We start from the raw sequence: 72,089 nt of genomic DNA, 5'->3' as shown, positions 1-72,089 counted from the left end.
TCTCTGTAGAATTAACTCTTCTCCAAATATCCACCAAATTTAAATCCTTCATCAAGGCCCCAATTTGTATCGCCATCTTTGATTTCTTCATACTTTTTGGGGATCTATCCAACAAAGGATCCAAGACACAATTAAAATCTCCCCCAACTAAAATATTTTCATTAGCTTGATTTAATAACAAAAAAAGCATCTGAAATAAAACACTCATCATCCATGTTAGGTGCATAAACATTAAGCAAAGTCCAAAATTCAATAAAAATTTTATAATTCACCTTTAAAACCCTTCCAGCATTCCCTTCCATAGTTTGCAACTCAAAAGACAAATTCTTATGAATTAAAATTGCTACACCCCTTGCCTTAGAATTAAATGAAGAAAAAAACACATGCCCAACCCAATCTCTCTTCAATTTCAAATGTTCTTTTCAGTCAAATGCGTTTCTTGTAAAAAGGCAATATCAATTTTCATTTTTTTTGATATAAGCCAAAACTCGCTTTTGCTTAATTGGATTATTTAACCCCTGAACATTAAAAGTTGCAAATTTCAAATTAGACATCCCTATAAACTAACAATATAATCACTTACTACAAAATATCGCTCCCCTTCTAGTAAATTAAAACCACTCTCCCTCCCTAAATATTTTTTTAAAAAAGAAAATATATATATAAAAAATTTTAATTATCCTCCCAAAAAAAAACACTACCCAAAGGTAGTAATGTCCTAAAAAACTGGGTGTGGTAAACCCCACTAGTGGCAGATGACTATTAAAGATTTCAGTGCTATCCACCCCCCCAAGCCAGAAATACATCATTCACATTAATGCAATTCAATACTGTAAATATATTCAACCCAATTACTCCATTCCCAATGATTGTTCCGGATCTTCAATGTCAATAAGACTTTGTGTTAAAACTACTTTCTTTCCATTTTTCCCATTCTTCCCATTCTGCCCATTTCCATTTCCATTTGCCCTCTTTTTGCACGACGATGGCGAAACTCTTCGATGCCCTTGGAAATCCGATACTGAATTAGCAAAAATTAATGCATCATGATCATTCTCAAAAAATTGAGATTGAAAGTTTCCATAAAAGACTTTTAACATAGCAGGATATTGAAAATCAAATTTATTACCCTTCCGCCACAGTACTTTATCCAAAATTCCCGTCGTTGCCTAATAATTTCTTGACTCAAATCTGCGTAAAAATATACTCTATTATTTTGAATCCTCATTGGAGATTGACTTTGTCTTGCCTTCTGTACCACCAATCGTAATATAATTTCTCTGTCTTGATAGTTCAGGCACCGAACTAAGACTGAACTATTGTCCCGGTAACGGTTTCTTTCGTAATGCTCTATGTGCCCTCTCTAATACTAAACCTCCAAAAAAAAACTCTTTGCCCAACACCTCGGGAATCCAACTCTTAAAAAATTTTATTGGATCAGACCCTTCAATGTCTTCTGGAAGACCCACAATTTTCACATTGTTTCTCCGACTTTGATTTTCCAATGAATCAATTTTTTTTCAGTAAGTCTTTCTTCTGGATTCCCCAATCCACAAACGAATCTTTCACTTGCTCTATTTTTTCCTTATTACATACATCTTGAATTTTACATTCAGAAAAAGCTGTTTCAATTTTTAAAAACTTTTCTTGCACTGTATCCACTGATTTAATACATTTACTGACATCCCTCTTAAGTGTAGATATATCTTCAGACATATTAGATATTTTAGTTGTCACATCCAAAAATCCTTGAGTCATTTGTTTAGACATATTGTCCATAAGATAGGCAATCCTTTCCAAAACTGTACAAATGGACTCCATTCCAGGTTCCAGTTCCACATCTTGAGGCCTACCTTCTCTAGACTCCACCTCCAATTGTTCCTGTGAACTGCTCGTTAAAGGTAAGTCTTCCTCTTCTTCCAACGTTGCCGGGCCCTTCCCAGTATGGCTGCGGGTCTGCATACCTCCCCCACAGCCCACACACGGTCCAGTAATTCACGGACCCTTGAGGCACTGCGCATGCCCGGCAAGGCCAGGGACCGCACAGAGGCAGCTTCCAATGCCATTCTGCGCATTCCCAGCTCACCCAACGGCTCTTCTCTCAGCCAGGTCACCCGCGCGTCCAACATCGCGAATGCGCGAATCAACTCCGGGCAAGCTCGTCAACATGTCGGCACCATCTTGTGGAGACAATGTCAGTGCCGATGTAATACTCAGCCTGGCAGGAGTTATCTGTGCCTTGGAGGTTCCAAACGACAATTCCATGGCTTCAGCTGGACAGGTAGGCCTCAATTCTGCAGCATTTTTAAAAAGTAATTTCTTCTGTAATTGATCTTTTTTTTTAACATTAGTTGCCATTGTGACCCACTAATGTTCCCAAAAATAAAGATACAACTTTTATTCATTTAGATAAACTTTAAAGACGGGTGATTAAAAAACTGGCTGAGGAGGGGTGGGATCGCATGTATGCCCTCTACACCATCTTGCCATGCCCCCACCCCCACCCCCGCCGACTGTTTAAGGCATTGGTGAGGCCAGGTTTGGAGTATTGTGTTCAGTTCTGGTCTCCAAATTATAGGAAGGATATAGATAAGGTGGAGAGGGTGCAGAGAAGATTTACAATGATGTTGCCTGGCTTACAGCATCTAGAGTACAGAGAAAGATTAAGGAGACTGGGACTTTATTCATTGGAGTGTAGATGGTTGAGAGGGGATTTGATAGAGGCATTTAAAATTATGAAGGGAATAGATAGACTAGATGCGAGTAGACTCTTTCCCCTGAGGGCAGGGGAAGTTGGAACAAGAGGGCATAAGTTAAGGGTAAGGGGGCAAAACTTTAGAAAAAATGTTAGAGGATGCTTCTTCACTCAGAGAGTGGTGGCAGAATGGAATGATTTTCCAGAGGAGATAGTTGCAGCTGGGTCTTTCTGTCATTTAAGAGAAGGTTGGATGTGTACATGGATATGAGGGGGTTGGAGGGTTATGGGGAGAGAGTGGGAGGGGAGAGCTAGTGGAGTTTTTCAAGTGAACCGGTGTGGATTCGTAGGGCCAATATGGCCTGTTTCCTTGCTGTAAACTGGAAGGGCTTAGATTGACCAAATGCAGGCAAATGGGGCAAATCCTGAATTCCAGCTTGGCTGGAATGGACAAGTTGGGCCGAAGGACCTGTGCCTTTCCTCCTACTCCAGTTCTGTGGGATCCAAGGAGTCTACCATGGACAGAATGCAGATGACATGTTGCCTGGAATGGAGGCTTTCGTTACAAGGAAAGATTGGCTAGCGATGGTCCTCAGGAGGCAATCTGATGGTTTGATAGAGGTTTGTAAAATTTTGAGTGACAATAAAAAAATAGTCACAGTATTTTTCCAATGGTAGGAGAATCTTAGATTAGAGGACGAGGGGAACATATTAAAAAGAAATCCAAGAGGTAAGATTTTCACACTGAGCAAGTTAGATCTATGGAACAAACTGAAGGAGGAAGTGGTAGAGGCAGTCACAATTATAGCATTTAAGAAGTGTTTGGACAGGTATGAACAATGGAAAAGAATAGAGGGGTATGGGCAAAATTGAGGAACTAGGCAGCTCAGTTAGAAAGGACATTTGGCTGAAGGTGTGTAAGCCTCTAGCACCTCAGCTTAATTGAATAGACCCACAATGGATACAAATTCTGACCTCTGTGATTTCCTATCAAGGTAATAAGCAACAAAGTTGCTTTGACATTAAAACCAGTTTTGTTCCCCCCCCCCCCCCCCCCCACAGTGGAGACAGCATATTTTCCAACACACCCATAAGCACTGCATGAAAGAGTAAGTTACACTATAGATGCATCTAATTCTCAACTGAGAAGTCTGAAGGGACGATTTCAAAATGGAATCAGTTCATATTTATACTACAAATGTGATTATCAGGTTGGTATCATATTTATGGGATCCTCCTGTATAAGAATTGCCTGTTGTATTTTCTACATTGCAACAGTATCAAGGTTACAACCTCCTCTTCATTGCCTGCAAGGTGGGTTGGAGCATCCCAAGGTAGGTCCCAAGGTAGTACTCACTACCCTCTGTAAAAAGAATCAGAAGCACAGATGTGCATTACATCTGGTATTGTCTTGCATTGGTCCCTTGGCAGCCACAGACATAATTATGTTTTTTACATAGAACTTGTGTCATTTTTCCATCCTGAAGTGTCTCCCTGCCCTGGGAGTGTCTGTTCACAGAGGAGCGACCAAAACTCCAAATGTCCATATTACACTGCGAGTTTTGACAGAATTCCTGAAGTGCGGTATTAAAGGAGGCTGGACTTCCTATTCACTAGCTCGTTGTTCACAGATCGCCTGCAGTTCAGTTTAGACTGGAATCTGTGAAAATAACTAGGGGTCGAGGAGGTAAAATGTCAAAATGGGAATGAGTCTTTATTCCCATTCTGACCTTTTCACCCAGACTGCATTTTGGGAAATTGGGAATAAGTTCCTGGAACGCAGCAGCTGTGTAAAAAACATAAATGATATAATTTCTAACATGTTCCTACACTTACCTTGTAATTAACACAAGCAGCAGTGAGCTTGATAGGATGAAGCCATTTTAAAACTAACACAGTGAAGTCATGAGTAATCTAACAATATCAGCTTGTTTCTTAAGTTTGTTACCATTTTTATCATCCATTTTGCAGATTTTTCATGAAAAGAGCTCTGTTCTAATGAACTTTATACACTTCAAAGACATATTTCTCCAAAGAGAATAAAGAAGAGGTGAAAGTAAATAGAATGGTGTTCATTGGTATGGTGTTTTACACACCAAAAACACTTCAAAGCATTTTATACCCAAAGTGCTGTTTGAAGTGGTAAGTGTGGTAATGTAGGGAACAAAGCAGCTAATTTCTGCATGGCGAGATTTTACAATCAGGAATAAATGGTCTCTCTGTAGGTGGTGATTGAGAAAGGGATGTTTACCAGAACATTTTGAAGAGTGCCAATGGTCTATCTTACTTCCATCTGAGCAAGCAAACAAAGACTCCATTTAAAATTGCCTTCAAAGGTGAGAGAGGCCAAAGGACTAGTGTAGTGGACTTGGTTGCAGTCTGAACCTAAGTGCTCCATGGTTGAGTTTGTCTCTGCACTGTCATTCTGCAATACCAGCAACTTTTAAAATTAGAGACACCCGCACGAGACTGAAGATACTGGAATCTGAGGCAAAAACACACACTGCAGGAAGGCAAATACTGGGGCCACTGCAATTCGCCTATCGTCACAATCGCTGCACAGGAGATGCAATATTGCTGGCTCTCCACTCAGCTCTGGATCATCTCAAAAACAGAAATTCATACATAAGGCTGCTCTTCATTGACGACAGCTCAGCCTTCAATACCATTATTCCCTCAGGGCTGGTCAAGAAACTACATATTCTAGGCCTCTTTACCCACCAATGTAACTGAATCCTTAGCCGCTTTCAGGTGCTCGGACGCAGATAATGCGCTGGTAGACGCGGCTGGGGAGTGCAGCTGGGGCGTTCAGGTAGCCACGGAGAAGACGCCTTTCTGTCACCTGAACGTGCCAGCTGAAGTGGAGCTGCATCTGAGTGAATGCCAGCTCCTGTGGACTGTGGCTATAATCCCATTGCTGCTTTCAGGTGCAACAGGGGATTCTCGGAGCCGGAGATTATACCTATAGGAGGAAGGTTAGGTAAGTGCCCCTCCTGGCTTTCAGGTGGCCATCCAACAGCCGCATTAGAATACAATAGGCGGCTTTACAGTCGGGTATTGTGGCCACCTGAAAGCGGCTCTTGAATTCCACATCAGAAGACCACAGTAAGTACAAATTGGAAACAACATCGCCTCCTCACTAATCATCAACACAAGCACACCCCAAGAATGTGTGCTTAGCCCACTGCTCTACTCGCTATACATCCATGACTGTGTGGCCAGGCACAATTCCAATGCCATCTACAAGTTTGCTGACGATACCATAGGTTTTGGCGGAATCACAAATGGCAATGAGGAAGTGTACAGGAGGGAGATAGATCAGCTCGTTGAATGGTGTAACGATGATAACCTTGCACTCAACATCAGTAAAACCAAGGAGATGATTGTGGACTTCAGGAGGAAGTCAGGGGAATTACGACCCAGTCCTCATCAAGGGATCAGTAGTGGAGAGGGTCAATAAATTCAAATTCCTGGGTGTCAACATTTCTGAGGATCTGTCCTGGAGCCTCCATGTTGATGCAATCACAAAGAAGGCTTGCCAACAGCTATACTTTGTGAAGGTGTCTGAAGAGATTCATTATGTCACCAAGGACTCTCATAAACTTCTAGAGGTGTACCGTGGAGAGCATTCTGGCAGGTTGCAACACTCAGCTCCAACTCCCAGGTCAAGAATAAACTCCAGAGGGATATTAACTCAGCCTGCAACATCACAGGCACCAGACTTCACTCCATTGAGGATATCTACATGAGGCAATATCTTAAAAAAATGGCCTCTATCCTCAAAGGCCCCCACCCAGGCCATGCCCTCTTCACTCTGCTACCATCGGGGAAAAGGTACAGGAGCCTAAAGATGAGCACAAGGACAGGTTCTACCCCACTGCCATCAGATTCCTGAATAATCAATGAATCAGAGACACTGCCTTACTTTTCCTACACTATTATTTTTTTATATAGTAATGTTGTAAGATGGCTATAATATGAACATTTACACTGTGATGTTGCTGCAAAACATTGAATTTCATGACTTGTTCATGACAATAAACTAAAGTTCTGACACTAACAAAAGGAGGTGACCGATCCTTCCCTCCTGTGTTCCTCCCTTTCTTTCTCTCTCTCTCTCTCCCACCTTCCAATCCACCATTGATCTTCAGTCTGTACCTTTTCTTTCTTCTCCCATCACATCTTTATATTCCTCCCACTCCTGGTTCCATCCATTGACCATGCAGATTTCACCCTACTGGTACCCCTTGCCATCTGCTTTTATTTGTTATTTATCTCTCTTATAATGGCTCCCATTATCACCTTATCCCCATCTGCTTCCTCTCCATCCATTTTCCTTTAGCTCTGTCTCTCTCTCTCTCACTCTTCCATTTTCCCTCTGTCTCCTTTCACAGAGACAAAATCAATTCTCCCCTGTCCTTTTATCATATCCAACTTGTAACACCTTTTGTCTGTTAGTCTGTACTCCTCCCCCTCCCATTCTTCCCCCTGCCTTTATTCAGATGCCTGTCTTTTTTCACTCATATCTTGAGAAAGGGGAAAAATGCCCATTCCTCCTCTTATGGACACCGTGAGACTGGCTGAGTTCTTCCAGCATTTCTGTGTTTTGATCTTCCTTCACTTTCGCAGCTTCCCTCCCGTCACATTCCAACACCTCCTCTCCAACCTGGATTCATCTGCCCTTTGTTTCCTTTTTGTCTGCTTCTATCAATTACTCCAGTCCAGTGGTTTTCAACCTTTTTCTTTCCACTCAGATACAATTTTAAGTATTCCCTATGCTGTAGGTATTCTGTGATTAGTAAGGGATTGCTTAAAGTGGTATGTGAGTGGAAAGAAAAAGGTTGAAAACCACTGTTTCAATTGTACCTAATTGACTCGTTTTGTGGATGGTTTCATAACTCCAAACGAAATAGGCCTATGACAATTTTTCTCAAGCAAAGTATTTCAGTAACAATTGGATCTAGAGCAGTGATTCTCATCCTTCCCTTCGCACTCACATACCACCCACCATTAGCAATCCCTTAATAATCACAAAGCACTGATGGCATAGGGAATACTTAAAATGGTATATGAGTGGAAAGAAAAAGGTTTAGAACCATTTCCTAATCTCTCAGCTTCAATTTTCTTCCCCCCTACCACTCCATCTTCAACATTCATCCTCCTCAGCCCACCCATCACTGCCTAGCCCTGCTTCATCTCTCCCACTTTGTTCTTTAAAGCCACTATTTTCCCTCCTGATGCAGGGCCTCGCCCTCTCCTTCCCTTCGTGCCCACAGATGCTGCTTGACCAGCTGAGTTCCTCTTGCAGTTTGTTTTACCCTCTGATAAATATTGGATGTTGAGTCTGCAGAGAGATACAGATAAGGATTCAGTGAGTGTGTGAGGGTCTGGCAGATGAAGTCCAATGTTGGTAAATGTGAAGTCGTTCATCCACCAGGAAGGATAAATAGTCGATCAGATTATTGTTTAAATGGTGGAAGACTACAGGCTGTTGTAGTGTAGAGAAACATGGAAGTGCTTATACTTGAATCACAAAAGGTCAGTTTGTAGGTGTGATAATGCATCAAGAAGAAAATTAAATATTGGCCTTCATTACTGGAGAGATTGAATTTAAGAGCAGGGAGGTTCTGCTCCAACTGTACAGGCACTGGTGAGGCCACACCTGGAGTACTGTGCACAATTCTGGAATTACTTGCAAAATGATACACTGACTTTAGAGATGGTGCACAAGAGGTTCATCAGGTTGATTCTGGAGATGAGGGGGTTAACTTATGAAGAGAGATTGAGTCATCTGGGACCAGGAGAGTTCTTGCAGAAAGATATAAAATTACAAAAGCAACATATAAGATGGAAGCAGAAGGGTTATTTCCACTGGGAGATGAGACTAGAACCATGGGACATTCACTCAAAATGGGGAATCTGTGGAATTCTCTGCACAAGCCTGCTTCATTACATGTGTTGAAGACACAGATGGATAGATTTTTGGATAGTAGGGGAGTTAAGGGTTATAGGGAAAAGGTAGATAAGTGGAGCTGAATCCACAGCCAGATATTATTGCATGGGGGGGAGAAGGCTCAATAGCTAGATAATCTTCTAATGCTCCCATTTCTTATGTTCCCACTTCATTTTATGAAGGGAAGCAGCAGACTCCATTGGGAAGTGAACTTCTGACTGTTAGTTATTTCCCCCATTGGCTAATTAAGGCTCTCTTCTGTCTGCTTGCAATCCATTGATTTTCATTGAGACTTCTGAAGGCTGCTTTACAAAGACCCCGTGGTCAATTCTGACAGTTGTGTTCTGTTCTGGAAAAATTCAAACAATTCAGACTGACAGTAACCTGGAAGATTATCCAAAAGGTCAGGCAAGAAGCAGGTCAAAACAAAAGAGTTTCCAGGTGCCCGCACCTGGAGGTCATCTGACACCATCCCCCCCTTCCCCCCCAAGAATGGAGATAGTTGAAAGTCAACCCCCATGTCAAATAAGGTCAGACCTACCCAAAGGTAACGACATCTTTCAATTGGTCTCCCTCCTCACCTAAGGTCCCAAGGACCTACCTGAGCCACCCCCCCTAGTTGGCTGCAGGATAAAAACCCAGCACATGGGCTAGTTCACTCATTTTTCCCATTGAAACTATCCCTGAGCTCCACCCCAGGTTACCAGTTGTGGGTGATGCTGGAGGATAATTGCAAGGTGGGTGCTGGTAAAGGGTGAGGGCTATTTGTGTCATCCCTCCAGGAGAGACTGTTGTAATTTGTAGCTAGATGCTAATTGGTGAGCCATGCCTGTTTGTTGAGGAGGGGTGGTGGGTACTATCTGTATTAACCCTCATTTTACTATCAGGAGTTGTGAAAATTAGTAGTTAACTTGTATCCGATTTGCATGATTTTTATATTACTGGTTTGCAAGCGTGTCTCCTGTTGCATATTTCTCCCACATGTAAATAAAGTTTACAGTCCAATACTAACACATATCCAGGGTTGTAACTCTTGAACCCTTCAAACTTGTTCCCTCATCACGTGGATGAAGTTTAACAATTGGGAGAATCTGTGGCACCATGCATTAGTAAACACAAAAAAAGAGAAAGTAAGTGGGAATTAGGAGCCCTAGGGTCACTTGATTCACTGGAACTTGTGTCTGCGATTTTTGTCTCCACCTTCTTCCCCGGAGGAGTTCAAGGAGTCACAAGAAGACTGAAATTCTGAATGAAGACTGAAATATGTACCAAAATTCTTACTGGCTACAGTCAAACAGATATGTACCATATATTTCAGTGTATAAGTTGAGTCTTAAAACCCTCAAAAAGGGCGATCCAAGATGGCAGGTGGGGGCGGTAGTTGGCTTCCAGAGATCCCCAAACAGTTTAGTATAGAAGTCAGAAAAAAATAAGTAATTCCCCCAGAAAATTAATAGGAAAGGATAGAAATAGCATAAGAAGAAGGAAAAAGGTTAAGAAAAATGGGAAAGAAGACAAAAGCATCAGTTTCAGAAAGAATGGGAAGAATAAAGAGCAGGAAGGACTCAACCAATCACAAGGTCGATGAGAGGCCGACGACAGCACTGAAGTCGGGATCGCAACATTGCCACCCCTGTCAGTCCAAGAACTCCCCCAGAGCTGCAGGAGAGGACAGCCTTAGCAAGACTAACACAAGAGGAGGATGGAAGGGAGCTGCGAGCAAGGCGGCAGGAGCACAAGCTGGAGCACAGTCAGGCATAAACACCGAGGAGGCCCTATGTGAGGGAGTCCGCCTGAGGTGGTGACTGCAGTGGCGGTGATGGACAAGGGATCACAACAGGCTGCAAGAAAAATCAAAGTCTTACTGGGTAAGGTTGTGTTGCCTGGGTATTGAGAGGAGGCTGCTCAAAGAACTCCGTCGGAAGTCGAGTCGTCGGCCCAGGTGGGAGCAGGAGTGGCGAGGTCGATGAGGCATTGGGAATGCAGGGCAGGAAAAATGGCTGGATAATTCAATGTCAGAGAACAAGGTCAATGAGGAAGATGGAGAAGAAGAGGAAGACCACGGGGTAAGGAGAAAGATATTAATTAGAGAAGAACAGAAAAAAAAGAAGGTAGAGGGCTTGATTATTTCAGCTATCAGGGACGTAATGGTGCCCTTTGGCCGGATGAAAAAAAACATTGCTATCACTGGTGGCAGGCCAGAGGGTAATAAAGAAGAGATTAGGGAAAGGTCGCATCCCTTGGCCCCATCCCCCATCCCACCGGGCAGAGGGAGGTCATGTCCCTCGTCCTGCTGGGCAGGGAGAGGTCACGTTCCCCCGTCCCCATCTTCCATCCCATTGAAAAGCGACAGGTCCTCATCCCATTGAGGTATAAGTGTAATTTCATTGTAGGTGTAATTCAAACTATGTACCCCTCACCGTGCATGTGCCAGCTGGCACTATTTAGGAATGTGCATACTTCAGCTGGAACAATTTAGGGCCCTTTTAAAATATTTGCTACAGGCCCCACTATATCTTAATCCGGCACTGCTCCTCCCACCAGCTTCTAATCAGGTGTCTGTCTGATTTTGGTAACTCCTGAAGAAGGGCTCAGGCCCGAAACATCTACTGTTTGATCCATAGAAATCTTTCATAAGCTGAGAGGTTTAGATGTAAAAAAGAGGAGCAGGAACAGGGATCTGGGGGCTTGTGCAGAAGACATTGGATAATACAGAATGGGGAGAGAAATTTGTTAGAAAAACCTATATAAATATAGATCTCAAGAGCAAAAATGTTCTGGTGAACTTTTATAAAACACTGCTTTGGTTACAACCATGTCTATTTAGGCTTTGCTATCAATCATGATAACTTGGCCACAAAGTAAAGCCATGTTTTCATCACACTGAACCTGAGTTCGCTGAGATGTCCTACATTTTGTAACTTAATTGGAAGTGCACAAATTCTGCTTAGATGAGGAAATCAGTAAAGCCAAGGATATCCAGACCCATTACCAGGGGATGAGAAATCAGTCATTTTCAGACTCCTGAACAAACCTTACAGCAGTAAAATAGCATTGTCTTTGCTTAGTTCTCCCTTCCTCCCTCCCTCTCCACCTCCCCCCCTCTCTCTCTCTCTCTCTCTCTCTCTCTCTTACTGCACTCTACTGTGTTTTCACTACTGTACTCTGTAAGGGTGGATTAACTGGACTGCTCGCAAATCAAACTGTTTCACTGCATCTTGGCATACATGACAAACTTGAATTTGAAACCAGCAGCAAATGTGCTTGGATGTGAAATGTTACATCATAGAAGAGAAATATAGAAACCAATGTCATTTGAATTACCTTTGACTTGCATTCATTTTAATCAGTTTACAACCCTGCTTCACACGGAGCATCTTGCCCTTCAGGCATGAAGAATGATACACTGATTAGTTTTTGTTCAATCTCAGTGGGGTTGGGAAATAATAAAGCACAATACACACATTAATGATTTATCTGCAATTACACCAATTGTGTCAAATCTACACACGTCCAGAACATTGTCCCAACATCTGAAAGCAATGTGAAATATTTGGCAACAATGTAGGTGTAGGAAAATGGATGAGTGGCTGGAAAATAATCAAGAGACACAACGATTTTGGCATTGTATTTTATTCATGACCGTCAGCAAGTAATTCCTTACAACCAATTTCAACATTCTCAATCAAGTTAGATCTGTCCCTTAAAGGTTTCATCCTTAGCCTTGAATCCTCATCATTTCACTGGAATAATTAGAAAAACATTTGCTGGAATACATGTGAATAATTTTTTTTGGGTGTAAAATAACCACCAATAGATCACAAATACAAAGCAAGTATACAGATGCACCTCTTCCCAACAGTAATGTAACCATTTCTTAAAATGAAGTTGTGCCTTTTTTTTTGTTACAACACTCCAGGTCTATTTTACCACAAGATGGATGCCTTCCATCTTGCCAGCACAATAGCTCATTGTATTCTGCAAATTCATTTTTCTTAACACAATTTCCCAACAAATGAATAACAATTTTACCAGAGTGAAGCAATAAAGGGCATTGTAAAGGGCAGGGGATGAAGTAACATTGGCAAATATCGCAGAGCGAGCATTGAGGGGTGGGGTTGGGGATTGGGTTGTGATTTGGTCCTCTTACCAGTGGGCTACCATTGGTTCTGTCCAAAATCAGGCCCTATTACCTAACTCTCTACATAACCTGCTGGGCTGGGTTGGGGGGCGGGGTGTGATTTACTAAAACACAGGGTCCTCCTCTCCATCCAGACTGTAGGGAGCAGTTGTTCATGTAGAAAACAATCCTCTGCCATCAGCAGGTGAGGAGCAGAAGCCACTTGGCAGCGGATCAGCTCACTTGTATGATAGACGATCTGGCAGTGGTAATGGAAATCAATTTCCAGATTCCAAACTCCAACATGGCAATGGCTTGATTCACTTTTCAGGCAACAAAGCAAGGGCCCTAAAATATCGGCCAAAGGCACTGCTTCCGATGTGCCAAATATTCAGAGAAGCATTCCTGCAACTTGCCTCCCAGTCCAGGTGAAGGAGGCAGCTCACTATGTGATAACCTTAAATCCCCAGACAGACATGGGGAATGCTAAACTCCCTGGGTGCTCCCAGGCCTGAAACAGTCTGTCTTTGAGCGTTTTCAGCGTTTTCTGTTTTCACTCGCTGAGGGGACCTGACTCTGATACTATGGACAGATTCAGGAGAGCAAGAATTCCCTGTCATTCATCAGACACAATGATAAGAAACCTGCCTCTTTGATCTACTCCAGACTCAGAGACTGCATCCATTTTAATAGAGAAGAGCAGCTGCCAGGAAAACGGGTAAGTTTCACCTTCAGAATTCATTGAGCTTATTAAAAGAGATTTAAATTGTTTAAATAGTGTTTATTCTTTTTTAAAATTTTCAATACTTTTTAATATATTTCACAGTAATTCATTTTAATGTTTTGAAATGTTTCTGGATAATAGACATTCAAGAAACATCCAAAATTTTTGACAGTTTTAACAGCAAGCTAAGCCTCAAAACTCTATTCAGCATTTCAGCGCATTAGATTTATTCAAGCCCAATCCTGGGCCTACAGGGTCATCGTATGCAGGAAAGCAGAACTATATTCCTGAAGTTTAGAGCAATGAGTGGTGATCATTGAAATATGTAAAATCAGGAGAGGGCATAACAGAGTACATGAGGCTTGATGAGACGTTGGTTATGTATTTTCACCTTTGCTATATAAAGGACACTGTTTGACCTGCTGAGTTTCTGCAGCTTTGTGTTTTTACTCATTTGAACTTCTCACGGTATCACTGCTCCAGAGTGTTGAGGGTACATTAAGAGTGAGTCCATATATTTTTGAAAGGTCAAGGAATTGAGTAAAAATAAATTTAAAAATATACTTTTTATAACCAAAAATATCAAGAGTTCTGGAAAAAAGTCACACAAACAGTTATAGCTCACAGGTCAGCTGAAATCTCATAGAATGGCAGAACGTGGTCAGGTAACTTATTTGTGTCTCAAGCCCTTGTCACACTGGCTAACCAGTATATTGGCCATTCAGTGAACTTGTTAAGGAAACCGTTTTTGCCATACACATTGGACCATTGTTAACAGGTTCAATGTGTCCTTTCACACTCATCACAAGGCATCCCTGGGGATAGGGGATTCTATCCTCCTCCAGAAATGTCCCAAGTGGCATAACACGCACTAACTGGAAGTGACATCATCTCCTTCTTTACAATGGTGGGCATCAGCTTGATCACCTTGGCCATTCTGAAAATGTGGATTCCATCATCAAACAGAGAGGTCATATCAACATCCTTATATTCAAGTTGGTGCTGTGATGGAATATTTAGGAATGTTTTTGGGAGATAAATTGTGAAAAGTAGAGTAGGTTACATATACACACTTTAAAACAGATCTTATTTGAAATACTGAAGAATTCATATTCAGTGACTTTACAGAAACTATGAAGTCTTCACAAGTGGCTGTTAATTGAAGTGAATGAATAGACTATTGTCTTTAAAGCCACAGCAAGAGACAGGCTGTCTCCTAATACCTCTTCACAGAAAGGTCACTGAGAGGTTATTGCTTACCTAAAACAACAGATTAACCAAAAGACGAACTTCTGTTGTTTTCTGGAAAAGGTCAGGCATTTTGCAAGTAAGAAAGAGAAGGACATGCTGCTTAGTAGTTTGAGTCTCAGAGAGAGAGAGAGAGAGAGAGAGAGAGAAGGGAGTATTGGACAGTGTATGACACAGAAAGCTGTAACAAGCAGGAGAAACTTGTTGGAACTGAAACAGAAGCTCCAGAGTGGCAAATGGCTGGATGTGCTATATATCTGATGTTTTTCTTGGAATAAGTAAAACAGAAAGGAACTGTGTGGTAGCCTGAAAAAAAGAGGTTATCATCTGGAGAACCCTGATGGGACAAGTTTCATTAGTAAGACATTAAGGTGATTAATGGTGCTACCTCAGTTGTGGAACCACACATCTCTCTCTACAAACCTTTAAGAATCTTTCTGAGCAGTAACCATTTACCTTTCAAGCAACAAAGCCAGGTAAACTTTATAAATGTTAAATTCTGTACACAGAATAAGAATTACCTGCAACTAGTGAAATTAGAAGAATGAAAAGTGAGATTGAACTGTAAACAAAATAACTTTCTTAAATTTACACACATATTACATATACGTTCACTTAGAATGAGAAGGGGGTTAAGTTAGGTTAGTTAAATTAATAGTGATAAGTTAAAATTTGATTCTATTTTCATGTTTAAAGATAATTAAAAATAACTTTTGTTTAAGTAACCGTTTGTCGTGGTGATCAGCTAGACAAGGATGACCTTTGTCTCTGGCATTATTTGTTTTGGCCATTGAACCATTAGCACAATTAATAAGACAAGATGTTAGTATTAAAGGACTTAAAGTTAATGAAGAGGAGTATAAGATTAGTATGTTTGCTGATGATGTAATAACTTATATAACAGATCCTGAAAATTCATTATCTTCTTTATACAATAAATTACAAGATTATGGGAAAATATCTGGTTATAAAATTAATTGGGGCATACTGATTCTGGACCCTTAACTGGTAGATTGGCCATCAATATGAAAGGGGCTTGGCGGAGGAGTCACGTGATGGAGTAGTGGCCGGACGGTGAACTCCAGCCCTCTCCAGAAAAGTCGGGAAAAACAAGAGAAAACACAAAGGCACAGAAATAAAAGTTACAGAAAAGTGAGTATAAAGGTGGAAAGAAGATGGCGACAAAAAAAGAAAAGTCGAAAGCAACGGTAAGAAGAGAGGAAGAGAAGACAAAGGAGGAAAAAGGTGAAGGCCTTACCTGTCCGAAGAGGCCCGCTGCGGAGAGAGAAACCCGCTCCCTCAGGTCGGTAAATAATGGACTACAAAAATGGCTCGCAGAGCCGAACAAAAGTGCGCAACCGCGCATGCGCGAAGTTTCGCGCATGCGCGATGCGAATGAAAAAAAACACACCGACGGGAGGGGGGACCAGCTGGGGAGTCGATCTCCACAGCCGGCAACGACAGCTGCAGAACACCTGCAGCAAGAAGAGACCACAGAAGACAATAGAAACAAGATAGAAGAGGAGGAAAGGGCAGCAAAGAAACAACAGATGGCCAACCCAGAGGAAGAAGAAGAGGAAGAGTATGGTGAAATAGAAGAAGAAAAGAGAGGCAAGGTAAAGGATATACTTGCTCTTATTAGAGGATACATGGAATCATTTAGAGAATGGCAAACACAGGAATTTAAGGATTTAAGAAAAAGAATAAACAACACAGAAGAGAAAATAAATAAAATGGAGATGACCTTAACAGAAATGGGAAAGAAAATGGACAAGATGGAAGAGCGGGCAGTAGCAGCAGAAATGGAGGTAGAAGACTTAAAAAAGAAATTGGAGGAATCTAATAAAAAAACTAAAGAGACACAAGAACTACTAGCTCAAAAAATAGATACAATGGAAAACCATAACAGAAGAAATAACATAAAGATAGTGGGCCTTAAGGAAGATGAAGAAGGCAAGAATATGAGGGAGTTTATAAAAGAGTGGATACCTAAGACCCTAGGATGTCCAGAACTACAGCATGAAATGGAAATAGAAAGGGCACATAGAGTATTGGCCTCTAAACCACAACCACAACAAAAACCAAGATCTATTGTAGTAAAATTCCTAAGATATACTACAAGAGAAAAGGTACTGGAGAAGACAATGGAAAAAGTAAGAGAGGGCAACAAACCACTGGAGTATAAAGGACAAAAAATCTTCATTTATCCAGATATAAGTTTTGAACTCCTAAAGAAGAGAAAAGAGTTCAATACAGCAAAGGCGATTTTATGGAAGAAAGGGTATAAATTTATACTAAAGCATCCAGCGGTATTGAAAATATTTATTCCAGGACAACAAAACAGACTATTCGCGGATCCAGAAGAAGCACGAAAATTTGCAGAACAATTACAAAAATAGACTGAGGGAGGAAGACGGGTAATGAGAGTTAAAATGATCACGACTGATATGTATGTGGGTAAAGACAAAAATAGACTGAGGGATGAAGACGGGTAATGAGAGTAAAAATGATCACGATTGATATGTATGCAGGTAAAGAGGTATAAGAGTGAATAGAGACAATGAGCATACATGAATGTATCTGTACTTAGAGGAAAATATGGATAGTATAGACAAGAATTAATAAGGGAAGGTAATGGAATAGAGAGAATAAGGAGGGAATTAAAAGAGGGACCTTTGTGACATATGAAAAGTGAAATCTTTTCTGGGGGAGGCGGGGTGGGGGGAAATAGCGGTCACTGCAAAATCAGTTGACGCTTGCGAGTGGATTCGCAAATCCAAATGGAGAGGGGAGATGTGGTTGTCCGACAAGGGATAAAGGACAACTCAGGAGGTGAAGGGGAGATTGGGGATAAATAAGATAGAAATAGGAGAATAAGGAAAATGTTAGATGTTGTAGGAATGTTGTCTTATAAAGAGTTGAAAATAAGAAAACAGAAATGGAAAAGGAGGAAAGGTAATGATGGAAAAACGGAAAGAGAAGATAAACAAAATATAAAAGGGCTACGCTGAACTATATGTCTTTAAATATTAATGGAATACATAACCAAATTAAAAGGAAGAAACTACCAAATTTAAATGAATAAATGTATTCCATTAGAAAAAATAACATATTGGTTAAGAAATAACATTGAAATATTCGAACAAGTATAGGAGCCTTACATTAAATACAATAGCGAAAACCTACCGGGGACAAACATTACCTAAGTTGATGGAAGGAGAAGGAAAGAAAAGAATGGACTCAGTAGAATTTCTGGTGTAATTTGGTTGAATGACAACATTGTCTGACTGGCTTAATGCAACCTAGATTGTATACCTAAAATGGATGAGAGGGGGGGGTGGGGGGGTGGTTTGGGAGGAAAGGGGGGGGGGGGAGAAAAAGTCACTGTATATGTGTGAAAAGAAATAGTGTATATCATGGCTAATGTGATTTATGGTGTGAAAAATAAAAAAATTAAAAAAAAAAAAAAAAAAAAAATATGAAAGGGGCTTCTGTGCTCTCCTCTCATATGGCCTAAGGAGTTGGGGGAATGGGAGCCAGACAATTTCCCAGTGATAGATTTCAGTCCATTAATTGCTCCAAACAGTGCCAAAGTACACACAAATCATTTGGTTACTGCATGGTTAAGAATTGGTCTAGCCAATGACATTAAAGTCCTTTTTAATTTCAAGTAACATCAATGTAGTCATTTAAATATTGAAGAATGTTGCATGACACTGGACACAGAGAGGAAATGTGGCAAAGATGTGAAAAATGGCGTTTGCTGGCTCATTGGCAATCTCGGAACTCCCACATCCTGAACATCATGAAATGATGAGGTAGAATAAAGTGGATAAATAATTACACTCCTGGAAGCTGTCTTTAAAACAGAAATGTTTTTCTCCTAGAGCAGTGGTTCCCAACCTTTTACTTTCCACTCACATACCACTTTAAGTATTCCCTATGCCATAAGTGTTCTGTGATTAGTAAGTGATTGCTTAAGGTGGTATGTGAGTAGGAAGGGAAGGTTGAGAATCACTGCTCTAGACCCAATTATTACTGAAATATTTTGCTTGAGAAAAATTGTCATTGGTCCATTTCCTTTGGAGTTATGAAACTGTGCACATAATGAATCAATTTGGAATGATTAAAACAGTGGTTTTCAAACTTTTTATTTCCACCCACATACCACCTTATTAATCACAGAACACTTATGGCATAGAGAATACTTAAAGTGGTATGTGAGTGGAAAGAGAAATGTTGGGAACCACTGTCCTAGAGGTTGGTGAAACTTCACAATTTATTACCCCATAGACCAGAATTTTGGTGGCACATGCAATGGTCACCGTTATGCTTTTACAGTAAAAGCGATTCTGGTTTGAGCCTGCTGGTGTCTGGAAGGGATGTGTACATTCTCCTTGTGTCTGTGTGAGTTTCCTCTTGGTGCTCTGGTTTCCTCCCTCATCCCAAAGATGTTCAGAGATAGAAGATTAATTTGTCAAATGGGTTTATTTGAGTAGTGCTGTCTCATGGGCCAGAAGGACCTGTTACAGTCCTGTATCTCTAAAAACAAACATATTGGTGAATTTAAAGAGGAGGTAGATACCTTTTTGAATTATTAGAGAATTGAGGGCTATAGGTACAAGAACAGATAAGGCCTGAGACAGATCAGCTGGATGGCCAGGCTTGAGGGGCCAAGTGGGCTACTCCTACCCCGACCTTTCTTATGTATGTTCAACCCAGAAGGTTCATGCATCACATAAATCTGCCTCCCCTCCATCAACTCCTACATCTTCCAGTGCCTAGTGGAAGCAGGCAGTGTAACAAAAGACCTCAGTCACACTCTCCTCTCCATCCTCCTGAGGTTGAAAACAAGCACCTCTAGATTCAAAGACAGCTTAATGCCTGCATTCACCAGACTCTTGAATATACCTCTTGTTAGTAAAAGATTATCTCTTGACTTTACAGACCTTCCTCATTCTGGCCCCTTGGACTGTTTTAACTGAACTTTTCAACTATGAGCTGACCTGACTGGATAGCACATAAAACAATATTTTTCACTGTATCTTGGTGCACGTGACAATAATAACAAACAACTTATTCTCATTCATTGGCATATCCAATCCCTTTACCCAATTCCTCTTAACCCCATCATAGGGGTCACTGAGGTAGTGGTTCAAAATAAGTGGGTAAGGTAGCTTCTCCTATTTGCCCATTGGATTAATGACAACTCTCTTATATTTATGCCTCACTGTTTTATTATTGAATATTTCTGATTAGGTTGGCCAGACATCCTCTGTGCTGAACATATTGTTCTCAGCAGGCTGCAGGTTGTTAAAATAAAATTTGAGTGGCTATTTCACATAATACCTTGTCAACAATGGAATTGCTCTAATGAATAAAAGAAGATTAAGAGGCAAGAAAATGGTATTTGTAGTCATGGGAAAATTCACTCATTCATTTGCCCTACCAGATTTCCAGTGTTAAATATGAGACTCCAGAGAACAAGGTTAAGTGATTAAAAACGATAGGCAAGAGTGACTGGATTAGCCAGAATAATCACCATGCCTGATGCAATGTAGAGAGGACGTTGCCATTTTATGGATGAGTCAATGAATCAAAGCTCTGTCTGTTTTCTGAGGGGCAGATCAAGGGGCAGCAGAGGTTTGCAGATGTCCAAGGGACTCCGCAGGGTGAAGTCTTGGCCATCAGTCACCTCAAAATTCACATGTCAAAAAGACATCTGTGAAATCTGGTGAGAGTCTAGTGGGATACTGGGTCTGGATTTTAGTCACCTGAATGTGCTGGAGATCTCCTGGTATCGGAAGCAGGACAGGAAGGTCTGAGGCCACTTTCTAAAGCTAAACATCTGACTTCTATGAGGAGTAGAAATAAAAGTGTGTGCTGAGATAAAATGGCAACATTCAATAAGGGTGATGCACTGCTAATATCTTGCATAGCTAGTGCTGAAGGGTGATGAGGTCAATGGAACCAACTTCCTCAAACACCAATCCTATGCCCCGACTGCACTGACTAATCACAACCCAATTACACTAATGTACATTCATCCATGTTTAACATCCCCACATTCTCATCAATTGCCCCCAATTTCACCTCTCACCCGCATTCTCGGGATAAGGTACAATGGCCAATTAACCCACTGATCCACACATCTTTAGGATGTGGGAGGAAACTGGAGCATCCAGAGGAAACCCACTTGGTCACAGGGAGATTGTTCAAACTCCACACGGACAGAGTCTGAGATCAGGATTGAACCTGGGTCATTGGCACTGCTGCAATGCCTTTTCATTGTCCTATTTTTATCCCCAAAAATAATCATTACATTAAAAAGTTTTGCACAAAAGAACCATACAAAGTCTCCTTGCATCGTTAGTGTCATCTTTATACATTCCAGTACTGTACATTGTTACATTTATTCTCTAAATTGCTATGTGGCAACCCTCCAGTCTCAGCCTCTTCATTCTAGAATGTGGTTGGAGGACCCTGAGGCAGTTGGCTTACATATAAACAGGACAAGGTGTTCAAGGGCGTGAAACCCATGCACTCTTTCGGCCAATAATAGAAATAAGATTCCCCCAATCATCAGATGGGTGTGCAGCTATAAAACTACTTGCTATTTTTATGAATAACCTGGAGTATTAGGCCATTGTTTCAAAGTTATCACACAAAGTTATGCACACAACCGACCCCTACCTGCACACAAGCAACTTAATTGGTTGCTTCTGGCAATTTAAGGGCTCCACCGATAATAACTTGTAGTTCCTGCTGCTCATTTAAAACCAGATTCTTCCGACGACAAGAGAAGGGTGAGCAGAGAGCAGACTCTCACAGAAGGGCATTGTGAGCAACAATGGAGCTTGTAGAATAAAACAATCAATAAATTGAAAATCTGTGGTCAGCCCCATCGGTTAGCTGCAGTGAAAGCTGTCAATTGGGTACTTACAACGTCAACTCCTTACTAATGGAAATGTCAATCCTGAATTAATTTGCATGAGGAGAGAGGCAATTTTGCCTGCCATCATTTATATTCACATGGCGAATCCAATTTGAATTATGTGTGGTTGTATAATCAATTCACACTGCCATTACTGTGCACAAATGATTGCCAACGCATAATATATATGTTTTTTGAAATTATCATTAAAATTAAGTACTGATTAAATCATACAATTTCAGCCTCTGTTTCCAGCTCGAGGCCATTTACAGAGTTATATTTCTTAGGCCATGGCCTGCAAAATTGATGGAGCTACATTACCAAGATTTTATATTTGGGAACTTGGAATGCAAATTAAATTCAAATGTTTGATTGCTCAAAAGCGCTTTCTGAGCTACTCCTCTGAACGATTGGCAAGGTAGTGAATTGCTATCTTACCCCAGAATCTTCTGTCTCAGAGATAAGTATACAGTTTAATTTTTAACAATGAATGGGGACTACTTACCTTCTGCTTCCATCCCAATAACAGTGAATGTACTGCTATCCTTCATTTTTACATCCAAGGAATAATTCATCTCCTTAAACCAGAAAGTCTGCAGATGTCGAGTCCAATGCACAAATGTTCTGGAGAAACTTGACAACATCCGTATGAAGAGCCTAGGCCCTTTGTCAAGGTATGACCAAAACAGACCTGAATAAAAAGGTGAGGGGTGGATGAGAAGAGGAGGGAAGGAAGGGTGAGGAGAGGAGCACAGATAACAGGTAAGAACTTATATATGAATACAGGTGGGAGGGTAGAAGAGAAATAAGCTGAGAATTGATAGGGGTGGGGAGCTAGGGAAAGAGAGAGACTTGAGGGAGTGGGTTAATGGAAATTGGGTAAGTCGATGTTAATGCTGTCTTGTTGGAGAGTGCCCAGAAGGAATATAAGATGTTGTTCCTCCAATTTGTGAGTCGACTCGATTTGGCAGGGAATGAGCCTATGGTTAGACATGTTGTTGAAGGAATTATGTGTGGAATTAAAATTGTTGGCCACTGGGAGGTCCTTGCTGTTGCAGCAGAGCATAGGAACTCAATGAAATGATCTCCCAGGCTGCGTCCAAGCTCTCCAATGTAGAGGAAGCCACAATGGGAGCATTGGATGCAGTAAATGTCCCCCACAGATTCACAAGTGAAGTGTTACTCTTTACTTGCTTGGGGCCCCAAATGGTGGTGAGGGAGGAGATGTGGGTGTAAATGTAGCATTTCTTGTACTAACAGGGGTATGTAACAACAGCTACCTTGACTACATCTCTTCGAACATTGTCTCCTGTAAGGATTCTAGCCCTTACCTGATCTCCTTTATTTCCTGCACATCTGTACTCTGACCCGAGATGCAATAAGGACTAGATTTTCCTTGTCCTCACCTACTACTGCATTAGCCTCTGCATCCAACATATTATACTCCACAATTTCTGCCACCTACAATGTGATCCACCCACCAGACACATCTTCCCTTCACCTATCCACTTTCCACAGGGACAACTCTCTTCATGACTCCCTCATCCACTTATCCTTTCCCAATAATCGCCCACTCTGTCCTTCCTCCCTCACTACTATTCAAGGCCCCAACCAGTCCATCCAAGTGAAGCAACACTTCACTTGTGACTCTACAAGGTCATTTATTGCATCCAGTTCTCCCGATGTGGCTTCCTCTATATTGGTGAGACAGGATGCAGATTCAGAGATCATTTCATTGGGCACCTTTGCTCTGTCCCCGGCAATAGCAAGGACCTCCTAGTAGCCAACTATTTTAATTCCACATCCATTCCCTCAACCACATGCCCATCCATGGCCCCATGCACTGCCAAACCGAGGCTACATGCAATTTGGAGGAACAACACCTTCTATTCCTTTTGAGCACTCCCTAACCAGACAGCATTAATTTTGACATCCAATTTCCATTAAACCCTTCTCAGGTCTCTCCCTTTCTCTATCCCTGCATCTCCTTTCCTTTAGCTCCCTATCTTCTTCCCTTTCCTCTCCCAGAGAGCTACACCTATAACTTCTCAGTTTTTTCTATTCTACCCTCCTATCTGTATCCACCTGTGACCTCTTATCAGTTAGCCTGTTCCCCTATCCCTACTTCTTCCTCCCTCCTCTCCTCTTCTACACCCCGCCCCCCAACCACCTTTTTATTCAGCCACCTGCCTGTTTTTTGCTCATGGCTTGACCAAGGGCGCAGGTCTGAAACATGGGTTACTCTTTACTTCCTACGACGCTGAGTTTCTCCAGCACGTATATGTGTAGTTCACCTCCTGATTATCGCAGTTTGTCAGTGTTGGCACTTCACAACCTGGCTGTCGTGATTTCGATATTGTAACGCTTGTTAGAATTCAAAAACAGTTTAAAATTTAATTGACTGTAGATATTGTGGTCATGAAAGGTGCGACTGAAATGCAAGTCGTGGAGTACCAGACATTTGCCTGGATCTCAGAAAGGCTTTTGCCATTTATGACACTTTTAAAAATGGATCTGATAAATTGGCTGCAAATCTGCAATAAGATTGCAAATTGCGAGGGAGAATATTCCCAATTCAATATTTATTGTTTCTGATTGGCTGATTTGTACTGCCTTTATTCGAAAAATAAACTTTATTCAGAATAAATTATTTACAAAAGAGGAAACCTTTAGGCCTGAAAAGTTGGTTATCCTTTACATGACTTGTTGATGCTACTGTTTTAATTTGAACTTCTATCTGTAATATTACACTGTGTGATATTGTTTTAATTTTTGCATTACCTACTGTACTTAAATATAGGTTGACTTCCACTGTCCCTCAGTGCATGTGAAAGAAATATGTCAGCATTCAGAATCTGCTGGGTGGCATGGGCCATCCCTCCAGCAGGATGCAGGGCTCAGACCCCACTCACTCATGGAGTCAGTAGTTGCAATGCAACTAGCAATGCCTTACTGTTTGATTGGACTTGGCTGCCAGCAGGCGGCTGACACACACAGTAAGCTTTATCTGTAATAGAGACTTGCAGCCTCATGGTATGCCTCATGTGCTGTTTACAACAACTTTAAAGTAAAGAACCTTTTCCTTCATCCATGTGTTGTCTAAGAACCCACACATATGAAACAGTGGAAGCTTTGAGCCTGTGAGAATGGGCACTCATCAGCCTGTCCAGGTTCCCTGCCAGTGGAACACAACCACCTCCTGCTTTTCTCCATCCACAGCTCTCTCTTCAGGGCACATTGGGATCTCATTCATCCTTCCCACCTGTTTCATCTTGTATTCGTGTGTACGAGTTCTTAAAACAACATATGGATTAAGAAAAGGGTTCTTTACTTTGAAGTTGATATGAACAGTGCAATGAGGCTGCAAGTCTCCATTACAGTTCTGCATACTGTATGTCTCCTGCTCTGTGTCAGCCCCTAGTGGCAGCCAACTCTAATCAAACAGTAAGGCATTGCTAGTTGCCTTGCAACCATGATCACTATCATTACATCTCTCTTTCTTAAAACAAAAGTAGCTTACTTTTAACTAACATGTTTTCTTTGAATAACTGCAATTTTAACTTTAACACCAAGAATTTTCATTATTATCAACATTGTTAACATTTTTTAAACTTGTTTTGTGTGTTCACATTTACATACACTGAAACTTGAAGAACGAAGAGGATAGCACTGCTTCATTCTATAACAGGAGTCTTTAAGTTTGCTCAATGAGTCTCTTAGGAGGATTCGCATGTCTTGACAATCTCCTAATTGATTGTCCTTGAATCTGGGATGTTCTTTGAACTTCCTCACTTTCTCCCCCTCTTTTGTTTTTAAGAGGTTCTCTTGAATGGGTAGGTTTGATCTTAGCCTTCGTCCCATAAGTAGTTGTGCTGGTGAAATACCACACTCGAGCGGCGTTGTGTGGTATACTAGCATGCTCTGGTAGAAGCCTGTTCCATTGTCTTTTGCCTTGTTTATCAGTCTTTTCACTGTCTGTACTGATTTTTCCACTAGACCATTGGACTGTGGAAAATGAGGACTTGACATTATGTGTACAAAGTTCCACTCTTTGGCAAAATGTTGGAACTTTAAATTGCAAAACTGGGGTCCATTGTCTGTGAAGACCTCACTTGCTATCTCATGTCTGGAGAATATGGCCTTCATACCTGTTATTACAGTATCTGCAGTGGTGGTGTTCAGTCTACACACCTCTGGGTACAGGGAGTAATAGTCTGTGACTACAAGATAGTCCTTCACTTGAAATTCGAATAGGTCAGTACCTACCTTCTGGTAAAGTCTGTGTGGTGCTGGTGTGGCTTTAGCGGTTCTGCAGGATTGCTTGCTTGATATTTCTGGCATATTGTACAGATTGACACATTCATTTGTTATATCATTGTTGATTCTTGGCCAGTACATCACCTCTCAATCTCTTTTCTTACACTTTTCAATTCCGAGATGTCCTCCATGAATCCTTTTCAGCATCTCTTTTCTCAGACTCTTTGGGATAAGGATTTTGGTTCCTTTGTAAATGATGTCTTCAACCACTGATAGTTACACACTGCAGTTCCAGTACTCTGAAATATCAGGTGAGCAGTCCTGCTTCATGTTGGGCCATCCATCCAAGATGTTTTTTTTCTCAGTTGTCTTAGTGTTTCATTTTTGTTTTTCTCTGACTTTATGAGCTCCATTTTTGCATCTGATATGGGCAGAGCACTTGTGATCATGTCCACAAAGCCATTCACATCTTCATCCATTTTGGTGTTTGCAGACTCTCTCATGTCAACAGCACTAGGCAATCTGTTTGCTCTGTACATTAGCTTACCCGGAGTGTACACCAACATTCAGTGTATAGCATTGCAGCCTAATCATCAATCTTTGTATTCTAAGTGGACATTCATTTAATGGCTTTTGGAACAATGCAATCAGGGGCTTATGGTCAGTCTCGACATTGATTGCTAGTCCTGACACAAACTGATGAAATCTTTCGCAGGCATATGTGATGCTGAGCAGCTCCTTTTCAATTTGAGCGTATCGCGTCTGTCATTGAGCGTGATGCATACGCAATGGGTTGCCAATCATCATATTTTTGCAGAAGAACTGCACCAAGCCCACTATGTGATGTGTCTGATGACATCTTCATGGATCTCGCTGGGTCGTAAAACCTCAGAACTGGTTCCTCTGTGAGCAGTTTCTTTAGTTTCCTCCATGACTTTTCGTGGTCATGATCCCACTCCCATTCAATGTTCTTTTCTGTTCGTCTTCTCAATGGAGCCATCATTTCTGAGAAGTTGGATATGAATTTACCCATATAGTTGACCATTTTATTAAATAAACCTCTGTATGTCATTTTTGCATTTTGGACTTGGCATATTCCCAATGGTGGACACTTTTCTTGGATCTGGTCTGATGCCCTCACTGCCAATAATATCTCCTACAAATGTTAGTTCTGTCACCCTGAACTGGAATTTCTCTCTATTCAGCTTTGGGTTTGCTTTCCTTGTGGCTTCCAGCACTTTCCTTAGTCTCTTATCATGCTTCATTCTTGTGGTTTCCCATACTATGATGCCATCCATTGAGGTATCAACTCTGTCCAGGTGCTCATAGGCCATATGGATAGTTTGGTGATACACTTCAGGAGCCCAGGCAATTCCGAATGGTAACCTTAGAAATCTGTATCTGCCAAATGGACTATTGAACATGCAGTCTTGAACTTGCTTCATCCAATTTTAACAGCCAAAATCCTGATGATGCATCTGACTTTACATTTGCAAAATGTGACATGATTTTTTCATGTGTCGGAAGTTAAAATGTTCTCTCTTTATTGCTCTGTTTAGATCTCTTGGATCCAGGCAAATTCTAAGCTTTCCATTCTTTTTGTCCACAACAACGAGTGAACTCACCCACTCCATTGGCTCATCTATCTTCTGAATCATGTTCTGGCTTTCCATTCTGTCCAACTCTGCCTTTAGTTGCTTTTGAAGTGTAAATGGAACTTTTCTGCATGGATGTATTATCGGTGGCACACATTTATCCACTCTAATCATGTGTTCTGCTGGAAGGCAGCCTAGACCCTGAAATAGGTCATTGTACTCTTTCATGAATTCATCATAGACTGTCTCTCCTTCATTTTCCATAATGAGGACTCTTACCAGGTTCAGTTTCTCACAGGCTGTTAAACCTAGTATAGCCTGTACATCCTTTGATACCATGATGAATATTAGCATGTGTTCTTTGTCCTTGTGTTTCACTTTGACTATGTATTCTCCTTGCACTGGTATATCAGTACCAGAATATCCTGTCTCCTTCACTTTTGTTCCATACACCTTAGGTTTGGGTCTAATCTTCTTAAAATCAGTCTCTGATATTACATTAATTTGTGCTCCAGTTTCCAATTTAAGTGAAATGTATATGTCATTCACTTTTAATCTCAACATCCAGTCTCTGTTTTCTTTCTTGTTTTCAGTCACAACATCTACATAGAATTCCTCTGTCTCCCTTTTATCTACTACATGAACCTTGCTGTTGCACTTGGTTCCTACAGCAATGGGCATAATGGTTGCTTTTGTTGCACATATAGCATGTTTTACCATATGCTGGACACTTTTTTAATAGGTATTGTGTACCGCATCGATGACATGGCTTTCGATTGTCCCTTTCATTTTTTTTCCGCTGGCCATGCCTCTCTTTCCTCTTTGGCATGCATTTTGTTAAATGTTTTATGTCTGTTCTTGCTCTCTACATCCACGTTGTAGCTAATTTCACTGAACAGCTATTTTGCCTGCAATTTTACAGTTTCTGCAGCTCTACAGAGTGCTATGGCTTTTTACAGGTCTAGATTTTGCTCTCTTAACAGTCTTTTCCTTAGACTATTATCTGGAATACCACACACAAATCTTTATTTTATCAGCGAATCGATCAGTCCACCAAATTCACAAATTTTACTTCTATTTCTCAATTCAGTCACATACTGATCAATACTTTCTTCCATTTTCTGTATACATGTGAAAAATCTGTGCCACTCAAACATCATATTATGTTTAAAGATGCAGTATGCCTCAAACTGTTCCATTATGTTTGCAATTTCATTTTGTCTCCTTCAGCAGCAAATGTGAAGTTATTATACACCTCCAGGGCTTCATCACCACGACATGTAAGAAAACTGATGCTTTCACCTTATCACTTTTCTCATCAGTTCTGACTGCCACTAAATGCTGTTTAAATCTGTTCCAATTTTTAGCCACATTACCTGTCAGCTGAAGATTTGCTGGTGGATGTAATCCTTCCATTTTTCACTGTGATAGCTTCTTTTCACTGATCAGTTGTTGACTTTAGATTTTACTTTTTAAAGTATTACCTTCTAATTTCATTCATCCCACTTCTGACACCATGTTTCATCTTGTATTCATATATGTGAGTTCTTAGATAACACATGGATGAAGGAAAAGATTCTTTACTTTAAAGTTGATATGAACAGCATCATGAAGCTGCAAGTCTCCATTACAACTCTGCATTTTGTGTGTCTCCTGCTCTGTATCACCCCCTGATGGCAGCCAAGTCTAATCAAACAGTAAGGCATTGCTAGTTGCCTTGCAACCACGATTACTATCATTACACCACCCATCCCCAACAGAGCAATGAGACTTTTCTATCCTGTAGCTCAAGTGTTCAGCTTGGGGTTCTTCTCTCACTGTTCTCTCTGCCTCACACCCATCTCTGTACTCAGGGTGTCCTTTCCCCACTCACTTGCCTCCGCCTCACTGATCAGATTGCCCATTCCCTCCATGAGCCACCTCTTCTCTCCCCATCCTTCCCCTCTGATCCAATTCTACTCGTCCACACCCTCTCCTGGCTTCCCTTTGAACTGCATACCTTCCTCCAACCATCTTTCAATTTCCTCCACCCCCAACTATTTTAGCTTCCCACTTTGTTCTCATCCTGGCAAGTGTGACACTGAGGGAGAGCTGCACTGCCAGAGTGGCACCCTTTGAATGAACCATCACACCAACGGCCTCCCTTCTCTCACAGGTGCTTACAGAAAGCTTCTGTGCAACTTTTTCAAATAAGAAGAGAAACATTCCCCAGACACAATGAATAAAATTCAATCGTTTCATTGTTGTCCATGAAATGGTTGCAGTGTTTCCAATGTTATACCAGTAACGTCACTGTCTTGTGCTTTAATACATGCCAAGATTTTATAGATTGCCATCCTTAATTGTGCTTTAATTGAATAACTTGCTGTACATTGCAGAGAGCATTTAATAGGCAACCTCAAGGACTGGGTCGGGAGTCATATGTAGGTCAGGCTGGGCAAAGACAGCAGATGTCCTCCTCTAAATTACATTAACCAAGTGAATTCTTAAACCAGGAATTTTGTGACCATCGTTACTGAGGACAAGTTAGCTTTAATTCCTGACTATTGAGTGAATGTAAGTTCTATTAAGTGAGTCTAAATTCTGCTACTGAATCCAAGTTTTGCTGCAACATGGTGGGATTTGAACTCAGAACTCTGGATAGTTAGCCCAGGCTCTGAATCACAGGACAAATTCTTTTCTTCTTTCCACCCTCGCCCCTGTCAGTCCCTCCACCTTCAAACATTGCCTTGAGAGATTGACAAGCATTCTGCAAAAGGTCAAAGCTTTCCTTGGACTTTGACATTTGTGGTTCAATTATTCAAATTAAATTATGTTGAAAAAGCAAGTGATCAGCTGCATGTGATCACACATGGACAGGAAGGGGGAGGGTAGATAACAGGGGCAAATTGAGGAAGTGGCAACTTGCTGACAAGCTGCAAAATCAGGGTGCTAAATAATAGTCATTATCTCATCAACCACTGCAGAATGAACTTTTCTGTTGACTTTTAAGTTTGGATATTAACTCTTTGCATGCTTTTACCTTTGCATGCTTATATCAATGATAACATTCAACAGAAAGTTCATTTTTTAACACCGGTATTTTCCATTGAAATTCTACTGCTGGACGATAAATGGGGAATCTGATCCCAGACACGGAAAACATGACTACCTTCACAAGAGATTTTACTTCTGTCTTTCCCCTCCCCCCTCCCATTTTTGTCCCCTTTCCCCCACCATCTGTCCCCCTGTCCCTCTGGTTCAGGAGCAATTGCTATCCTTTCATTATCAGATGCCTAAACAACAAACTCAATCAGAGACTCGTTTAAGGATCCTTATTTAACACATTATTTATTATTGAATATTTATTTTCTGTATTGCAGTTTGTTTGCACTTCCTTCATATTTACATTTCTCTCTTTGGTATGCATTACTCTGAGTTTCTCCTCTCAGTCATGCGGTTGGGTTCCAACCCGAACCACTGACCGTTCCTTTTTCCCACTGCTGCTGCTCAAACAGCTGTGCTCCTCTGGCAGATTGCTCTTTGCTCCAAATTCCAGCATCTGTAGTCTTTTATGTGTTCCCAAGACAACTTATAGAGACACATCACTTTTTCCTAAGTCAGTATGTTAACATGCATGTACAGTAAATAAATTGGAACACAGAGGGGATGTTCGCCTTTATTGTCATGGAGTATGGAGGATTGAAATTGGGAAGCATCAATTTAACTTGTGAGAATACACCCAAGGTTCAGTGCACAGTTCTGGTCTCCATAATTTCAAGGAAGGTCTACTTTTTGTATTGGAGACAATGCAAAGAAAGTTCATCAGGTTGATTTCTGGAATGAAGGGATTGACGTATGTGGAAATGTTGAATGGGTTTGGCCTGCATTCCCGGGGGGTACAGAAAATTATGGGGTAATCTTATTGGAATGTTGAAGATTCTGAGGGAGATCTATTGGGTGGATATTGAGAGAATTTACTCTGAACAAGGGGCATAGATTTACAATAAGGGATGAGCCACTTAGGATAAATTCAAGAGTAATTGCTTCTCTCAGAGGTTTGGGAATGGGATTGGGATTTTTATATTGCAGAAAACTGTAGATATGGAGGGGAAGGGGTCATTCAAAGCAATGACTGAATCAGAATGAAAATTTATTCTCATAAACAAGTCACAAAATTTGTTGTTTTATGGCATAATGACAGTGAAAACATTTATATAAACCGCTTACAAAAATAAATAAAAATAGTGCACGAAAAGTCAATGTAAGGCAGTGTCTTTGGTTCATTGATCATTCAGGAATCTGATGGCAGTGGGAAAGAAGCTGAGTGCTTGTCTTTGGGCTCCTGTATCTTTTCTCAATGGTAAGAGTGAAGAGGGCATGGCCTGTGTGGTGGGCGTCCTTGAGGATAGAGGCTGCTTTCTTAAGACACCACCTGTTGCAGAGGTCCTCGATAGAGTGAAATCTTGTGCCCGTGATGTCAGAGACCAAGTTAACAACCCTCTGGAGTTTTTTTTTCTAAGTATTGACAATTCATACCAGACAGTGATGCAAGCAGCCAGAATGCTCTCCTCAATACACCTGTAGAAATTTTCAAGAGTCTTCAGTGACGTACCAAATCTCCTCAAACACCTCACAAAGTATAGCTGCTGATGAGCCTTCTTTGTGATTGCATTGAGATGGAGGTTCCAGGACAGATCCCCAGAGAAGTTGACACCCAAGAATTTGAATTTCTTAACCCTTTCCACTACTGAGCCCTCATGTTCTCCTGACTTCTTCCTGAAGTCCTCAATCATCTCCTTGGGTTTGCTAACATTGAGCTCAGGGTTGTTGATATGTCATTAATCAATGAACTGATCTATCTCCATCCTGTATGCTTCCTTATTACCATTTGTGATTCTGCCGACAACCATGGCAACATCAACAGGCACAGGGTTGCCAGATTTGGTGCCAGTTATAATTTTTTTTAAAAGTTGTAAAAAGTGCCAACAGAACAAAAAAGAGCTTAAAAATCTTCTAAAACCACCATAAAAACACCAATCAGCACTTTCTGCTGCGAACCAATTCAAAAAAGCGTCAAATTTCTGCCATATGGTGCAAAAGGAGCCAAATCTGGCAACCCTGGACAGGCATCTTTAGAGGGAGCCAAAGGGTGTGAGGAGTTAGGGAAAGTGGTGTGGAACCAAGATCAGATTAACTACAATCTTAATGTGGGTCCATGAGATACCCTGCCTCAAGAAGGCAGCCAACATCTTAAAGGACTTCCATCTTCCTGGTCACAACATCTTATCACTGCTACCTTCAGACAGATTGTACAGAAGGCTGATAACCAGCATCTCTTGGCTCAAGAACAATACCTTTCCAACAGCAATCAGACTCTTGAACCTTCCCTTGGACCACTAATCATAGACTGCTCTGTCACCTAACAGGACTGTCTGCCCAATTGTAAATCACTTTTTTTACATGAGGATTATTGTGATTATTTAATATATATCTACTTATTGTCTCTTTTAATTTAATTCAATTAATTATTATAGTTTTGCTTTACATATACCTGTTCAGCTGCAGCAAGTAAGAATTTTGATGCATGTTTACATTGCACAATGTGCATGACAAGAAACTCATCAAAGGGGCATAAGGAAGACTACAGACACTGGAATCTGCTCCTGCTTCTGGTGTTCACATTCTTCTGTGCTCCGCCAGCTCCAACAACCCATCTGTGTGAACTCTGCTGCTCCAGGCCACATCACAGCAGGCGTCAGCTTGATCCATCATTGCTTGGCAGGATTAGCAGCTTACAAAAGGGAACTGCCCCTTCGAGTACCAAACCCAGGCATCCCAGCTGTGCATTTCTGCGTTGCAGAGCCACTATTCCAGGAATATCCAACTCACCTCTGCCCCGGGAATAACCAGAAAGAATAGCAAAGGGTAGGGGAAGTTAATATGAAAATTTGCCGACACTGGCTGAAATAAAAACACAATGCTGGGGAAACTAAGCAGGTCAAGGTAAAAATACATAACCGACATTTCGGGCTTGAGCCCTTCATCAAGGCATGGAAAAATGTTGGCAGGCATCCGAAAAATAGAGTTGGGAGGTGGGTGGAATCTAGTTGTAAAGCTGAGAGGGAAGAATAGAAGAGGCAGGTGTTGCAAATCAGAAGAAGAAACAGAAATGCAAACATTGAACTATTTCGTTTATTGTCATGAATACAAAACGGTGAAAAACTTTGTTTTAAGTGTTATCCAGGCAAATTAACCTTATGCAAGAATAAAAATATAGTGTTACCATAAAACTAAAGTATAGGGTATAGTTTTAAAGATGAGCCATACTGTTAAAGTGACTGGGGTGGGATGTGTTGGCATGCAATAGAGACAGAGTGAATGGAGGTGGGGTAGATTTGTGTGACAGCTTGAGCTCTGTTCACTTCACTCTGCATTTTTCTGCAGTCTTTGGTGAAGCAGTTCCTTACCAAACTATGATGCATCTTGACAGGACATTTTCCAATTGGTAAGGGGCTCTGGGGACAGGCTGAACTTACTTCAAAGTACAAGCATTCTCAGCTTAGCATCTTTGTTAGTTCGAACAAATTATGGACAGGATAATGTCCAGTGAGGTCACTAGTACATTGGGAATGCTCAGGTGTTAATACCACATTGCATTAAAAGCTCATTGCTATCTTATTCCCTCCTATAAGTACAGCTATATTTAGCACGCTCCAGGGCTATTGACAGGCACCCAATCCATGCTTCACTCTGGTTACAGCATGTACTGAATCCATGTTATCCTGAGGCAACCCTGCAGCCTGAAAAATGGGTACAATACAAGACCACCCTGTGGTAAACTACTGTATGTATGTTTAACTGTCTGGACCAGCCCCTTGGCTGACTGTAGCTGTGGCTCCTCCCACAGACTCATGTATAAAGATGAATATCCCCCAACCCTCCCCATTAAGGAAAGTCGACAGGCATAGACATGCCTCCTTTGTAATGCAATTAAAGCCTATCAGTTTTATATAACTTCCAGTCTTTTGGAGTTATTGGTGGTGCATCAATTTTATTAGCAATATATTCTGATAATGGAGCAGATCCTAAAACCAGAGAAGTTGGAAATCGACTCACAATCACCCGAAGCCACCAACAACCTTGAACTCTGGTTGCGTTGCTTCGAGGTGTTCCTGCAGGCATCATCTACTATCGTTCGATCAAAGAATGATAAGCTGCAGGTTCTACATTCCCGTGTCGGGCCCCTAGTATATTCAATGATCAGAGACGCCAAGTGGTACCCAGAGGCAATGGACATCCCGAAAGGCCAGTACCTGAGGAAGGTAAACAAGGTCTATGAGAGACACCTCCTGGCTACCTGAAAACAGCAATCTGGAGAATCAAGCACTGAGTACCTCCGGACCTTGCAAGCTCTTGGACAGGCCTGCAACTGCCAGGCCATGATGGCTGTGGTGAACACAGAGGACCTGATCAGAGACGCTCATGTTGCAGGTATCAGGTCCAACTACATCCAGCAGAGACTGTTGGAGCAAGGTGAGCTCAACTTGCAGAGGGCAGTCAAACTGGCAGGCACGCTAGAAGTGGCCCTCCAGAATATGGAAGCCTACTCAGCTGAAAATGCAATTGCCTCACAATTGCCCCAGGCACGGCCATCTTGGGATGTGGGAGGGCCACAACCGTGCAGAATGCCGCCACTGCCACATCCAATGTCACCTTAAAAGTGTGATGATGGAGTACAATGGGCCCCATCCTCTCCTCACCATCTGTAACCAGCAGTTTTTAAACTGCCCATTGCTCTCCACTAAGAAAAACCAGCCTCTTCCCCCACTGTTTACAACCAGCAACCCGAGTATGCCCACTGCACACAACCTGCGGACTCTCAACCTTCAAGATCACCCCTCCACCATTGTTTGCTAACCTCATCCCTGACTGTAAACCTGTTACCACAAAAAGTAGGCAGTACAGTGCCGGGAACGGGGCCTTTATTAGGTCAGAGGTGCAGCAGCTACTCAATGAGGGGATCATTGAAGCCAGCACCAGCCCCAGAGAGCCCAAGTGGTGGTGGTGAAGAAAGGGGAGAAAAACAGAATGGTCATTGACTACAGTCAGACCATTAACAGATGCGTATCCACTTCACTGCATATTCGATATGGTATTCTCCACCACTGATCTAAGACAGCATACTACCAGCTCCCCATCCCGGAGGACCACCAATATACTGGTTTTGAGGCAGATGGCTGCCTCTACCATTTCCTGAGGGTTCCCTTCAGTGTCACTGATGGGGTCTCAGTCTTCCAGTGGAAGATGGACCAAATGGTAGACCACTATTAGCTGCAGGCCACATTCTTGTATCTGGACAATGTCACCATTTGCAGCCATGACCTTCAGGATCATGACGCCAACCTCCAGACTGCTGGACTCCTTAACCTCACATACAATAAGGCTAAACGTGTATTTTGCACAACCAGCCTTGCTATCCTTGGCTGCGTTGTGAAGAACAGAATCATTGGTTCCAACCCTGATTGCATGCGCCCACATTTGGAACAACCCCTCCCCCACAGCCTCAAAGCCCTGAAAAGATGCCTGGGCTAATTCTCTTACTATGTCCAGTGGGTCCCCAATTATGCGGACAAGGCCCACACCCTCATTATATCTACCTCCTTTCCCCTTACATCAAAGACCCGTGTGGCTTTCAGTCACATCAAGGTAGACTTTGCCAAGGCCACGATGTATCCTGTGGCTGAATCCACCCAGTTCCAGATGGAGAAAAATGCATCTGATTTCGCTCTGGCTGCCACCCTTAACTAGGTCGGCAGACCCATAGCTTTCTTTTCCCAAATTCAACACTCCTGTCAAGAAGAAAGCCCAAGCCATTGTCGAGGCAGCAAACGATTTACCTTGCTTACTGACCAACGTGCACTTCCTTTCATGTTCAACAATCAGCATCAAGGTAAAATCGAAAATGACAAGATATTGAGGTGGAGAATTGAACTTGCCACCTACAATTATGATAACGTACCAGTCTTGGAATCTCAATGGGCCCCCCAAATGCTCTATCCTGCGGAACATGTGCCATCGCACAAATAGACTGATTGCAAGCCCTCTACAACAAACTCTGCCACCCCAGGGTCACCAGGTTCTTCCACTTTATCAAAGCCCGCAATCTGCCTTATACCATTGAGGAGATCAGGACAATGACCAGAAACTGCCAGATTCTTGAGGAGAGCAAATTGCACTTCTATCAACCAGTCAGAGTGCACCTGATAAAGGCTACCTGCCCCTTCGAACACCTGAATATTGATTTCAAAGGACCTCTCCCCTACTCTGACCGCAAGGTATACTTCCTCAACATCAATGATGAGTACTCACATTTCCCATTTGCCTTCCCCTGCTCAGACAACTGCCACAGTCATCAAGGAACTATGCAATCTCTTCACCCTGTTTGGGTACCCCTGCTATATCCATAGTGACAAGAGGTCATATAAAAGTGACACTTTTATGAGTGACAGGCTGCATCAGTTCCTGCTGGCCAGAGGCATCACTATGAGCAGGACCAGGTGGGATGGGAGAATGGTCTAGAGGCCTTCTAGTATTCTGCTGGCAAGATGTCCTCCCAGAGGTGCTCTTCTCAGATCGCTTCTATGTACAACCACCAATGTCACTCCACATGAAAGAATGTTTTCCTTCCCTAGGAAGTCCTTTTCAGGGACCATGCTGCCTGCCTGGCTGATGTCCCCAGGGCTGGTCCTACTCCGGAAGCACGTGATGAGGCATAAAGGGTTGAAAGGGTCCATTTCTTTCATGCCAACCCCCAATATGCTAATGTGGTGTACCCTGATGGGCACAAGGACAGCGTCTCTTTTAGAGACCTGGTGCCCTCAGGAGTTCCTGAGACTATTATTGATCACCCCACAGCCCCTTCACCTATCATTTCCCATGATGCACCAGGGCTACGGCATGTTAACCCAACCCCAGCGGATGACATGCCAGACTCGTTACAACACATCCACCAAGCCGACGCCGATGACTACATACAGGTGTTTCAGTTTGTCCAGGACTTAATAGCTGCACCGCAGCCAATACTATGACGGTCACAGTGGCAGACCAGACCATCTGAAAGACTTCATTTGTAATAACATCTAATTCACTTCACCTTCCCTCTGCCAGATTTTTTCTAAAACAAGGGGTGAAGGTGGTAAACCACTCTATGTATGTTTAGCTGTCTGGACATGCCCTTGGCTGACTGTACCTGTGGCTCCTCCCACAGACTCCCACAGCCCCCTCCCCAGTTCAGGACAGTCGACCAGTATAGACGTGTCTCCATTATATTGCTAATAAAAGCCTATCAGCTTTACATAACTTCTAGTCTTTTGGAGTTATTGATGGTGCATAACAACCTAAGCCCATTAGCAGTAGTGCAAAACCTCAGGTCTGTTACTGTGATTTGTGCTTGAAATGAGTGATGAGGGTGCTGGTGACCGGAGGCAATGTTGGGAAGTGAGGCAGAATAAATCATTGCTTAAAGCAGGTAGGTGTCACTCAAAGGGGTAAAAGAGACAATAAATACTAAAGGACATAAATAAATATTCACTGTTGCAGTAAGTGCAAAATAATTTGTTTCAACAGTGCAAACAAATCTTTTGATGGTCCTAGTGTAGTTTATGGTTAGGGTTAGGATAGTACAGGGAGGTTAAAGAGCCTGATACCTGTTGGAAAAAAGTACTGGTCGTCAGGTTCTGTAGCTTCTGACTTAAGGGAGCAGTGAGCAGAGATTGTGACTAGGATGCTAGAGATATTTTATGATGTTGGCTCCCTTCTTGAGGCAGTGTCTCACATAGATGAATGGGAGATCCATGCTCACGATTGACTTAGCTAGGTTTAGTAGCTTTAGTAGAGTTTAGTAGCTCAGGACTACTTTTTCTACCCATGTGTTAACAAAAATAGCATTATAAGAAGCAATTGAGAATTGAGTGCAGTAAAGCATTGAGTTTATTGTATTTACTGTAAATTCATTTACAGCAGTGGGTTGTATAAAGGAAGGGGAGGAGTCAGCATACAGGATGGAGATTGAAAACTTGGCTGAATTGTGCACCAACAACAGCTTTGCACTCAATGACTCCAAAACTAAGGAGCTAATTGTTGACTTCAGAAAGAGAAAACCAGAGGTATACAATCTAATGATCAATGGGGGAACAGAGGTGGAGAGGGTGTGCAAATAATTTAAGTTCTTGGGAGTCACTATCTTGGAGGATCTTTCATAGTCACAACACACTAATGGCATCGTGAAGAAAGCACGTCAGCACCTCTACTTCCTCAGGAGTTTGCGAAGATCTGGTATGACACTAGAAACCCTGGCAAATTTCTACAGATGTGTGGTGGAAAATGTGCTGACCAGCTGCATCATGGTCTAGTATGGGGACACCAATAGCCCTGAGTGTAAAGCCCTCAAAAAGGTAATGGACACAGCCCAGGACATCACTGGCTAAACCCTCCCCACTTTTGAGAACATCTACAGGGAATGCTGCTGTTGCAGAGGAGCAGTAATCATCAAGGATCCACACCACCCAGCACATGCTCTGTTCTTGCTGCTACCATCAGGAAAGAGGTACAGGTGCCACAAGACTCGCACCACCAGGTTCAGGAACAGCTGCTACCCCTCGACCATCAGACTCGTCAACAACAAACTCAATCAGGGACTCATTTAAGGACTCTTACTTGCGCACATTACTTATCTCTCTGTATTACACAATCAGTTTGTTTACATTTGTTATCTGTTTACAATTATTTATTTGCTTCCATGTATAAGCTGTATACAGTTTTTTTGCACTACCAATAAGTGATAATTCTGCCTTGCCCACAGGAAAAGACTCTCAGGATTGTATGTAATGTCATGTATGTACTGTACTCTGACAATAAATCTGAAATCTGATTTACTGGAAAATAACCCTATTTTTATTTTAAATTGTTAAATTAAATTTAGACATACAGCACAGTAACAGGCTCTTCTGGCCCATGAGTCTGGGCCGCCCAATTACACCCAATTAGCCTACAATGCTTGTATGTTTTGAAAGGTGGGAGGAAACAAGAACCTGGAGGAAACACAGGCAGACACGGGGAGAATGTACAAACTCCTTACAGACAGGGCCAGATTCAAACCCAGGTCACTGGCGCTGTAACACCGTAGCAGTAATCATGATGCTAGCTGTACTAAGAAAAAATGGTCTTCTGTTCATTACTTGGTGACCAAGCTGTAATGTGCACATGAATTTCCCCACACATCAACACCAGTCAAGTTTAAGATGAGTTATACGAAGCGTTCTCAGTTATTAAGTCTAATGTTACCTCGGCCCTAGTTCCTGGTGCTTTGCTTCATGACTTACTCACCATCCACACCTCCAATTATTACTGGACCAATTCACACCCTTGCTTCCAGCCTCCATAAAATGGGTTTCCTGACTCTGTTTTCCTGCAGTTAAAACAATCATCCCATCACTTCTATTTCTCTTTCTTCCATTTTTCACTTCTCATCTTCCAAGGCTTCACTCCCTGTTTGAATGGTGGAACCAAATATCTTTCTTCTGATTCAATTCTTCTTGTGGTGGCTGTGATGGAGGCAGAGACTTCGAGGGAGAGGAAGAAGCCCCTCACATTCTGGTTGTTGAAATACAAAGAGGAGGGTGTTCTGGACAACTGGCTGGGAACTAGGACAGGGCAGGGCAGTAGGGAAGTTTGGTTTGAAGGCCTGAGGAGAAGGGATCATGGGCCAGGTCAGCCTGGATGGAGCCAAAAAAAACAGGGGTGCTGGGGCAGTTTCCCTCGTGTCTCTGGGGGTGGGACAGAGTGCAGGTGGCAGAATTCAATGAGGCAAAGGCCACAGACAAGGCAGGCTCCATCCTGGGCTCAGTGGCCAGATGCTTCCCATCAGGCCTCAGGTGCTGATGGATTCAGGGGGCTGGAGGTGGGGTGCCATGGAGGGAAGGGTTTAGAGTTAGGCATTGGGAGCTCTTGACACTGACTCTGAACCCTCCCCTTGGCAGTCAGCCTACAGGTGCACACCTGAGCTCCCAATGCCAACTCTGAACCCTCCTTTCAGCCTACTACCTCATACGCACACTGAGTGGATGCAGTAAACACAGAGTGGGGCGGCACATGGCACCCCCCCCCCAACATCTACTTTCATTGGCCATATGTCTTGCCCTCCACATGGATGCCAGCACTTTATTGGCTTGTTGGGTGATCAATCAAATCATGGACAAGTCCCCTTATCTTCCAGGCCACTAGGCTTCAGCCTACTCAGCCTAATGGGTAATCCACCATTACATAGCAAGCAGGCAGCTGGATGTGGGAAGGTTCATATCCCCCCCCCCCCCACCACCCCTACAACTGGTCAATGGGGGAGAACAACAGAAAGAAGTGGCAATTGATTATGAGGATAGTGGTGTAGGAGGAGGATGCATTCCATCTCACTCCTGGCACCATTAGGCAACCCAAAACATCTTTGTCATTTGCAGTGGACTATCTCTCTCCCAACTCTGACCCCCCCCCCCCCCCTCCACAGCTCATCTGCCAGGCAAACTCTCATCTGTATCTTCATTACATCCTGCCCTGACCACTCAGTGGTCTCCTGGACAGCACGTGTACATTCAAGTTATGTCTGTATTTTTACGTTGTTGATCTTTGCAGGTTACCTGCCTGACAACACTCCATGTCTTGTTTTCAAATCTATCCATGACACCCCTGGAATACCTTTGCCAATCTCTCACTCCACCATTGACAGCTGGACTGTCAGCTGTCAGCTGCCTTGACTCTAAGGTCAAAATTAGCCTCTTGAGCATCTCCACTTCTTTCTCCTTTAAGACTTTGGGCTAAGGTCTGAGAGCAGGTTAATGAGACAAGGCAGAATCATAGTGTTGCACAGACTAAATGGGCCTGTTTCTGTGCCATAGTGTTCGATAGTTCTATGGTTCTGGTTAAAATCAACACCTTCCTTTGAGTACAGATACTGGACTGGTAACCAAGAGGCCTGGAGAAATCACAGATCATGAGTTCAAGTCCCACTCTGGCAGGTATTGAATTTAAATTAGGGACCTAGCTAATCAAGCCCCAGGGTTGTTATAAAATCACACTCTTAGAAACAAATATTTACAGCGACTTGACCTGGGACAAGAATGTGGATGAAATGGTCAAATAAAGTGCACCAACGTCTCTACTTTCTCAGAAGACTAAGGAAGTCAACAACTTCTACAGTGTGGTTTGAGGGCTGCTCAGCTCAAGATCGGAAGAAGCTACAGAAGATAGTGAAAACAGCCCAGAAAATCAAGCAAACATCCCTCCCTTCCATGGACATCTCCTGGTGCTTGTGAAAAACATTACACACCCTGGACACTCTTTCTTCTCCCTTCTCCCATCAGTGAGAATGCTTACAAGTGTGTTAGTGCGCACCACAGGATTAAAAAAAATATCTTCCCCACAGTCATCAGGCTCTTGAATGAACCCTACAACAGTGCTCATATGTTGCCTTTGCTTGGTGTAATTGATCTTCCTTTTCATCATACTCTATGATTATGCTCCTTACATGGCTTTATAGATAGAGATAACCTGTGAGTTTGCTCTCAAAAAAACTCTTCTCATGGTACCAAATATTTTACGACAAATAAACTTAAACTAACTAAAGGACCCATTCCACACTGGGTATACTCCCTCCACTGAAGTGGCTTCACAGTGTGAAATCATGCACCCACAGGCTTAAAGACAGTTTCTTTCCTGCTGCCATCAGGCTCCTGAATGATCCCACAAGTGCTGATTGATTTTTTTCATTGGAACTCTATACTCTTCAACGGGCCGAAGGGCCTACTCCAGCTCCTATTGTCTATTGTCTTCCATCACCTAATTGAGCTCTTGTTCTACTTTAAACAGGTATAAGAACATGAGACTTGAACTATTAAACTGTTCATGTAAGAACCCTTCACACTGCTTCAGGTATAATATGGCAATAAATTAAAACTTTTTAAAAAACTTAAATAACAAAATCATTATCGTTGTGACTTTGGGAAGGGGAAAATATTGACCAGGTTACAGGACAGAAATCCTGCCCTCAATTCCTGTCCTGACTTCTGGTCCACCAATGCCCCTTCCCCAGTGGAATTGTGAAGGACAGTATGCTAGAGATAACCCTTGATAATTCCCTGCTACTCTGTTCCTTGGACCCACTGGAGTCCTGTCACTTCATCAGTAGGAGAGGAACTTTTCAGGAAAAAATCAATCATCCTCACAAGGATTTACATCCAGCTTTAACATTTGAGTCAGACACGACCCCCTCACAGACAAAGAATTCCTGAAGGATCTCAACAGGTCAGACAGCATCCATGGGTAAAAATAGTCAGTCAACATTTCAGGACCAGAACAGTACCCCCATCCACATCTGATTCTGTGGTTTTCATCTCTTCTATACCTACTCCTCTACTTAATTTTATTTTTCTTTCCCCCTCTCTAACTTCTCGCCCTGTTCCGAATGGTTTCTCCCTTTACCTTCTCTCCCCTTCCCACACCTTCTGTCCAATATCCTATCACTTCTTGGAACCTCCCCCAGTTTCTTTCCACATTTTTATATTTTTTACTCCTCCCTTCTAATCTTGAGAAAGGGTTCAGACCCTAAATGTTTCTACCCATGGAGACCTGTTGAGTTCCTCCAGCAATTCTTTGCCTGTGCAAGATTCCAGCGCCTGCAGTTTGTGTGACTTCCTATTGTTCCTGACATCCCATAAGGCCTTTGACATTACATTATTTTTTTCCAAAAATAAACTTTATTCACAATAAAATAATACACAAAAGAAAACTGCAAGATATTTTTCGCATTCTGAGTATAATATCCATACATTCCATTGCAGTCCGTTGTTACATTTTATTCTCTAATTTGTTACACAACACTGTTAACACTACTGTGACCCCTTGTAGTTACTCCCCCTCTGTTGTTTGAGGGGCTTACCCTCCGGTCTCAACCCATCAATGCCTGGTAATGAAAGGACTCTAGACCACACATGTCAAACTCTGGCCCGCGGGCCAAATATAATTATATTTGGCCCGCAAGATCATTTCAAAAATGTATTAGAGGTGGCCCGCCCTGCAACGAGAGCCGATGCTGTTTTTTGGTAATGTCACCCCCACCATCCTCCCCCTTCATTGCACATCCTTCCCCACCCCCTAACTATCCCCTCCCCCCTAAAACCACCCCCCTTAAAAGATGGCCAGAATATTCTCAAAAAGGAATCCAGAATGGTAAAGTTCCACAAACCTTCTGCTGGGAATCCTAACAACACACGGGCATCAGATCCACGGGACGCGGAGGGAGCAAGAGTGTTGCAGGTTGACCATGCAAACTTTGAGAACGGGGAAAACAAAATTGTAACACAAGAAGTCTGTCGATGTCATCAGCCGGCAAGCCAGTTGGAAGGCTCCCCTCACAACCAGTCACTTCTCCCACCTGTCGAGCGGTGCGGCGGATTGGCGAGCGCCTGTGATTTCCTGTCGGTGCAACGGACATGGCAGGCTGTGCACGGCGCCCGCTGTTCCGCAAAGGCTGATCAGCAGCGCGCTGGGCCTGAGTGGGTGGGTAAGCAGGGATGGGCAGAGGATGTAGGTGAGGAGTAATGGGCAGGGGATTTTATGGTGGTGCGGGGGAAGTTAGAGGGAGGGATGAGTAGAAGGAGGGGTGGATAGGGAAGTGGTAAAAGGGGAGGGGCAGGGCGAGAAGGGGAGGGGTGATTAGAGGGTGAGAGACAGGTAGAGGGAGGAACAGGTTGAGGGGAGAGGCAGTAGAGGGGCGTGTATAGGATGGGGTGGGTAGAGGCAGAGCGAGTGGAGTGACGGGTGAGTAGAGGTTGGGTAAAGGACTGGTCAGGTAGAGGGATAGTGGGTCGAGGGTGAATAGAGGGCTAGAGCCTGAGGAGTGAGCAGGAAATGCTGAGTCCTGATGCAGGCCAAAATGGACACAGCCTGTGAATGCTGACTACATCTCCACAGGGACCAAATATGTTTCCCTCAGGTCAAGCAAAGGGTGAACTTGAGCTACCTACTCCTGACCTGTAACATTATCCTCCTAAAGTTATATCCTAAAGTTTAACATTACATATGTTGAAAGAAGAGAAAATATGCAGATGTTGTTGAAAATTTCCAATAAAAATTTAGTTTGGCCCTTGACTTAGTCCAAGTTTTTAATTTTGGCCCTCTTTGAATTTGAGTTTGACACCCCTGCTCTAGACTGCCCTCTCGTTAGCTACGCCAGGACTCAATGTTTTCCTCAGCAAGTCATTGAATCATGGCAAGAACCTTTCTTAACTTCTTGAGTAAGTGGATAGCTAAATAATTATTTTATCCCTTGCCTGTTCCAGTTGGTCACCTCATAATTCAGTAATACTAATATCTCACAGATGCAGGCCCAGCACCACTTTATTCATCCTCCAATCAGCATTGATTGACCTAAAGCCCCATAATACCATTCAGCGCAGCAATGGCCTTTGAGAAGTGCAGACAATAAATATTGCAAGATTGTTGTTCAAGAGCAACAAAATGTAGCTTTACGAAATAATGAAGATTATTTATACAGACGGAGGGAAATAGAGCTTGCAGTCATGAAGCTACAGGGATGCCAACAAATAATTCATGGAAGGATGGAGTTGTAAAGAAGATTTATGCACCTCTCAACCCATCCCATGCAATGAAAACATAAATGGATACACATGATATTCCCAATGTTATCTGTTTAATCTGTTCCCCATGTACTCGGCTTGAACAGGTTCAAACAAGATTTATTTACTTCCTGAAATTTGTAAAACTAAGAATTCTCTGCGTGCCCCCCCAACCCCCTTGCCCATCATTCATTTCATGAAAAATATCATGCACTCTCTGAGACCATTTCTGTTCTAAATGGGAAGACTTGTATTTTATTTCATATTTTATATTTCATATTTCTATGTGCCAGTAAGGAGGCCATTGAACTCATTAAGCCTATCCTGGCTGTCAAAAACATCCTATTGATCTTATTCTCCCTATAAAATGTTCACTCTCACAAGTCTAACAACTTCCCAAATTCTTCAGCCATCTCTCCATTCTTAGAGGTAATTTTCAGTGACCAATTAATCTAGCAGTGTATCTTTGGCATGTGAAGGAAACAAGAGCACTCAGAGGATGAGGCAGGGGAGGGAAATTATATGAACCAAAACAAAATGTGGGAAATGTGGAGGTGGGTTGTAATGATACTTATTCTCCAGTGGAGATGCTGCACCCCATGACCAACAAGGTGGGGTGCTCAACACCAAGTCAGTGCACCACTTGGAACTGGTGCTTGAGGTTCCTGCATTCCCTGGGCAGGACCTGGACAGCCCCTCTCACTCAAATTTTGAGATACAGCACAGTTACAGGCCCACAGTTACAGCTATAGAGGGTGTGCAGCGCAGATTTACAAGGTTAGTTCCAGGGATGGCGGGGTTGACATATGCTGAAAGGCTAGAAAAACTGGACTTGTATCCGATGGAGTTTAGAAGGATGAGGGGGGACATGATTGAGGTATACAAAATTATCAGGGGGATAGACAGGGTGAAGTCGGATTACTTATTCCCAATGATGGGGGAGACGAGGACTCGAGGGCATAGTTTAAGAATACAGGGTAGGCCCTTTAGGACGGAGATGAGAAAACATTTTTTTACCCAGAGAAGTGTGAATCTGTGGAATGCTCTGCCTCAGAGGATGGTAGAGGCAGATTCGCTGATTATGTTCAAAAGAGAGTTAGATAAGACTCTAGTGGGCAAAGGAGTTAAGGGTAATGGGGATAAGGCTGGAAAGGGGTACTGATAGTAGTGATCAGCCATGATCTGTAAAATGGCGGTGCTGGCTCGACGGGCCGAAGGGCCTACTCCAGCTCCTATTGTCTATTGTCTTCCATCACCTAAGCCCATGCCACACAAATGCTACCGTGAGACAAATTAACCTACCAACTCCATTCATCTTTTGAATGTGGGAGGAAACTGTGGCACCCAGACAAAATCCATGCAGAACACAGGGAGAACATACAAACTTCTTACAATGACAGATTCTGTAATAGCGTCACACTAACTGCTACGCTAAATGTGTCACCCTGGGTAGAATCTGCATCACTTCAAAGTAATGGATCCATTTCTTGGGTGCAGACATTTAAAACTATTAAAATTGAAGCATATAATTTAAAAGGTTCATGCAAAACATATCAAATATGTGAAAATAATAATTTCAAATTAAATCAAGATCATTAAGAAGAAACAATAGTTTATTCATCACAAAAGTTGCTGGAAACACTTAACAGGTCAGGCAGCATCTCTGGAGAGAGAAACAGTACAAATATTTCAGGTCCAAGAGCCTTTGTCGGAACTGTTATAGAAGGGTACAGTTGGAACAGTTTTTTGTTGCGGCTATCAGGAAGTTGACGAAGGAAAGTCAGTGACTGTTATTTACATGGACTTTATTAAGACCTTTGACAAGGCCCACATGGAAGGTTGGTCAAGGAGGTTCAGTTACTCAGTATTCAGAATGAACTAGTAAATTGAAGTAGACATTGGCTTTCAGGGGAAGCAGGGGAATAGTAGTAGAGGGTTGCCTCTCTCACTAGGAGATGAGTTAAAGGGAAAGATTGTATAGGTGAGGATTTTATTCATGGAGGTTCCATCAGGCTTTATCCACTGAGGTTAGGAGAGACAATAAATGGAGGACATGGTTTAAGGGTGAAAGATAAAATGTTTAAGGGAACATTAGGGGGAAACCTCTTCACTCAGAGAGAGTGGAACACGCTGCCAGTAGAATACAGGTTTGATATCAACATTTAAGAGAAGATTGGATAAGTACAAAGATGAGAGGGGTATGGAGGGTTATGGTCCGGGTGCAGGTCAATGGAACGAGACAGAATAATAGTTCAGTGTGGACAATATGGGCTGAAAGGACTATTTCTGTGCTGTAGTTGTGATACCTTACTGAAACCTAACTATTCTTCTCTCCATAGATGCTGCTGAGTGTTTCTGGCACTTTCTGTTTTTAGCTGGGGGAGGAGAGAGTGGCTTCACCCTTCGGCACATGCACAGCATTGAGACCAAATTCAATTTTTTATTAATTGTCACTTGAACCAAGATGCAGTGAGTAAGTTTGCTTTGGTGATCAGTCCAACTGGATGAAATTAATTTGCTTTTGCTCTGTTCTGACTGATCTCTCTCTGTAACTCTGTACTTCTCCACTGGGTTTTACGTGCTGTACTGAGCAAAAGCCACATAATTTCATTGGTGTGAGGTCAAATACAATCTGCAGGAAGAAGTTTTCATTGGGTGTGAGCTTCATTCAGGAGTCTATTAGCAACAGGAAAGAACCTGCCCTTGAATCTAGTGGTGTATAATCCCATACTCGAGAATCTTCCTCCTGACAGGAGGATGAGAGAGCATGGTCAAGGTGGGGAAAGTCTTTTAATATGCTGGCTGCTTTTTCAAGGCAATGGGAAATGCACATGGACAACACTTTATGCATTGGAGCTGACTTATAGCAACACCATCGGGCCATGTCATGGGACAGATATGAAGGGCTTGGGGAAGAGTTAGGTTTCAGGAAGTTTGAAAGAGGTAGAGGAGGAGAGGTCAAGGAAGATTCCAGAACTAGTGGACAGATGGAAACTGGAGATACACAAGAGGGCAGAAGGATTAGATGTCACAGGAATGCAGAGAGACAGAGGGTCAGGTCCCCAGATACACTGGAACAGTAGGTTAGTGTTGGAACAGGGATGGAAGGAGAAACTGTGACAGAAGGGAATCACCTGGCCACCAGGACTGCCCCCCACAGACACCTGGATGGATAGGGACTTAAACATCAGTTATTCGTCACATAAAAGAATTGTTCACATCCAGGATCACAGCATGTCCCAACAAACAATTCCTAGTGCAATGAGAAGGCTTCTTCTGCAAGCAGACCAACAGATTATCTTTAACATGCATACAGCAGCAGGGCTACTGTAGTTGGCTGGAGCAGATGAGTTAGCCCTTTGAGGAATGCCTGCTGATTGTAAGCGTTGGGACAGATAAGTAGGTGAAGAAATGAAGGGCACATGGCAGTCACTCTTCAGCACCTTCGATCAGAGCATCAGACGTGGGGACAGAACTAATCCAAATGAGAGTATCATGCCATCTCAGCTACCCTTCACAGAATCGGTTGTGAGCACAGACACTCATCAATGAGACTCTGGCTCAATATTTAGCACAAATTGAGAGTTTGCAACCTTCAGCACCAAATGAGCTACAGCTTTTTTTTATTAAGGATTTTCAATCAACGTGGAGTAACAAAACAAACAAAATCAAAGAAGCATCACAGATACAAATACAATAAAATACCAAAACCGAACTACGTGTTGATACACAAAGAGGGAAGAATCAACACATTATCACAATTATCAAATTCTGCACTATTGTTTATAATACAAAATTACACACCGTGAAGATCCTTAAAAGAAAAGTAGGAAACAGAAAAGAGAAAGTTCCCCTCCCCCACTGAGCTACAGCTTCTGTGGTTAAGTAATACATTTAAATTGCACCAGTGGTCACAAACAAGTCTCTACTCTGTCTGCTTTGTGAAGCTTGGACTGCTTTTATTTCACTTGATTTTAATCCCTTTCCCCTCTCTTTGCCTAAATCCCAGCAATACCCTGGGAATATTCTGTATTGCAACACAAAGTATTTCATTCCACATTCAAACAGGCATTTCTAAAGTCCAAATTCAAGCTGTCTGTTGGAATACTTCTTCAGATTACAATATTGTGGAAATATTTTTAAGAAAAAGAACAGAAAAATATAAACCATTCCCATTGAATCCATAACATGCCTTTGCTTCAACTCCTTCTGTCCCTGTTTAGGATGTTTATAGATCCGTCTGAGGGGTTCATTAATATCAATAAATCCCATCATAGGCACTGAGACGTGGATAATGCGTCACTTATATCTCTCCAGTCAAGCTCTAATGGAAATGAATGGGATATTCGGGGCTTTCAAGACTTCATACAGAAAGGAAATTGTATGTCCTTGTGTGTCCAGGATGCAGAGAGGGTAAATAAAGATGAACCTTGCCAAGGAGAAAACTTCAACATTTCATTAATTTCCTTGGGGATGTCTGAAGCTATAAATCCAAGGAGTGTCCCCGGCTACAAAACCAATGTTAGGAGAGAGTTTGATCCTTGAGCAAATGGGGAGCAAATGTTTCCTTGCAAAGCAGTGGTCAGTATCTATTGACAGAAGCCACAAAATGTCATTTGAAAACTGTGTGTAAGTAACTGTGTGCAGTGTCCTGAGAAATTTCTGTACAGAGATTCAACCAAACCCTGTGGTGTTGTGACCAGACACTCAACCAATCCCTGCACAGTGTCTTCACTAATATCTGTACAGTGACACAACCAATCCCTCACCAATATCTGTACAGTGACACGACCAATCTTTGCCGTGTCTGCACCAATATCTGTATATTGATTCAATCAATCCCTGCTTGGTGGGGGGGGGGGGGTTGAGGGGGTGTGGGGGGGGGGGTTTGAGGGGGTGTAGGTGGAGAATTTGAGGGGGCAGGGTGCTTGAGGTGGTGAGTGGGTGAGGGGATCAAAGAGGTGAGTGAGTGGAGTTTCAGGGAGGAGTGTGGGGGGTTTTGAAGGAGTGAGTAGGTGGAGTTTGGGGGTGTAGGTGGCAGTTTGAGAGCATGAGAGGGTGGGGTCTGAGGAAGTGTGGGTGGGTTTTGAAGGGATGTGGGGGGTTTGAGGGGGTGGGGATTTAGGGGGTGTGGGTGGGGGTTTGAGGGGGTGGGATTTGAGAGGAGTGGGTGGGGGTTTGAGGGAAGTGGGTGAGGGTTTGAGGTGAATGGGTTGGAGTTTGAGGGAAGTGGGTGAGGGTTTGAGGGGAGTGGGTGGGGGTTTGAGGGGAGTGGGTGGGGGTTTGAAGAGAGTGGGTGGGGGTTTGAGGGGGTGACACGATTCCCATCTTGTTTTGTTCCATGACTGGGAATGGACTGTCCAGGAGTGGGGCAACACATCCCCAAACCACCCTGCACACCTCTACCCACACCCACACCCACTAACCCATCCACACTCACCCACCCACACTCACCCACGCCCACACCCGCACACACACTCAGCCACACTCACCCATCCACACCTACCCATCCCCACCAACACACCGAAAGACACGGTCACTGTGACAAGCTCCTTCAACCAAGAAATTGAATGTTCTGGATCAATAAGCAGAGGTGGGGAGGGAGTTTGGAATTGACCACCCTCACCCACTCAGGCACCAACACCTCATGGGTTATGAAGTTCCCCCACAGTGGCTGATCTCTGCCCTACCCCGATCTGCCTCGAAATCACCCGGAGACTGAACATCCACATGTAGAATCCCTCCCCTCCCGATCAAAAGGACCTCAGAATAAACGTCAGATCTACTCCCTCCCTTCAGTGTGGTTTAAACTGAGATTGTGCTCTCAAATTAAAATAATTTATCTATGTAATCCAGACCTACTAGTACATAACCAACCCCTTTGCTGCTTCAAAAGCACATGAACAGAAAGCTGTGCAGGTCCCAGGGACCATCAGTTGTGCAAGTGAAGGAATGGAAGAAGTGAGGGGTGGTGGGAGGGGGAAGTAAAATCACCCCTCTCAGCACTTTTAGCTCCTTGGTTTTCCACTGAGGAAGCTTGGTTTATTGAGGGGTGGGTTGTGATTTCTGGTTTCTGGAGGTTACAATGTGTCCTGCACTGACCTGCCCAAGATCTTCCCTTGGTCTCTCTCAGGAAGTGGTAGCACAACTGCTGACTGCCAGCCATTAAGCCGCAAGCAACATTTAGCTGGGTTGTTTTTATGGATCGCCCCTCACTTCAGATTTCCCTTCGCTCACATTCTACATGCCCCTCAGTTTCTTGAATAGCTCACCGCAGGAGACTGGCCTGTGGCTATGACAACTCACTTGTGGATGAATTAGTGGATTGGGTGGGCAATAAAAAAAGGAGAGATGTTGGCATTATGTGTGAATACAGATTAAAACAGTGCCACCTCAGGGTCAATACTACATGAAGCATTTGGAGAGAGCTGGACAAATGGTGAATAACGATTAAAATTAATCAGTGCCTCTGGGTGGCTGTTTGTGCAAACTGCAGGCAGCACTGCCACCTGCTGGCAGACTGCATGATAACTTAGATCCACAGACAAATAGAGTATTTTTTAAAATTTAGACCAGGCCCTTCTGGCCCACGAGCCCATGCTGTCCAATTACATCCAATTGGCCTACAACCCCCGTACATTTTGAAGGGTGGGAGGAAACTGGAGCATCTGGAGGAAACCCATGCAGATACGGGGAGAACAGACAGTGCAGGATTCAAGTCCATGTCACTGGTGCTACAACAGCATTGCTCTAACCACTACACTAACCATGCATGCAGCCCTAAAATTCTAAAGATCCATTCTCAAATTGTTCTTGAATCCTGATAGTTCAGCATCTCATTCATTGGGTGCTGTTTCACATCCTTCAACCTCACCAGGCTTCGGTTTCCTTGTTCCCTTTAAAATCACAGGGACTCCATTAATCGTGTGCTTTTCGAGTTTCCATGCTCCTTTGTTTGTCATCAGATCCCAGTTTCTTTCAAACACTCAGGACCCTAATTCTCACACTGCCTTGCATCTCACAAGAGCTCCCTTTAAACAAATCAGTTTTTTTTTCCTACATTCGCTTTCGACTCAACTGGTTCAATGAAAAAACAAGTAAACGTTTTAAAAAAAAAGTGAATTTGAACAATGTTGGTGCATCAAGTGTTTTGAGAGGTTGGAAGGACCTGGATCCATTTCAGTTTGCTGATCATCATAAAAGGTCAATAGTAGATGCAACTCACTGGCCCTACACTCTGTGTTGGATCACCTGAACCACAGAAACAGCTACAGTAAAAGTTCAAAGTTCCAGATGCCAGAAATCTGGACCACCTGAGAACCTGGACCCTCAAATTTTTTGTGTGCAAGCATGGAATCGTGTGTGCGTAAGCACCACAGATGCACAGGGGCAAAAAGTGACCATGCTTAATGCAGGTAATCTTATCACAAAGAAATTTATTTTTATGCTTTTTTTTACAATGTTCATTTGTAAACATAATTTCAAGTATTACACACTTTTTTGTAGTGAAAAAATGTTATGTTTTGTCAAGCGTTTATTTTATTTTTCTTCAAAACTGCTCATTTTGATAAAGGAAGTATGGTGTATTTGTGAATGAATAAACTATTAAAATTTACCTGTTCATCTCTTCTTTATTCCTCCTTAAATTTGAATTTTACAAGTACTGCCTGAGAATCCAGAAAATCTGTAAATCCAGACTGACCTAATCCCCGAGCAATCTGGATTTTCAAACTTTTACTGAATGTCATTCTTTACGGTCTTGATGCTCCACATCATCAGGCCTGCAAAATGTATGGCTAAACTAAGGAATCTGTAACAGTCGATTCCTCTGCAACTGGATTCTCGACCTTCCTCATTGTCAGTGTGGTGATGCACCATAAGTGACTCAAAACTTTTATTCGCAATAGAATGAAGGCACACTCCATCTGATCGACCGTCTCGAACTGAGGAGGGGACTGAGGGACAGTCACCTTTATTCAGGAACCTGTGGGATGGGTCACAGGTACAGTTGGCCAATGCGTGTGTCCAGACAGATAAATATATACATAGTGTGGTTTATTACATTCACCTTTGTTTTTTTTTAAAAAGAGTCCGACAGGGTGAAGCGTTGATATTACAATTACAAATTAAGTCTTTTGGGTGGTTTGGTTTTCTGCTGTGACCATCAGAGTACTGGCTATGTCTGCAGTGCAGCAATGGAGTTCTGGACAGTCTGGGGCACTAGTTGTTGGCATTGAGCTGGTAGGTGCACATCAACAAGTTAGGTGTGTCATTTGTTAGGGCTAAGGTAATGTGCCATGGTCCTGGTACATCGTGAGTGGTGAGGGGTGGAAGGGGTGTGGGGTAGGTCCCTGAGGGCGCCAGGTCTCTAACGGAGACAATGTATTCATGCCCATTGGGGTACGCTACATAGGCGTAGTGGGGGTTATCGTGGAGGAGGTGGTCCTTTTTGACAAGTGGGTTAGATTTGTGACTTCTCACATATCTCCAGAGTAGGACCAGCCTTGGGGACATCAGCCATTCCCTGTCATTGAATTCCTGGGAAAGGAAAACATATGTTCATGCCGTGTGGCATTGGTGGGCATACATAGAAGCCATACATACATGGAGTGAAGCACCTCAGGAAGAAACTTTTGCCAGCGGGAGACTGGGAGACCCCTAGACCACAGGGCTGGAGGACAGCCTTCCAGACTGTACCGTTCTCCTTTTCCATCTGTCTGTTCTCCCGGGGGTTGTAGCTTATAGTCCTGCTTGAGGAACAGCTCATCACTCATAAAGGAGGGCTCCTGGTCACTATGAATATAGCTGGGAAAGCCAAACAGAGTGAGAGACTGCATTGGACCTTGAAGACTATGGATAGTGAACGGAAAATGCAAATACTCATCAATGACATTGAGGAAGTACACACTGCGGTCCAAGGAGGGGAGGGGTCCTTTGAAGTTGACACTCAAGATGTTCAAAGGGGCGGGCAGCCTTTATCAACTGTGCTCTGTCTGACCGGTAGAAGTTTGGATTGCAGTCAGTGCAGGCCTGACAGTTTTTGGTCATCGACCTAATCTCTTCAATGGAATTAGGCAGGTGGTGGGCTTTAATGAAGTGGAAGAACCTAGTGACTCCAAGTTGGCAGAGATCATTGTAAAGGGCTTGTAAAGGTCAATTTGTGCGTTGACACAGGTTCTATGGGACAGGGCATCTGGGGGCTCATTGCGTTTCCCAGGCCAGTACAAGATATCATAATTGTAGGTGGAAAATTCAGTATCTTGTTGTTCTTGATTTAACCTCGCTGCTGGTTATTGAACATGAACGCAACTGCACGATGGTCAGTTAGCAAGGCAAATTGTTTCTCGGCCAGGTAGTGTCTCCAGTGGCATATCACCTTGACAATGGCTTGGGCCTCCTTCTCAACAGAGGAGTGTTGAATTTTGGCGCCATGGAGGGTGTGGGAAAAGAAAGCGACAGATCTGCCTGCCTGGTTAAGTGTGGCAGTCAGAGCAAAGTCTAATGCATCGCTCTCCACCTGGAACGAGGTGGATTCATCCACACTGTGCATCATGGCTTTGGTAATGTCTGCCTAGATGTGGCTGAAGGCTGCACGGGCCTCTGGTGTTAGGGGAAAAGAGGTTCATTAATGAGGGGGTGGGCCTTGCCTGCATAGTTGGGGACCCACTGGGCATAGTAAAAGGAGCCCAGGCACCTTTTCTGGGCCTTGAGGCTGTGGGGGAGGGAAAGCAGGCGTATGCGGTCAAGGTTGGGACCAATGACTCCATTCACAATGACACAGGATGGCAAGGCGGGTTGTATGAAATACACACTTAGCCTTGTATGTGAGGTTAAGGAGCTTGGCAGCGTGGAGGAATTTTTGAAGATTGGCGTCAATGCCCTGCAAGTCGTGACCGCAGATGGTGACGTTGTCGATGTACGGAAATGTGGCTGGCAGCTGGTACGATCTTCTGAAATGCAGTCCATTTCCTGTTGGAAGACTGAGAGCCTGTTGGGACACTGAAGGTGGCCGTCCAGTATATTGGTGATCCTCCGGGCAGGTGGGGAGCTGATGGTATGCCGATTTCAGGTCGATGGTCGAAAAGACTCGATATTGTGTGATTTGGGTTACCATTTTGGAAGGGGGTACATGTCCAGTTGTGTATATCTGTTAATGGTCTGAGTGTAGTCAATGACCATCCTGCTTTTCTCCCCATTCCTCACTACGACCACTTGTGCTCCCCAAGGACTGGTGCTGGCCTCAATGATCCCCTCATTGAGGAGTCGCTGTACTTCTGCCCTAATAAAGGCCCTGTCCCCAGCTCTGTGTTGCCTACTTTTGGTGGCAATGGATTTGTCGGGAGTGAGGTTGGCAAACAGCAATGGAAGGGTGATTTTGTGGGTGGAGAGTCTGCAGGTCGTGTGCAATAGGCAATCAGATTGTTGGCTGTGTGCAGTGGAGGAGGTGGAATATAGTGGGTGATTTAAAAACTGCTGCTTACAGACAATGAGGAGGGGATGGGCCCCATTGTATTCCATTGTCACGGTTTTAAGGTGACATTGAAAGTCCAGTCGCAGTAGCACAGCAGTGCAGAGCTCTGGCGTCTGGGTCCCACATGGTCAGAGTCACTACACAGTAGCCACAGACATCCGTCGTATGTTACCTTGAGGCCAAGGAGACTTTTTGGTTTACTGGCCTTATGAGGGAGTAGCGCTGCACCATGTCAGGATGGTTGAACCTCTCCATGCTCCCACTATTGAACAGGCAACTTGTCACGTGGCCATTTACCTGAACGTCCATCGTCGATCGGTAAGTTGAGGGGGACCGCTTTGGACAAGTGTGATGGAAGCTAGTGTCGAATCGCCGCTTGTCACTGCATCAGAGAGTTTGTTGAGTTGAGAGATGGTGGCATCCAAGATGGCAGCCCCCACAGCCTGCATGCAGCGCTGCTGGATCTTGAACATGGCCCCTAAGATGGCGGCCCCCACAACTTCCACACAGTGCAACCGAGTCTTGTAGATGGTGCCCAAGATGGCGGCCCCCATGACTCACACATGGTGCCACTAGTTCCCAGAGATGGTGGCATCCAAGGTGGCGGTCTCAACGCCGCGCTGCTAGGGAGTGGTAGTTTTGATCTGAACACCTTAGCAAAATGCCCTTTATACACGCAGCTGGAGCAGATCACATCTTTCGCTAGGCAGCGTTTCCTCAGATGCTTGCCCAGCACTTCAGATGCTTGAGGAGTACACTGGCCATGGTCGGGTCGCTGATGGGACATGCTGGTAGTGGTGTTAGGCGCTCATGGCATATGGCTGCCATGGTTGGATCACTGGCGGAACGTGACCCCTCTATGAGGACTCGTTTGTGTACTCCTGATTTTCCCCTCCTGAAGTCCACAATCATTTCCTTACTTTTGCTTACATTGAGTTCAAGGTTGTTGTTGTTGTGACACCACTCAACCAGCTGATCTATCTCACTCCTGTATGCTTCCTCCTTGTTGTCCTTGATTCTGTCGATGATTATGGTATCCTTGGCAAATTTATAGATGGTATTTGAATTGAGCCTAACCACACTGTAATGGGTGTAGAGGGATTAGAGCAGTGGGCTAAGCACTGTGCACCTGTGTTGATTGACAGTGAGGAGAAGAGCTTGTTTCTTATCCATACTGACTGCTATCTTCTGATAAGGAAGTCGTATCTATTTGCAGAGGGAGATGCAGACCCCCAGGTTTTGAAGCTTGTTGACCAGTACTGAGGTTATGATGGTGTTGAAAGCTGAGCTGTAATCAATGAAAAGTTGCCTGATGTATGTGTTGCTGTTGTCTAGGTGATCCAGGGCCAAGTGCAGTTTTGAATGAACTCAATGATTGAGCCTCTATAACCCTCCCAAGTACAGAATTCCAAATTTCCTCTGCATGAAGAAATTTCTCCTCAACCCAGCATTAAATTACCTTTTCCTTATTCTGAGATCAGAATCCCAGATACCTCAGTCAGAGGAAATGCTCTCTCTCCAATCAACCTTGTTAATCCCTGCAATAAGTTAAATGAGATCTCTCATTCTTCTAAACTACTGAATCTCTTTTAATTTGGCAAACACATTTCACTGTCCTCCCAGTATGATAAGCACATCTATTTTCTTCTGTTCTGTGCACCAACTTTGATAACTTCACATTTTTTTCTCATATTTCTTCTACCTAGTCAAGGTCATTGTCACTCAGCTTGTCTATATCCCCTTGAAACCTCTTTCAAACTCAGAATCCACATGGTTTTGTGTCATCAGTTGTGAGCGCTGCTGTGCAAATAATTCTGATGCAAAGCCCACAGACTGTACAACAGGCTTTAATTAGCGTGTACACAGCAATCTCAGCATCTTTGCTGGCCCCATGTGTCTGAGTCTCTGAAGGAGCCAGCTTGAGTCGTTATACGGGCTGGTGATTGACAGCCAGTAGGTGGGGCCAGCCTCCCAGGTTGCCTACCTGCAGGCACAGTGGTTGCCCCCTGCAGTAGGCTGGTAGGAGTGAGGACAGTGTAATGGTTATATCACCACATTGGTAAACTTGGAAATATGATACACAGTCCACAATGAATCAGTAGAACAACCAAACCTCAGTTCCGCTAAGGTGAGTCACATTTAATCATGCTAAGGCTAATTTTCTGATGGATGCAAATTCACTTGGAAATGATCACTATGTAGAGTCACATACAGCAGGGAAACAGGCCCTTTCGTCTAACTCATCCAGATGCCTCTATGCCCTAGTTCCATTTGTCTGTCTTTGGCCATAATGCTCAAAACCTTTCATGACTATGTACCTATCAAAATAGCTTTTAAGTGTTTTGACTATACCTACCTCTGGCACTTCGCCTGCCAGCTTGCTCCATATAATTACCATGCTCTGTGCGAACAGTTGCCCCTCAGGCCTCTTTTGAATCTTTCCCCTCTATGATCTCTGGCTTTAGACTTCACTACCAAAAAGAAAAGACTGTGACAATTCACCTTATCAATGTACTTCATGATTTTATTTCCCTGCATAAGGCCACCCTTTACCCTTCTACACTCCATGGAAAGAACTAGCCTACACAAAATCTCCTTATAACTCAAGCTCTCAACCGTGAGAGCACACATGCAATATTGTGTGGAGATTCAGTCTTCCTAACCAAAGAAGTGCACAGAGGGAGCGCAATAAAGAATTTGTTGCCTGAGGGGAGGTTCAGCAAACTGGACCTTTGCTCTCTCAAGGTTAGGATGGGAGATGATCTCATTTAAACACAGAAAAACCATAAATATACTGGAGTAAATTTTAGCCGGTCACACAGTATCCATAAGAAGTCAAGGGAACCAATGCTGCAGGTCTGAGCCCTTCCTTATAGACGCTGCATGATCTTACAGGTCCCTCCATCACTTTTATGCATTGCACTCAACCCCAGCATCTGCAGATTTTCTTGTTTAACTCTTGTTTAAATCCTTAAGAGATTTAGCAATGTAGATGTGACTGGGGATTCTCGAACCTACCTTTAAAAAAAAGAACCATTCAGGACCCAAATGAGAGATTTCTTTATCCAAAGATGATGAATCTTTGGCATTCTCCACTCCAGAAGTATACGGAGGCTCAGTCACTGGATGTATTTAGGAAAGTTTTTGTATATTAAGTGAGCCAAAGGAAAAAGGGTCGGTACAAGAAAGTGTGTGAAGATCATATTAAATGTCAGAGGAGACCGAGGAAGCTCATGTCCCATTGTTGTTTCTGTTTTAGTGTGCATTTTAACACATTTTAAGTCACACTTAGTCAAATCTGTTTGATAACACTTCATGAAACAATACAAGACCTTTTTCTACATTAGGTAACTTATCTAATCTAGCTTGTTCTTAACCTCCTCCTTCTTGCTAAGATGCCTATTCTCTCATTTTTAAAGAAAATAATCAGTAGAGCAAAATGCAATTGGCAGAGTGAAGGATTCATTTATTTTAATTTAAAAAATTAATTAGAACTAATAAAGTAGTCTTCCATTATATTACTATTGAGATCTGTTATCCTCTCTTGCCATGTGTATGTGAAGATATATAAATCTCATTCACCTTGAAACTGTACTCAAATTAATGAAGTTATTACCTAAATGGACAGAGCATAGAGGAATGTAAAAAATTAAACTAATTACATTGACACTCTTTGGATTGAACTTCTAGTTTATTCATTGGGGGTGGGGGTGGGGTCAGAAAAGTGAGTCACATTAAAGGATACAAAGCACAAGTCATAATAAGGCTGTTATACTGCCACTCCATAGTCTTTAACCCATTATACAGGTTGACATTTGCTACCTAGTAGAGGATGGTGGTACCATCCAGATGGAATTTGAAAATAGGACCTTGCCTTTTTTTGAAAAGAGAATGCTGAAATAAAAACAGAAAATGTTGGAAACATTCAGTAGGTCAGATGGCATCTATGAGGAGAGAAAGAGAGTCAATGCCTGAGTTTGAGGACCCTACATCAAAACTGGGAAAGAGAGTAAAAAATTTTGTTTAATGACAGATTATAGATATGTTTTTGGGAGATAAATTGGAGCAGATTTTTTTTAGTGTAGGTCACTAGTGTAGTGTAGGACACTTCAAAACTAATCCTTTTTAAAATACTGGAGCTCTGCTCAAGCCAGACAGGGCGGCTCCGGGGGCCTTTGCCAAAACTTTGGGGAGTGCCCAAGAGACTTGACTAATGGATTGTTGTTTTGTTGCCCAAGAGATCAGAAGAATAGGTTCAGAGCCGCAGGCTGTCTGGGAGTGCTGTTTGCAGTTCTAAGAGGGTCATGTAGTTTTTTTTTGCAAGCAGAGAGGGAGTCAAACAGGCTTTTCTCAGAGAGAGAGAGACAGACAGAAAGAGAGAGAGAGAGAGAGAGAGAGAGAGAGAGAGAGAGAGAGAGAGAGAGAGAGAGAAAGAGAGAGATCAGCTCTGAAGTTCTACAGTCAGCAGCAGCAGCTGGGACTGGAACAGGACAAGCTGGAAAGCTTGTGGAAAATCTTCATTTTTAAGACAGGTTGTGAGTGCTTAGTTCAGCCTGGTCAAAGCCCTTTTGGTTCATACAAGAGGAGAGTACTGACTGGCTAATGTTTCACTTAAAATAAAGGAAACAAAAAGGAACTCTGTGGTGACCTGAAAGAAAGAGGTTATCATCTGGAAAACCCTGATGGGGCAAATTTCTTCAGCAAAACACCGACGTGACTGAGTAAAAGGGATCAATTTGTGTCCAGGAACAACAAATCTCTCTCTGAAAACCAACAAGAGAGTAGTAACCATTTACCTTTCAAGCACCAAAGCCTGATGAACTTCATAAATGTTAAATTCTGTGCACAGTATAAGAATTGCCTGCAACCAGTGAACTTGGAGGAATGAGAAATGAGATTGGACTGTGAATCAAAGAACTTTTCTGAACTTACACACACATTATATACACCCGCTTAGAATTAGAAGGGGGTTGGGTTAGGTTAGTTAAGTTAATACTGATAAGTTAAAGTGTGATTCCGTTTTCATGTTTAAAGATAATTAAAAGCAACTTTTGTTTAAGTAACCATTTGTGTTGGTGAATATCTATTGCTGCTAGGTTTTGGGGTCCTCTGGGCTTGTAGCACTTTGAACTTGCAGAAAGAATTGGACAGGGAAGGGTGGATAGGAGAAAGGAATTGTCTCTACAAGCAGAGGATAGAGAACACAAACAGAAGGATTTATAGAAGATTGAAATTTAGGTCAGAACTGTAGCAAAGGGCCAGCAGATCAGACAGTGTCAGTGGAAAGAGAAAAACTGAGTTAATAGATGGATTACTGACAGCACTGGCCAGTTTTGATATACAATGGGGAAATGAGTCACCTTAAATTGTTCAACTTGATACTGAGGCCTGAAGGCTGCTCACATTGAAAATGTGTGCCTTGCTGATACTTTTAGCCCAATTAACATCACTAAAACAGATGATGTGGTCTTTAACAAAATACTGATTCTGGAATGCTGCTGTGTGCAGATTTCTTGTACTATTTAAAGTATTACAATGGGAACAATTTTCTGTCGGTTGTAAAGTCCTTTGCATGTTTCCAGTTTAAATGCACTCTTCTTTTGCATAAATAAAATCCACTCAAGCCAAGTGTTAAAACTGAAAAAAACATTCAATAACTGTTGTCCCTAAACAAATCACAAAGCAAGTTTTCCAATTATATATTTTATCAGAGTAATTCTCAGCACCTTCTGCCATTGAGAAAGTAATTGACAAGTGCTTTATCCAACCAGAAGGCCGTATAAGACCATTGGCATTCGTCACTCTGAAAGTTTAAAGGCTGCAAGCAAAGATCTGTCAATACCATTGTGGCCTTTCAACAGCTGCACACAGACCTTACAAAAATTCACCTACACAGAAAACTAGGTTGAAACTATTTGAGTAGTGAACCCACATTTCTTTTGTAAAAATCATTCATAGGGATCAAAACTGCCATTCTTTGGCACTGAAACCCTACTTCTGAAGATACAAAATTCACTTATTAAGAGCTGCCATCGTATCTGACATGATGATATCTACAAATGCCAGATCCAATAGGCTGTAAGAATCTTCTCAATTTTCTTACTTTCCAGGATGGACCCCATTAAGATTCAGCTTAATATTGAGTTATACTACTCTACGAAGTTTTGAGGGATGAATAACTTTCTTGCTCTCTCTGTCTAATTCCCAGAAAAACATTGATGTCATTTATACAGAAGACAATCCTCAAGCCCTGTTTAGCAAACCTCCAAATATTATCTTCTGTTTGTCGCTGACCAAGAGGAAAATTTGCAACTCAATCATGGATATGTCAATGGGAAAACACGGGTCAACTTTTACAGAAAACACTAGACCTTCCCAATTGTGGAAGTTCATAGAAGCATTATCCATCTTTTTATAAAATAGTTGAAATCTGGAGCTCACTCCTAGGACATTAATGTGACCAAAACAATTGAGCACATCATAACTGAGATTTATAGTCAAGGAAGGAGGTCAAGGTTTAAAGAAATAAATCAAAACGCATAGATAAGAATTAATTAAATGGTAGATAGTTAATCCAGGGTTACATCTGTACCTCTGATCCTCCCTTTATTTTTTTTGGTTGCTCCGAACCTTTGTTCCAGGAGACACAAATAAAACTGAGGGGCAATACAGATTTTGATTTACTGTTGATTCACATTATGAGAAAATACTGTGATGGGAAAGAGCTGAGTGGTCCTTAGAAGAGAGGTGACAAAGGAATTTACATTCAGAGGTAACCAGACTTTTCATGTAATTACAAGGAAAGGTGTATTGGGCAAGGATAAGCCTCCACAAGGGAATACAGGTGAGAGGGTAAAAGAGAAAGAAGCTGAGAAGTGATGGTGGAGAAAGCAGAGGGCCAAGAAGGATAACTAAGATTTGGCTTCATAGTTAATATAGTGCTTTTGAAATGTTGTCAATTCTGTTATATAGAAAACATACCAACTCCCACACAAAAAAAAACAATGGGATACCAACAGTAATTGGTCTGATGGATGCAAGGGAAGAAGGAACAGTACACCAGGAATAGCTCCACTGTTCTTTTTCAAACTAGTGGCATGGTACCTTCACATGGTTTTGATTTGACATGTACAAGGAATGAAAGGACTTCTGGCACTGCAGTATTTTCTCCACATTGGACTGGCAATCCTGATATCGGATTCGATAAGTGAACATTTAATCCTAAACTTTCTGACTGAGGTGAAAAATATCTGCCTTTGCAAATCATAAGCTTTTTGACTATATTGTCACACTCAGTAGTAGCAGCATGCATGCCCCATACTAATGAAATGGTAATTAAGCAACCAGTAAAATGTTTGAATATAAAAATGAAGCTATGCACAGATTGTCTGGTTTCTGTTTAGTTAGCTTGTAAATTTTGTGGGAATTAATTAGTTTTTAATTACATTTCAGATCTTACTTGCATTGCCAGTTTCAATGCCCTTAAGCAAACAGTGGTGTTCTAGAACATAGAACACAGAACAGTACAGCATAGGCCCTTCAGCCCACAATGCTGTGCCAACTTTTAGTCCTTCCTTCTTTAATTGCCATACCCAGGTAATAACTGCACTCTATTGGGCATGTAGTCCAGTCTTTCCAATCTTAGGAAATTATAAAACATCCATTAAGTTGGCCATGGACTCATAAGGAAATTGAGGACCTTGTTCCAAAATTTTGTTTGTATCCGAACACAATATCCACAATCACTTTTCACACTGCCCCTCATTTTGCTGACAATTGTCCTCTAGGTGTGCTCCTCACTGCCCATCTGAAGCAAGGCCTTCCACCCTCCTGTTCTTAGCTCTTTCATTAACAAGGTTTAGCCACTTTAAGACCCACTCCCACCTATTGCTGGCCCCTTCCCAACTTTCATACTTCATCAGGCTTGAGCAAGACTGGAGATTCGAAGACTGAAATGGAATTTCATTGCTGCACTAAAAAGCCCTCACTGTTACTGGAATTGGGGAAAGTATCCTGGAATATAGTGCTGTCAAAGTTTCTAGATACTGAATTTCACACTTAATCATCTGGTCTATATTAGGGAGATTAAAGTCAATATTTCAATGTAAAATCTGCATCAAAATATAAATTATTAATTTGAAAAAGTGCAGAGTTTAAAATGTAATTTGGTGTTGGAATACAAAATAAAGATAACCCAAGGAAAGTTCATTCCTGTCATAAGTTCCAATGGCCCAGCGTTAAGCAATTTAATTTTATAATCAAGAATAACATTGTTAAGATAAATAACACTTGGCTGTTGTACTGCTGAGAAAAGATCAGATAAGAAAAAGGAATCAATACTTTAAATTTTAAAGATTGATTGGCCTGTGTCAGTTACTATAAACCATAAACTTTTCTTCTGCTCTAACACTGCTACTTAGGAAATACATTTAAGCCACTTGTCCTAAATGTCCTTGGCAATAAATGGCTCTTATGCTGATTAAGTGCTGAGGCTGCAGGTTGAGGCATTTGATCAAAGTGTCGGAAGTGTTTATTGCCAAGGACACTTTGGATGAATGCAATTATCATTATTAATCCATACGCCACAAAGCAGAGAGGAAACAAAAGTCAATGCAAGAAACATTAATTAATATTACACTCCTTTACAGAATGGAAATGGAGGAATTTGTGTTACAGTGTTCAAATAATGGCTGAATCATAATGGATGCTTGAAAGTAATTTGCTGCATATTAATTTATAGGGAGATTTGTTTAATGTGTCTAAAGTGATATTTTGAAATGCAGGACAGTTACAACGTAAAGAAATTAATGATTTTTTAAATTGCCCTTAAGGCAATTATTTTATTGCATTCATAGGCCAAGTGAGTGTTTCTGAAGTGTAATCATTGCCATAATAAAAGAAAGAAGGCAGTCAATTCACAAACCAAGTTCCCACAAATGTTTTTTAATAACATAGCTGTTCCTATGGAGATATCAGCATCTAACAATGCTTGCTATGAAAATTGTGCAAGTCTGCCATCAAATTTGGGAATTAAGACCAACACCATGATTTAAGAATTTCCAAACATTCATACATAATTTGCACCACTTTATTATTTAGTTTGGACAAATGTCATATTTATAGGGAGATTTTTTTTTAATTTGTCTACGCTACTTTTTAAAACTTGCTATATTTGAACTTAATTACGGGATGTCAGGCAATGTTAAACAAGAAAGTCTGCAGGTGCCCCAGCCTCTTGCCCTCATTGTGCAATGTTCAGTCGTATACACCTCCCTGATTCTTGGAAGACATGCAAGGGAGTGGTAACTTATAGCAAATATAAAGCTGATTAGTATGACCCCTGCATGTATAACATGTAAATTTGTGAAACGTTCTTTATTTTTCAATGCAAGGGTTTTGTGAGAAGGACCACAGTCTCAAGTCCTTCCATTACCAATGACTATAAGAGGCAACGGTAGTGGCAATGGTACCACATAGCAAATTAGAGAATTAATGCAACAATCTAGAGCAGGGGTGTCAAACTCAAATTCACAGAGAGCCAAAATTAAAAACTTGGACTAAGTTGTGGGCCAAACTAAATATTTATTGAAAATTTTCAACAACATCTGCATGTTTTCTCTTCTTTCAACATATGTAATGTTAAACTTTTTCTTATTAAAATAAATCTTTAATAATAGTTTTGGTTAAACTCTTTCCAGAAGAAGCATTAACAAATGAGAAATAAAATATTCAATAAATAATATTTCTCTATAGCCTTTAAGCTCCTTTTAAATGTATTTTTTTTCACAAGCCAACAAGTCAAAAAAGTAACAACTTGCTTCAATGAAAATCCAATCTTTCAACTATGAACAGTCCAAAGTGAACCAAAGAAAATATAAATCCAAGCTTAGCTTGCTACACTGTGATTTACTCTGATCCACCTGGGTCTAAACCAGATACTTGGCATCTCTTCATAGATGCAAGTTCATCAAACTGTGGGGTCAGAGTTTGCCTCCCACCTGTCTTGAAAGGTCCTGTTTTCTGTCTTTCGTTTAGCCATTTTTCGTAAGGGGTTTATTACATGTGAGTTAGGCGACAGGTCGCAGATGCTAATGAAAGTAAAGAGAGGAGGTGGGGGCGATTAGCGGGCTGACGGGCCAGTGCCAATGCATTTGCAAAGCATTCTGGGATTTGTAGTATTAGCTGTGCATGCGCTATACTGGCGCGGCGGACAGCGGGCCAGCTCTAATACATATTTGATATGATCTTGCGGGCCAAATATAATTATATCACGGGCAAAATTTGGCCCGCGGGCCTGAGTTTGACATGTGTGATCTAGAGGAATGGAATGTAGGAATATTGTACTCCAGATGCAACAAAAAAATTACAGGTTTCTATGTACACAGTTTTATTGTGAATAAAGTTTTTTTTAAAATAAACATGGTCTTCCAGCAGCAGTGTCTCCCTGGTCTTAGTTGCTGAGAACAGCCTACAATGTGGTGTGTATTGTATGAGCTGGGCCAGCCCCTGAACCTGTGAATCCTCCCTCCCAGAAATCCCCATAAAGGCTATTATGCCCAAACTCCGCCCTCAGTATCTGCCTTGGAACCAGGCCAGCAACATATGAGCAACATATTGATAGTGCTACAATTTAATCATCTTTAATTTTTGGGCTATGGACAAGCCAATATGGGCCGACAAACTGGACACCAACCCTAAAGATCTGGGGGGGCCTCAGTCAAATTCGATCAATGGTTGCATTGCCCCAACACTTTCATGAGACTACGTGCAGAGTGAGGAAGACAAACAAAATCTACTCTTTGCTCAGGTCGGCCACCGAGTCTTCCAGATAAGAGACTGCACTACTTACTTGGCTGCAATGGAGTTCCTGTAGAAATTGTACTGGACTCTGACAAACTTCATCTATGCCAGATTCCTCCTGGGAAGTCGTAGACAAGCACCTGGTGAGTCAGTTGACGAGTACGTGCAGGTCCTGCGGGAGCCTATCTAGAAGGCCTGATAAGTGATGCATATGTGGCTGGGTTCAAGTCTGATGACATCAGACAAAGACTCCTGGAAAAGAGCAATCAAAGCCTGCAAGTAGTCATTGACTTGGCTAAAGTGCTTGAGTCAGTGCAGCTGCATGCAGATGTCTTCTCCTTGGGGAACACTGCCATACTGGGATGCGAGATCCCAGGTTACTGCCGCCATCGAGCTCCCGAAGAGCTACTTCTGCGGACATGCGAAGCCTCCCAAAAGAACTGCCAGCCTGAAATGCTAAGTGCTTCACTTGCAGGAAGAAAGGACATTACAGGAAGATATGCAGCTCACAACCTTTTTCCAGCAGCACCACTTGCAGCCGACAGCCACCGCCATCCAGGACTGCGCCACTTCCAGCTTCACCTCCAGCATCATTTCAGGTCGTGAGAAACAGTGCCACTTCTGAAGTCACTTCCGGTGGCAAGGAGCAGCATTGCGTGCGCAGCATTGGGGCAGCCATCTTGGTAGGCTCCCCCAAACCAACTCTACTGCAGCGACTCAGACAGCAACCAGATGTTGGCCTCGATTAACCTGGATCAGGACAGCCCACATCAACTTTCCAGGGCCATGATGAACATAGATGTAAATGGTCATGTCACAAACTGCTTATTTGATACAGGGAGCAGAGAGAGCTTCATTCATCCAGGCACAGTGCTGTGCTACTCCCTCACTGTAACCCTGGTACATTGTAAAGTCTCACTGGCCTCCAAATCCCACTCTGCTGAGATCCATGGCTGCTGCACCGTGACACTGTCTTTGCAGGGCATGGAGCACAAGAACTTTAAACTCCTTATCATGCCACAGCTCTGCGCACCAGTCATAGTGGGACTGGACTTCCAGTGCCAGCTAAAGTGCATCCAAATGCAGTTTGATGACCTCCACCCCCACCGCACCCCCACCAAATGGTTCACAACTGCAAGTTCTTAAACCACCCAACCCTCTTCCCTCCCTCTGAACACTGCCTGTGGTCTCTCTACCCTCTGGGTCCCACTGCCACCCCTGATAGAGAATGTCTTTACACCCCCCCCCCCCATTGCAAGCCAGTCATCAACAAGAGCAGGCGATATAGCCCTGGGGATGGAGCCTTCATCAAAGCAGAAGTTAAATAGTTTCTGGCAGAGGTGCCCCTGGAGGGCACAGGTGGTGGTTGTTAGGAGCAGAGAGAAATACTGTATGGTCATCGACTACAGCCAGACCATAAACCATTTCACCCAGCTGGACATCTACCCACTCCCCCGCATCGCCAATATAGTAAATGAGATCACCCAGTTCCAGGTCTTCTCAACCATTGACCTCAAATTGGCCTACCCACCCATTCATCCAGAGGATAGCCCGTACATTGACTTCGAGGCAGATGGCCACCTCTACTTCTTCCTTTGAGTCCCTTTCAAGGTCACCAACAGGGTCAGTCTTCCAGAGAGAGATGGACCAGATAGTGGATGACTACAGACTCAAGGCCACATTACATTACCTGGACAATGTGACCATCTGTGGCCATGACCTGCAGAAATTTTTCCAGATGGCCAAAAGCTTCAACCTAAGTTATAACTAAAAGAAGTGTATGTTCAGAACTTCACAGCTGGCCGTCCTGTATTGTGTGGTGGAGAATGGCATCATTGGGCCCGACCCTGACCACATATGTCCCCTTTTGGAATTCCCATTGCCCCAAACCCTCAAGGCCCTGAAAAGTTCTTGGGCTTCTTACGCCCAGTGGGTCCCAAATTACACAGACAAAGCCCGCCCCCTGGTGAAATCTATCACCTTTCCCTTGTCGGCGAAAGCCCAAGCAGCATTCACACACATCAAGGGCGACATCATCAAGGTGACAATGCAGGCTGTGGATGAATCCATCCCCTTCCAGGTGGAGAATGATGCGTCCGACTTTGCCCTGGCTGCCACGCTCAACTAGGCTGGCAGGCCAGTGACTTTAGTTTCCCAAACCCTCTGGGGCCCCAAACTTTGTCACTCAGCCATTGAAAAGAAGGCCCAGGCCATAGTGGAAGCTGTGCACCACTGGAGGCACTACCTGGCCGGAAAACCATTCTCCCTGCTGATTGACCAAAGTGCAGTCACTTTTATGTTCAATAACAAATAGCAGGGAAACATTATCAACAACAAGATCCTAAGGTGGAGAATTGAGCTATCCACCTACAACTACAAGATTTTTTACTGGACCGGGAAGCTCAATGAGCCACCTGATGTCCTAGGGACATGCACCAACACACTGTTGGTTCTCCACAACAACCTCTGCCATCCCAGGGTCACCAGGCTCTACCACTTAGAGCCCATAACCTCCACTACTCAGTTGAGGATGTCATGGAGCTGACACAGAGCTGCCTGGTCTGTGTCCAGTGTAAACCCCAATTCTATCGGCCAGACAAAAACCCACCTCAAAGCCACTCACCTCTTCGAGGAGTTGAGCATGGATTTCAAGAGCTCTCTTCCTGAATATCATTGACGAATACTACCACTTCACTATCCCCTGCCCAGACATGACCACGGCCATTGTCATAAAGACACTGTATAGCATATTCGCTCGTTTGGCTACCCCTGCTATATCCATAGCAACTGGGGATCCTCGTTTATAAATGAGGAGCTGCACCAGTACCTGGTGGCCAAGGGTATAGCCACATGCATGATCAATTATAACCCCTGGGGGAAACAGCCAGATAGAAAGGAAGAACGCCACCGTCTCGAAGGCAATCCTCAGCACTCACGTCGAAAGGCCTACTCATCTCCTGATGGGCTCCTTGCCACCATGTCCTTCCTCTGCACTGCTACTAATGAGACACTGCAAGAAAGGCTCTTTTCCTTTCCCAGGAGGTTGGCGTCAGGAATCACACTGCTGTCCTGGCTGACGATCCCTAGGCCCGTATTGCTCCAGATGTATATCAGATGCCACAAGACTGACATCGAAAAGCTCCACCTGCTCCATGTAAACCCCCAATACACTTAAGTGGAGTACCAGGATAAGAGAGAGGACACAGTTTCTGTCAGAGACCAAAGGAGTGAATGTGGTGCAACCACTGGGTGGATGGATGGATGAAATGAGCTGGCCCTCCCCTGAACCTGTGACTCCTCCCTCCCAGAAATCCCTACAAAAGCTGCTATGCCCAAACTCCTCTCCCAGTACCTGCCTTGGAACTGGGCCTGCAACATGCGAGATGTGTTGATGTCTTAAGGTGATTAAAGCCTATTAATCAAAACTCTGTCTAATGTTGTTAATCGATAGTACTACAGAGATGAACTATGATGGAGCAGCAAATTTCAGGGTAATGACCATGCATATGAAATACTTGGCACATTTTCTTCCCCATTGAGAAGCCAGGATACCATACACAGTTGCAGATATAAATCATGGAAGCAGGTCCTTCACCAACACCACTCCCCTCCCTCTGCCAATCATTAACCATCTATTTACACAAATTCTGCATGAATCCTGATGTTAGATTTCTGGAGTTGGCGTGTATAGTACATTGTACTAAACCAAGATTCCCAGTGTTGATTTACATAGGTCATTGAACTGAGCCCAGATTCAGTGTCTATTGTACATTAAACTGATTGCAGTTTCCCCAGAGGTGGTATCTCAGTCATCTGGATTCCTGGTTCAACTCTTCGTTGCCTGGGCTGCATTGCCAAAACCATCTCTTTCCTTCACAGGGTCAATACTCTCTTAGTATCCCTCAAACTCTCACCACATGCCTTTCAAGAAACATAATAGCAGATAGATAATATTTTCCCCCTTGTCCACTCATCTTTACCTTGGTTGTGCCTGACACCACACATGGCTTTTCTGCTCCAACCATTCATCTTCTCAGGAACACTCAACAAGCTCTTGAGCCTAGTCAGTGTTTGTCCTTCACAAAGGACAAGGTCCTTCCTTTTCCTTCTCCATAGAAGCCCACACATCCCTCACCTTGCCATGGGTGACATTTGAACTGGATCACTGAGGAAATCTTACAAATTAAAGATCTCATAAGTTGTAAAGCCACAGGCCTATCATACAAAACTCCTTACTCCTACAGCCAACTGGCAGACTTCATGTGCAGTTATGTGACATTCTTTACCTTAAGGAACAAAGTTGACCATTTAAGTTAGTAAAGGAAATGGCCACTCAGCCCCTTGAGCCCCTTCCATCATTCAATATAGTTACAGTTGAGGTTTTAGGACATTTCATCATTTACAGTAGTGCTCCTCAACCTTTTTCTTTCCACTCACATACCAATTTAAGTATTCCCTATTCCATGGGTGCTGTGATTAGTAAGGGGTTGCTTAAGGTGGTATGTGGGAGGAAAGAAAATGTTTGAAAAACACTGTTTTAATCATACCTAATTGACTCATGTACATGGTTTCATAACTCCAAAGGAAATGGGCCAATGACAATTTTTCTCAAGCAAAATATTTCAGTAACAATTGGGTCTAGAGCAGTGATTCTCAACCTTCCCTTCCCATCCACAAACCACTTTAAGCAATCCCTTACTAATCACAGAGCACCGATGGCAGAGGGATTACATAAAGTGGTATATGAGTGGAAAGAAAAAGGTTGAGAATCATTGATTTACAGAGACTAACCTGGAAACTGTCATATTAGCTTTATGCATGTTCACTATGTAAATCATGACCTGTCCTGTGAATCAAGCAATTTGCATTACCAAAAACAATCTACTTGAGGAACTCACAGCATCTGCAGTCTCTCGTGTCTCCAACTTGCTGTACATACCTGTTAGGCTTTTGGGCAATCATGTTCATTCCACAAGATGGAGTTATTTAGTTGTTTTTAATCCAACCTCAAGTCAGTCAATAGCTTATAGAAAAAAAGACACTATTTCTGTTGGTCAAAGGATCAATAATTATTGCACATATGATTAGGATAACTGGCAAAAGAACGAGGGTTTAAGAAAAAGGCTGTACTAGCTCACCGGAGGCTTAATCAAACCGTCTTGGGAGGTTCAAAGTGACCCCATGACATCACAATGCGATGACGACATTTGGAACGTGCAGGCTTTTAAAAAGCTGCCAGTGACTGTTTGAATGACTTTTACTGAACTTCAACTCGACTACGTCTGATCATTTTCTCGCTCTTCATTTCATACACTAACACAATTGCTACATTGGTGACCCCGACGGGCCCAAATGGATTTTGGACCTAACATGGACAATGCAGCAGTTTCGCTCCAAACTGCCAGTCTTTTAGACCACTCAACCTAAAGTTTGGTTCAGGCAGGCTGAGGCACAGTTCCACATTCACAAGATAGAAGTGGATGCCACCAAGTACATTCATGTGGTAAGAGCCCTTGACCAGGACACGGCCAGTTGAGTAGTGGATTTCTTTTGGGTCCCACCAGCTCTCGGCAAGTATGAAGCCCTAAAAACCTTCCTTCTTTGGATTTATGGTCTCTCACGCTGT

General features: G+C 42.8%; 1 long non-coding RNA gene across 1 annotated transcript; it reads right to left on the bottom strand.

Moving 5' to 3' along the window:
* Nucleotides 1-34,542: 34,542 nt before the first annotated feature.
* Nucleotides 34,543-71,595, bottom strand: LOC138760835 (uncharacterized). Its single transcript, XR_011355893.1, has 3 exons — nucleotides 71,403-71,595; nucleotides 58,020-58,134; nucleotides 34,543-34,821 (listed from the first exon to the last, which is right to left on the bottom strand). It is a non-coding gene; the product is annotated as an uncharacterized lncRNA (long non-coding RNA).
* Between the last annotated feature and the right edge of the window lie 494 nt (nucleotides 71,596-72,089).

Source organism: Narcine bancroftii, chromosome 4, assembly GCF_036971445.1.
Source record: "Narcine bancroftii isolate sNarBan1 chromosome 4, sNarBan1.hap1, whole genome shotgun sequence".
NCBI classification, from domain to species: domain Eukaryota; kingdom Metazoa; phylum Chordata; class Chondrichthyes; order Torpediniformes; family Narcinidae; genus Narcine; species Narcine bancroftii.
The sequence above is the reverse complement of the archived record's forward strand: the minus strand, read 5'-3'. Positions and strand labels throughout refer to the sequence as shown.